Source organism: Gambusia affinis, linkage group LG15 (genome assembly GCF_019740435.1).
Source record: "Gambusia affinis linkage group LG15, SWU_Gaff_1.0, whole genome shotgun sequence".
NCBI lineage: Eukaryota > Metazoa > Chordata > Actinopteri > Cyprinodontiformes > Poeciliidae > Gambusia > Gambusia affinis.
This window is the reverse complement of record NC_057882.1, coordinates 15673779-15743232: the sequence shown is the minus strand read 5'-3', so window position 1 is coordinate 15743232 and position 69454 is coordinate 15673779. Positions and strand designations below refer to the sequence as shown.

Below are 69454 nucleotides of genomic sequence, written 5' to 3'. Positions count from 1 at the left end.
TAACAATCCAATATTGTAAAATAAGTTATAATTAAATTACCCGTTCCACAATTAGAGAGTACCCTGCTGCTGTTAATATTATGCACAACTCCCTTTTGCAAAAGATAACATTTTCTAATCTTAAAAGTCCCCTCACTCATAAAAATCTTCTAAGGGAGAAATTTTTGTTTTGATCTAAAAGGAAAACATAAAGTTTGGTTTTGCTCTTCAAATAAAATTCATAGATGTGTGTATGTTTTTTTTTGTTTTGTTTTTTTTGTTAAAATCTCAAAATAATTTTAACGAGCGCAGAAAATATTTTGTGTGTGTGTGATAAAAAGAAGTGGTTTCCTAATGCAGTTTACACACTCAGCAAAAATAGTATAATATGTGCAGCTTTAATTTAGTTAATTTAGAAGTAGTATTTCATGGAAGAATAACATTTTGCAGGTTTAGACAGACAAAAAAACAATGGTTTCTGTAATCAGAAAGATTCCAGATTAGACTTTGATGAGCTAAAATTAAATGATATTTTGAAATATATTACCAATACAGGCATTGCTGTATAATTTAGAAACACTGTTTTGTTCTATTTTACCCATAAACCATCTCAATTTAACAGTCAAACTTTGCGAATACAAGTCCAACAATGGAAAGTGATGATTCTTGTAAGCAGAGGGATTTTCCTAGCAGAAGCTAACAGGCTCTGGAGATAAATGCACAATTTTAACTTTTCAAAAAATGGTTTTCAACATCAACTTCTGTCTGTAAAAAAAACACATTTTAGTCAGCAAAATCCAACAATATATGATGTATATGGACAAAAGGGGCATTTATTAAAAATCTGATTAGCCTTGAAGGAGGTAATACCCCTTTGTCAATTACCTGGAGTTCACTCATGTTTGCTTCAGAAGTACTATTTTACATTCTAGAAACAACTAAAATACTTAATTGACTTGGGAAATTCTACATGTTTGTAGCTCCATAAAGTAAGTCATAATGCCACATCATCACTAATGGTTCATCTCCCTCTGCTCATACATTATTTAATTTATTTTTGCGTTGACCTTTCCTTCGTTGACTTCCTGTCAACAGACTGGATCTTCTGAGTTGTGTTAGATTGGGTCTAAAACTCATTTGCATTCTGAACCTTGTATTACACTAAAGTGAGCAAGCACTCTTTCCTGCCTCCAAAAATGCTCATAGTGGCTGAAACAGTTAATTCAACCAGCAGTAAAACCGTGGATGTTATCAGGTTGTCAGAAAATGACTCAGTATCAAGACAGCAACAGCATGAAACATCTCTGACTAAGTCTGTGGCAGTAAAGGCAGACAGGCGAACTTTACGTCTGCCTTTATGGACACACAAAGAAAAGAAGAGAAACAAGTGTTAGCATGTTCGCGATGAGCATGTTAGCATGCTAGTTTTAGGTTTAGCTAATTTAGCTTCACAAAACGGTAGCATAGCTGAACTCTTGTAATCGCATTTGGCCACCGGTGAAAATGCTCTGACTGGCTGTTAGCTTTTCGTTGTTGCAAGGATTTGTTTACTTTTCCTCAAACCCACAGCAATATCACATTCCATATACAGGTATGGAAATTATTGTTAATTAAAATCAACTTTTATAATCTTTAACATCTCTTTTGTTCGAGTTTGGAAGCAAACGTTTGTGTACAAGTTTGCTTGTTTTGTTGCAATTCCTTTTACAGTATTGAGAACATATAGCCATACGATGTTTTATTTTTAATTAACTGGTTTTATGTTTGGTTTTGTTATCGTTTGTTTCCTAATCAAGACATACGTTATAAAAAGCTGTTTTTGAACAAACGAATATGAGTTTTATTTCCCCACCAGCCACAGAGATTAATTTCATAATCTCTATGACACAATGATAGTCAGAGATTCCCCAAAGATAACCTGCACTGCAACAAAGTGTCTCTTATCATCTTCTATTTATGCTCTTATCTATTAGCACCTGGAGGGGAACCTCCCCCCCCAGCCTGTGACACACCACTCAAGGTCTCCACAGTTTCTTTATCCATCACAAGGGCGTCCATATCTATTGCAAACGCGCCCGGATCTCATACTGTGCAGTGTCAACGTAATTTACTGTCTCATAAAGCAGAACCCTTTGAGACTTTAATGGTGATTACGGACTATCCTGAGAACCAATAACAGCCGAGAGCTGGGATGGGGAGGGTCTGCACACCTACACTCCCTGTCATCCAGGGCACTTAGTCTTTGAGTGCTTGGCTGTTGTCCTTTCAGGTGACCCTTCACAAAACAAATCCTGGCTGCTGTTTCAGTACCTGGTTTCACAGGGCAGATGTTTTTTTGCTGTGTTGGGATTTACTGCAAGACAAGGAATGTTTGCATATTCTAAAAGTCTGTGTGACCTTTGGTACAGTTTCTGTTATGTGTGGAGAACCTTAAAACCTCTTTTTACCAGATCACACAGATAAATTTGTAAAAATTTACCAGAGGCACTGTTGCAAATTAGATACAGTTTATTGAATTCATGTATGCCTATGGGCAAAAATAGTCAGTTAATTTTATTGTACAAAAATGACCACACTAAAAGTAGGAGTCTATGCCGGCCCTGGAAACCTTATAGCTGAAAAGCATAGTTAAGACTCAATAAAATAAAGTTAGACTGCTTGGGGGATGAATAATAATAATAATAATAAGGAAAACACAAATATAATAATGCACCCAAGTGTTCCCCAACAAAAACACACTCACACAAAAATCCCTGGTGAAAACAGCAAAGAAAAGAAAAATGTCCCTTTCACTAGACTCCTCAATCTAAATAAAGCAGCATAAGTCCTTTAAAAAAAAAACAAGCCAGAGGTCTAAACATTAAAAACTTCCCTTCCTTAAACAAAACCAAAGAAAAAAGAAAATACTTTTGATCAATTATAACTATCCAAAAAAAGAAATTCTAAACTAAAACTAAAACTAAAAAACTTTGTAATGATGCTAATTTGGCAAGACACGAAAAAGTCAGGGGCTATTTCAGCTTGTTTTATTTGTTTTTAAAACGATAAGCCAAAGTCATGTTAGATGCAGAAAGACAAACTGTTGGGGATGGGCTGCAGCTGCTATGCAGAAGCCATAGTCCTCAGTTTAGCCTCCGCTATAGAAAGAACCCATAAACAAGTCATTCTTTTTCTCAATCAAGAAGAAGAGCCACTGCAGCCAGCGGTAGTCCCACATTTCCACTCTTGAGTGGTCTTAGAGGGTCTTGGGAATACCCTCTATGACCACAAGGTCAATACTCACCCCCACAGAGCTGCGTTTTTCAGTCTAGATCCAGTATTTGGGGTTGGAGAGAATGGAAGGGATTCCCTGGATTGTTGACCTCAATCCCACTGAACACTTGATGGATGTGCCAGAATGACCAATACAACCAGACTTACCAGCTTCCAAAATGCTGGTTGAGGAATGAGATGCCATCCTACGGCAGCTGGTGATGATGACCATAGGCAGGTTCCAACTTGTTGTGGTTGTGAGTAGTTCTTCCACAGACTACCTTGTCTGTTAAGTTAGTCATCATTATATGTTGTCTTTTTTTTTTTCACACTTAAGAGTTAATTGCAACATAACTTGTTTGACAAAAGGAGAATTGCTGCCGAACCCACAAATGAATTTTCCTTATAAAAGTGCAATGAAGGGAATAAATAAGCTGTCCAGTGGTGCAAAATTTATTGTCAACAGTAAAGGAATGATCAACACAAATTTCCTCATTTTTATGCTTATATTTGTTTTTGATTAACCCTAACTCTAACCCTTACACTTCTTGTAGAAAATTGCAGCCATCTAGTCCAACTGGTCTCCTTTCAAACGTGCTAGGTTAACATAAGAAAGAAAATCATCTCCTTGTTTCCAATGTGTGTCTATTTTGGATAGTAATCTGCTTCATTTCACTGTTACAGTTAGAAACAAAGGGAATTTATTTGTGCAACCACATGTACTGCTTCTCTGACTGTCAGTCTGCAGTGTAATCGTGATTCTTTCCCCCAGAAAACTCTGTGGTGAGGATAATCCAGGATCTCCAGACCTCTCAGTCGTTGATAAGATTACAAGGTCTCAGATGAAATAGAGACATGAGCAAAGGTTTGAAGGCCAGGGAGGAGCCAGTCAGGACTGAGGTAATGTCACTGCCGTTTCAATGTTTATTGGGAGCGGCACACACAGATCCCCTTCAAGCATCACACACACACACACACGAGCATTTCCCTGTATTGATCTGTCCAGAAAAAGAGTTGAGGTCAGCAGGCATATGTCTAAATTTCTTTCTCTCTGTCGCTCACACTCCATTTGTCTCTGTCTGATTCAATACTCTCCTTCCCCCCATCAGGGGGCCGTGTCTCAGCCGTACATCTGCGACTCCCTCTCCCTGACCCTCTCTCACAGTCCGGAGTTTCTTTGTCTCTGTCTCTTTGCCCTTCACTTGACATCCATAAATCAATCAGACCAATTTCATCCAGAACAAAGCCTGATGGATTTGCTTCGGAGCCACCGTCCTGATAAAGTAACGGCATCCAGAGTGTAATTACCCTTTGAATTAGATGATATGGCTATGTGACCATGGATTTGATTGAGCTTAATTTTCGGCTATCTCTCTCATACACACAACCACACACACACAAACACAAATAATATGCAATCCTGCAATAAGGGTGTTAAAAAAACCTAAGACTTGGAGCTTTTTTTTTTCTTTTTTTTTTTAGCTTTTTCCACTAGTTAAGTATTTATTTATTGACTGGAAAGAGTTGTCACCCTTTGGTTTGAGGATAGCTGTTAGAAGTTGACAAAGTTGAAGACCTGATTGCATCTTTTGGTGCATTTACACCAGCCCTGTTTAGTCCACTTTGGTCGAATTCTAGTTTGTTTAGCAAGAAACTCCAGTTTGTTTGGAGATATGACTCTGATGTAGACCAAAAAAAAAAAAAAAACTCTGGTCTGCCTAAAAACCTGGGTGTCTGTTCGGTTGAAATTAATCCTGGTGCGGGTTTGAATACATGTGTGAATGAAAGCAAGACCAACCCCAAAAGGAGGAGGCAGACGATATCACGGGCCATTCTGGGTAAATACAACCAAAACAATTGCGCAAGTCTAGCGTTAGAAATGGCTCATGGTCTTTTACCAAAGATAAATGCTAAAGTTTTGTTTTCATAGAGTGAGGAGGGAAGTTGCGTTCATGTCTTCTTTAGAGGTTTTCATGCCATTCTCTTCAGTAGTTCTCGATGCAGCGCCACCACAGGCGAGGAGGTGAACAGGTTTTTCAAAGGGTTTGTTTCACTTGACGCAGTGCAGCGTGAAAGCGAACAGCACCAACTGAAAACGTAACAAATATTGCAAATTTGGTACCCGTTTGAACCAAATCCACCAGACTATCAGATGTGACAATATTCATCAAAAAAGAATCCAGAAACCTCATACTGACTATTTATTTATGTATTTATATTTTTTTTATCACACTTGGAGTGATAGGAACACTTGAATTCATTAATTTGGGTGAGTAGTTCTTGGTACTTTTATGTATATTTAATTGTTTCTGGGTTTTATTTTCTGTTGGATGGCAACTAATTATTTTGGAGTGAATGCAAGAGTACTTGAGGGCCTTTCTGATGAGAACAAGAGCCACATCCAATCTTTGTTAAAAGGCCGTGGATCGCTGAAAGGATTTGTTTTATGCTGGTATTGATTGTTTGTCTCATATAACAAATTGCAATGCAGGAAATGTGTTTCTATAACTCAAAATGAAAATACTTATTTTCTCAGGGCACATTTTTATTCTGTTCTGATGAGTTCAGCAATAAAATTGCTCTGCTTGTTTGTTTTTGGATGACCTGCTAGTAGCTTTACTGATACATCGCAGCTCATTTTACCATAAAATCACTCCTTTTTTCCTCTTAATGTACAGTAATCCAAGCGTGACACGTCAATGTAACACATCTGAACACGTAGAGGCTGTGCTCCGACTGCAGCATCAGGGAGGACAATAATTAAACGAGCCATGCCTGAATCTTAACACTCTCCCTCACAGATAGAGCTGATAGGTGATCAATACCTGCCAGACTCAATCAGTCAATAACGTCCTGCAGCCTAACCCGGCTCGGCTCTCCGTCACCGTGTTCAGACCGAGCTGCAGCACCCGGGGGGCTGATACGTCCTCCAGCGTCTCTGTCATTTGTCTTTAGATTTGCCTTCATCTGAAAGCCACGTTCCACCTTCGTTCCCCCCACTGTCAGTGATTTATGCTCGTCCCCGCTTGTCACTGCGGGACACTACAGGTCCATGCTCCTTGGCACAAACTCATTTAGTCTGGCTCTCTGTTTTTCTCACAGAGGGCTGAGAGGGTTGACACAGGTATCCGTGTTGCTGAAATATGTTCAACCTAATGAGCAGGTGGAGGTTGTTTCCATTTGTGAGGGAAACAAATAACTCCCCCGTTCAGCCGTCTTTTGTGAAACAGTGAAATTGTTTTTCTTTGACTTTTTGCTGTGTCACGTTTTAAGCCAAATTTGACATAACACTGAATGATAAATATGCAGCACTGCTCCCTGCTTTGCTCTTGGTTTGTTCCTTTAATTTTTCATTTTCTCATTTTGCCCTCAATGTCTCCCTCTACAGGCAATTTAGGGGGGCAGTGAAGTGTGAAGGAAACAATTTGTTCTCATATTCAGCCGCGGTCATTGACACGCGCAAGCTTGCATGCAGGCTTTTTGAAATTTCAGCTTTTTAAAGGAGCCGGATGTAAGCTGTTCACCTGCAGAGCGGATGAAGTGATGAACCACAGGTTTTAGATGATCCTGTCTCTGATTCTGGTCGTACAGTGGATCCTCTGTGAAAATCCTTCATGTAATTACTGATAGTTTTTATTAATTTAGTGGATTAATTGATTCAGTTTTCAAAACAAACTTGTTTCATTATTTATTCTATCAAAATTAAACTGTCTTTGCTTCCTAAAGATTATTTCATACCTTCATCACGACATGTCTGTGCATATTTTATGACCGATAACATGTACTGGTATCTATTGTGCTACGTTTTGTAAAAAGTGTGCGTGCACGTCTTAATTTTTTCACAGTTTGTCGCGTTATGGTCACAAACCACCAAGTATTTTTCTTTTTTTTTGACGTGACAGACGAGCACAGAGTCGTTCTTAATTAAAGAAAAACAATACACTGTGTTAAAACTATCTTTCAACAAAACAATGTAAGAAAATGTACATTTGTATTCAAACATTCTGCTTTGACTTGCGACCTTTTTTGTGTTGAGCATGACTCGGTTGTCATGTCAAGAGATTAGATGAAGAATTGAACAGTACTCCATTGTAATGTGTGGATATTGATTGAACAAGTGGACTGTTTACTAGTTAGGTGAATGAAAGGCAATGCATTTCACTGGAATTTATTTAGAGTTATTAGACTGAAAGAGGCCAAATACATTTAGATGGAGCTTTGCTATAGATTTTTTTAAGGTATGTTTCATTTTCTTTCCCTCTCACTGCATTTATTTGTGTGTTTCTAGCTTGTCTTCCCAAACAACTCTGTGTTTTGCAACTTTTCAGACACCTTTTGATTCAGGTGCTTGATTGTCATGTTTTTATATTGGTTATTTTAAATCTATATTTTCTTGTTTTTACAGTATGTTGTGTTTTTATCGACTAGTAACACTGCTCCTCTTTGTTTCTGTTGACTTCTAACTTTATTGTTTATTATTGTTTAAAAGAGTGTTATTTCATTTCTGTGTTGTGTTCAATTTAAAGCAATGCTTTTATTTGTTTAAGGTACAATGAATGCCATTTTTCCAGCTCATATTCCTGAAATTTGAAACTTGAAATGTTGTTAAAACGTTCATCAGATAAAATAGTTATATGGATTAGACTCCAGTAATTTTTTTTTTGCTGTAAACCATTAATAAATAAAGGCACATTTTTAGAATTAATTTTTAGACTTTTGAGAAAAACTCTGCAACATTTTGCAAGCTTATGCACACAGACCCATAGCAAAAGATTGTTGGTTATCTGTTTAAAAGATCAATAAGATAGCATTTTAATGAGTGGCTAAGAGATGAAAGGTTAACATTTTTATCTTCAGTGTAACAGCTGACATGTCATTGTCTTAAGTCAACTTTAAAAAAAAAACTACTTTCAAAACAAAGAAAAAAAAGTTGAAAAGATTTAAGATCAAAAACTAAACTACTTTTTGATATCTCAGTTATTTACTTCGACATATAAATCTGGGACTAAATATCGTCTTTCTTTCTAACCAGCAAAATCCCATGGTTTCCATTATTTTACCTGTCAACCTCAAGTATTAAATACCAATCAATAGAAGTAGCTAGGCAACAAGAAAATGTAATTGGTTGGATTTATATTGCTGTGCAGGTAAAACATCTAAATCACCACAAAAATAAATATAAACTTGAGAAATTGTTACATATTGGAGTGTGACTTTAATCACGAACTCTCTTCGCCGGCTCGGTAGGTGGCAGCGTGTGTTGGTGAGGCCACCAATGAAAACCCCCGAGCAGGAAGTAGAAGTCCGGAAGAGACGTGGCACATAAACACATAGAGGAAGCAGACAGCTCAGGTTTATGATGACATCCTCTGTAGCAACTTTCATTGGGAATTTGGGGAGACACCTTAAATGACAGCATTGTAGCAGTACTTGAAACAAACGACTCTTCTTTAATGTCAGCGTGACAGCTAACAAGGTGAGTTTTTACTTTGTTACTTCCTTAGCTCCTGCAGCTAGCTGGATTAGCTCGCTGAGCTAGCAGCTAACCAATGTGAGAGTCGTAAATGTGGGAGGGAAGCTGTCAGAAGATGTTTTTGTTTTTGCTGAAAAGATGTGGTACTAATATGTAAATATGCTTTTTAAGTGGTTAGTTTATTAAAAAGTCTTAAAGAGTTTGTTATAGCGGGTGGTGAGGTTGCACTTTGGTCAACATGTAGCATTACTGCGTGGTGTTTGTAACTATTGGTAACATGGCCTGGAAGTAAGATCTGTTTTGGGTGCTCTTATCAATATTCTTCCTTTTAACATCCTCCATCTTCAGCTTGTCACGTTTAAAGCATGATTACGGCATATATAAAAACGACACATTAGGGATTACAATCAGCTGCAAAAATACTAAATTACAGTTTATTAAATGTTTGTTTCTCTTCACCTGAGAAACCTTTGAACTTTGGGTAATACACGTTAAAACTGTCCCATTTTCTAAATGTTACATCCATCCTTCCACTTTCTTCCAGCTTGTGGTTTTGCAGGCTCTGTTTTAAAAGGCTTTCCACTGACTTGTCTTAATTAAATAGATACGAATTTTCATTAGAACTTTAATGTTACTTTAAATATGATTGAGAACTCTAGAAATTTGATTCTGTTATTGACAAAAATCCTTTTTTTTTTCTTTTCGGTTGTCCAGCAACAAAGCAGTAGCGGATTCTCATTGTTTGTTTTTCCCCAACACAGCGCATGCGACTATGGGTCTGTGCAAGTGTCCGAAGAGGAAGGTGACCAACCTGTTCTGCTTCGAGCATCGTGTGAACGTGTGTGAACATTGCCTCGTTTCCAACCACAACAAGGTAAATGTTGGGGGTTGGAGAGCGTCTCCTCTGTGTCTTGTTGTGTTTGTTTACTTAACGTTTGTATTGACATCCTGTGCTTCTGTCTGCTGCTCCTCAGTGCATCGTCCAGTCTTATCTGCAGTGGCTTCAGGACAGCGATTACAACTCAAACTGTGCTCTGTGCAATAATCCGCTGACCACACACGACACAGTCAGACTGATCTGCTATGGTGAGATGAGCTCTTTTTGTGCCGTTGGATCTTTATAAACCCAAAGCAGCAGAAGCGGGTGAGTTTAGCGAGAGGGAAATATCAACCCCGCTTGTCTTTTTGTCGACCCGTAGATGTTTTCCACTGGGCGTGTCTGAATAACTTGGCGTCTCGGCTGCCGCTCCACACGGCCCCAGCGGGGTACCAGTGCCCCTCCTGTCAGGGCCCAGTGTTCCCACCCTCTAATCTGGCCAGCCCAGTGGCTGATGTGCTGAGAGAGCAGCTCTCGTCTGTGAACTGGGCTCGAGCTGGTTTAGGGTTGCCATTGGTAACAACCTGCTGATGTTTCTTTCCGCCTTGTTTTCTGTGTTTTCTCTTTCTTTCTTGTTTTATTTTTCTTCTTCTTTCTAGTGTTCTTGGTTTCTTCCTTGTGCTGTTTTCTTGTTTTTTCATTCTTCTTTGTTGTTTTCTTTTGTTTTCAGATGTTCTTATTTTTTTTGCTTTTTTTCTGTCTTGTTTTCTTTCCTTCTCTTTTTTCTTTGTCTCATTTTTTGTTTTCTTTCTCTCTCTCTCTTTCTCTCTCCATATATCTATACATTTTTTTCCTCTCTGTGTGTGTCTCCCTATCTCCCTCTCTCTTTATTCATCTCTCTCTCTCTCTCTCTCTCTCTCTCTCTCTCTCTGTGTGCATTATGTGTGATAATAAAATCCTGTCCCCTTACAGATTGAAGAGCCCGTCGGGGTTCTTGAAGAAATAACAGCCGATGTTTCTGACTATACAGACTGGTCAACATTTGATGGTGAGTTAATTCTTTGGACACACAGAGCCTCAGATAACCATTCCTTCCCCTTGACCTTCATCACATAGTTGTCACAATGATGCTTTAAAGAATCTTTAGAATGAGTTGGCCTCCCATCATTCAAAAAAAGAGGATTGACTTAGAGATGGCCCAGTTAAAGGCCAGACCTAACTCTGTTTAAGAATCTTCAGGAGTTGGAAATTTATGTTCACAGATGTTCTCTATCCTAATGTAGTGTCCAGATGTTCAAAACTGGCAGATAAATAACCCAAAAGACTTTATAGCGTTATAATCACAGGTCGAGGTGCTATAGATTCAGGGGAGCTCAATGGAAATTCACTTTATTCTCCAGTTTAAGATTTGTTTTTATTGTGCATCACACCTTACTTTGTGTTGGTTTATTACATAAAATGAAATACAAACAAACATTTCAGTTTGTAGTTGTAATCTGACAAAAATTTGAATACTTTTACAAAGTTCTGCATTTGTGATTTATGAGTCAAATTGTATTTTTTTATTTTTCTCACAGGACAAGAACAAAGTGGCGTTTATTCCAGTCACTCCTATAACTCTAGCCTCAGCCCGCCTGCTGCCTCGCCTCCGACACAAGAAAATGTTGGCGGACCTCATAAAAACGGGGATCCAAATATGCCAGAGCATTCTGTGGTCAACTTTCCTGCTGCTTCCACCAGTGACACCATCACATTACACACAGGTAGATCCCCAGAAAGCCTTTTGGTTCCAGCTTCTGTGACTGGCCAACACATGCATGTTGTCGTTCTTCAGCGTCCTCGCCGAGAAAGGTCTACGACACACGGGACGTTCACGGCTCTGTCACGCAGATCGACTTTGACGACGACAAGTACCGGCGGCGACCGGCGCTCAGCTGGTTCGCACGAATTTTAAAGTCAGTCCTTCGAAACTCCGTTGTGGCGCTGCGAGACTAGAGAATACAGCAAATGAGGATTATGTTTGCTCCAGCTGTGTCTCACTTCATGCATTCTTTCCAGAAATCGTACCGGAGGAAAGAAGGCAGCTCTGTCCTGGAAGCAGCGTGTCTTCATGCTCCTTTTGGTGGGAGTTCTGGGATTCTTCACGCTGATCATCATCATGGCGAAACTCGGGCGCGCCTCGGCCGGCTCAGACCCAAACCTAGATCCTCTTCTTAACCCCAACATCCGTGTGGGGAAAAACTGAGGAACAGCAGCGATTTGTTGTTTGGTCTGAAAAGAAACTGACGCACAGACTGCCCACCAGAGGGAGCTCTTCACCCAACTCCTAAGGGGACGTTCCTCAGACTGTAAAGAAGCAGTTCTCCCACGGTTCAGCCGGTTCTGTTGATCCAGGTGAGACACAGAACCTATAAAGGCGACCCCGGGGCTCCACGCAGTTACACAATTTATCCAAATGTTGTTGTTTTTGGTGACGAGGGGCAATACTTTATATTCAGCTAACATTTCCCTGTGATCTTTGTAAGTTAATTTCTGTTTAGATTTTATGTGGAAGCATTGCTAATGTTTGAATAAACTTCAACTGTCTGCATTACAAACTGATTGACTCTGTCGCCACGAGACCTGGAGTCAAACTTACCCGACACATCCTACGTTCCTACGTTCCTACGACTAGAACGATCTGCCTTTCCTCTGCAAATTGAGTGCTTTGCTTTCAGATTTGGCATTCATACTGTACGTATATTTTCCTGGTTGTTGTTTTTTTTTTTCTTTGAGTGTCCATTAAATTGGAATCCCCTTAAAATGACACGTTTCACTGCTGAATCTTTCGATTTTCTTCTGGCTCCGCTTTTAGAAGTCCGTTACTGCATCTACCACCTTTGTTATGCGCCGGTGTGGAAATATGTCCGGCACGTTGTCGTGCCATTGTGACTACAGATTATGCAAAGTTCCTGCCTGTAAGCAGCATATTGATGCTGACACAGGAGGGGAAGCGATGAAGTCGATAAGATTCCACATAATGGTCGTTCTGTTCTGCTCTCATCTATTAATGCTGCTGCCGAAATTACATTTAGAGATGCTGTTTGTTTTTTTTCATTGAAGCTGCGGGGATTGTAGCATGACGGAACACGTTTAAAGATTGTTTTAACCATTTATTTATTTTGCTGCTTTCTGTGGAAACAAGGATTTATTACTAAATATTCTGCCTTCCAAAAGCTTTAATGTGTTCTTACAGACCCACACTGTAACATATGATAGAGTATCACAAACATCAGTCAGTAGCTTAGAGAACCACTTTCCTGCTTCTTCACAGCTTTAAGTCTTCTGCTGTATTTCTTAATTTCTGTTGGCTTCTCTCGTATTTTCAAGACACGCTGAAGTTGGTGGTTTCGACACGTCTAAATGTGATTTTAAAAAGTTAAATGGGTGTGAAAACATTTGGCAGCTGCATTAAATCTGTATAATTTTGGTGTTTATACCACTCGATTGCTCTTGATTTCCCTTGATTAAGTAAAAAAAATAATAAATAAAAGTGGACAAATGCTAAAAGTTTAGGTTTTTGTCAACAAAAAAAAAACCGAGACTATAAAAAACTTTTACAGAAATGACGTGCCATTTATTCCGTATAATTTACCTGGAAAACAAAAAGCATAACTTAATTGCGCAACGTAAAACAAACAAACAAACAAACAAAAAAAAATAGTTTTAATTGCATTAAGTGCCTCTTTTTGGCTTTTAACTGAGAAATATTCCCATTTCTTTCTAAATTCTGTACAAAATTCTTAAAACGCTCAGAACTGCCCTTTCAGATACTGAAACCAAAAATATCATTTAGAGAAATTTAGGTTGACTGTAGACTGCATTTTACATTTAAAAGTAATACATGAAAATTTAGACATAGTTACAAATCACAGGAAATTTAGCAGTGCCGAGTTTTCATTTATTTGATGTGGTAATTCCCTTTTTTAACCATTAATAAGGTGTATTATTTGGGGCGTGCTGCGGTGGCGTAGTGGATAGCGTGACCCACGTCTGGAGGCCCTGAGTCTTCAATGGGGCCGTCGCGGGTTCGACTCCCGGACCCGACCGACATTTGCCGCATGTCTTCCCCTCTCCTTCCCCCTCTCCTGTCAGCCTACTGTCATATAAGGGGCACTAGAGCCCACAAAAAGACCCCCTATAAAAAAATAAGGTGTATTATTTAAGTGTCTTAAACAAACCCAATTCCCACATTTATATGTGCAACTTCCTGCATCTCACCTCAGCCACCAAAATTATTGATGTGCAAATGTTGTGTGTCCCACACACATTGCGTTTGCACATGACTGTTATCTGACTCCCAACTTTTCATCGTGTTGGTGACGCATCGCAGGTTCGCTGGATTGATTGTTGGAGGATTTGAGTCACAGCTGAATTGATGCAGAAAAAGCTACTGGCTATTTCATACATACAGCGCCTTGAAAAAGTATCCACACCCCTAGAATTTGTTTTACGCATTTTGTCCGTTTCACTGCCTTCTCAAGTTAAAGCAGCATATATCATCACAGGAAAATATTCATGGTTTTATATGTTAACATCGCCCTGAACGTACCAACCTCACCACGAGGCATGGTGGTGGCAGCAACATGCTGTGGGGATGCTTGTCTTCAGCAGAACAGCGACTGTAAACAAACACTGAGCATCAATAAAATGTTTAGACATTAGATAAAATCTAAAGGACACTGACGTCCAGGTGTAACTTCACAAAATATGCAAAGGTCTAAGCAGAATGAATAGTTTTGTAAAACATTGTATATAAATTGGATTAAAACAAAGGTCTTGACTCGGACTTTGGGCTGTTCATTAAAGTAGTTCAAATGCCCTCTTTTTCTATTCTATTTATTTATATCTATTTGTATGTATAGATAGACATAAGCAGCAAACTGGATTTATGAAAACGTGTGAAGTGCAGTGCCCTGTGTCACATTATTGGAGTTCAATGCGGCTCTCGGTAACTGAGTTATTAGCTTGTCCATTGCATTGACATAATAGGGACATACTTATCAATAATTTGACTTTGTTGTCAACATGCCATTGTTATTTGGACGTCTGTTACAGAGTGTATTTATTTATATGATGGCTTCAACACAAATTAATACAAGGATGAGCTTAGACTTATCCTTGAGCATTAAAGCAAAGGAGAAATATATTTTAATGTATAATAAGTATAGAAAATAGAAACTTCAAGAGTGACAGTGTAAAAACAGCATATTGAATTATGTTTTGTAAAAAGAAATCTGACTTTACGTCAGTTATAAATTCAAAGCTCTTTAAAAGGTACTACATTTAAATTGTATTTCTTTCTGCTTTCTTTCTTACCATCTCTTCATGTTTGCTGTAATAAACAGTATTTGATATATGCAGACAACGGAGGGAACATTTTGTGTTTTAAAATTAGGGCAGACTCAGGAACGAAACAGTTTAACGCTGTTTGTTTCTTCTGTTGCTATACGGCGTGAACAAAGGTACACACAAGAGGACATAGATGGAGAATTAGGGTAATATGCAACACTTTCAAGAATTTATTCGAAAATTGTCTATAAAACACACTTTGCGGGGCGTGCTGCGGTGGCGTAGGGGATGGCACGACCCACGTTTGGAGGCTTTCAGTCCTCGACGCGGCGGTCGCGGGTTCGATTCCCGGACCTGGCCGACGTTTGCCGCATGTCTTCCCCCCTCTCTCTCCTTTTCCTGTCAGGTTACTGACACTAGAGCCCACAAAAGACCCCCTGGTGGGGAAAAAAAACAAACAAAAAAAAACACTTTGCTTCCCCAAAGAATTTCTTTTTAATATTTCCCAGCAGAACTGTTTTAATTCAGTCACACTGGAAGATTTAGTAGAAGGAAGCACTGTTTAAGGTCCACACTCAGCATCTTAAATTGATTTAAGTTTAGACTTTGAATAGACCAATCTAAAACCTTCATTGTTTTTTTTTTTTTTTAATCACTGAAAGGTGATCGTTATGGCATGCTTCAATTTATTGTTCTGCGGTACTGAAGCCTCTTCTTCAGGATTTTACCCTTTACAACTCCTGGTTCCATCAATACGTCTCAATGTTCACGTCAGGAAATGACAAAGCAGACCCAGATCATCACACTACCCCCACCATGTTTGACTATCAGAATGTTTGTTTTGCTTTATTTTTTTTATTCTGTGTAACAAGAGCTACATCTTCCCAAAAGTTCTGTCATGCAAGTTGACAGAATATTTGGGGATCATCACAATGGTTTTTTGGTAATGTGAGACAGATTTTTTTGATCACGGCCTTAAAACCTGATCATCGATTCCACTGCTCGCCTAAAGCTTTCCTTTTGTTGAATCATGAATGTTGACCGCAAACGAGGAAAATGAGACCTGCGGAGGTTTAGATGTTGTTCCAGGGTCTTGTGTGACCTCCAGGGTGAACCGTCGATCCACTCTTGAAGTAATTTTAACAGGTTGGAGACAACTGTGAAGGTGGGTCACTGTTCCACACTTTGTCCATTTGTGGAGACTTTATTGAAGTGTAAAAATTACATACATTGCTAACCCTTAACATAATAATAGATGTCAACAGCATTTCTAATCTGTTCTTTATATTCTTCTTAGATTGGTGCATCTAAGAAGAAATTATTTTTTTTTTTTTTTGCCTACTTTATGTTGGCAGGCTTTATGTAAAAAATTTCTTGATTCTACAAGTGTGGCTGGTGAAATTAAGCCCATATTTCCAACAACAATATTGCTTGCAGAGATTTCCTCATTTAGTTGAAATATGTAATAACTGAACTGCAAACCAGCTGGTGGAAATGGCTTTTCCCTCTGGACCTGGTTCATTTGTGCTGTTTCTTCCTTGTGAACTAAAACAGCTTTTCGTATTTATCATATCACCATTGCCTCATCTTGAAATTTGATTGGTGACGTGTCAATAAACCCAAACACATCTGTACGAATAGCTTATGGTCATAATTTATATTGCTGTTTATATGTTGTACTCATCCATACTGTCTTTTATTGATTCCTGCAAAAGCAGTCACACTCTGTACTGTTTATAGTGGAGTCCAGCTCAGATCAAAGCCCTTCTGTCATTGGTTGGCACAGAGATATATATTGATATATCAGGACGGGTTCTGCTTGTGCATCCCTGCTCAGTTAAGAGTGAGCATCACAGAGGGAACCTCAGTGTGAACGTAAGTACAGATACTGACTGTACAGTCACTTAGTTTAGCAACAAATGGCTGAAATATCTTTATCTTTTAGACTGTTTATCAATTTAAACATTTATTGCTGTGTTCTGTTGTATTTTAAAATATATATGACATTTCATCATTGGTTTCCTACAAAGCAAGCATCGGTTATGCTTCCCGTCATGGTGTTTCATTGTATATCAAACTTACGTTAATTATTACATTCATACAAAATATTAAATGTACAATTTTATTATAATTTTTTGAATAATAAAAAAAAAAGACAAATGAAAACAGTGTGATTTAAACTGATTGAATGTTTTATTTCAGCTGCTGCCTCACTGGTTGAGGAAATATTTTAGACCAATGCAAGAGGTCTGAAATGTCTGACCATCAAGACAAAGAACTGAAGCACAGAAAGGCTAAACAAGTGATGCAGCATCGCCACCACCAAGTCCATCACCGCCATCACTACCATCACCGGTCCGATGACAACACCAGTCAAGAGTAAGCCTGACTGCTCCCTGCTTAAGACTGGTCTTGCAAAAATCTTCCTATCACTTGAACTTTTTGGTAAAACTTTATTCGAAGGGTTGCTCATAGGACTGATATAACACTGTCATAAATGTGACATATCACCTTTTATGAACATGAATGAGTCCCTATGGATGTTTATGACTGTTGTCATTCAATAAATGATGTCACTTTTAATGCAAAGTTGCTTTGATAGTAGAACTAAAAATCTATTTAACGTACAAACTTAACATTATTTGGTAAATAAAGACACTTTAGTACAAGGTTTTCATTGATTTTTAATGCTACTTTTAAAAAAGCAACATTGCATTAAAAGTGACCTTATAAGTGACCTTACAGTCACTAATTTTCATAGGGACTTAAACATGTTCATAAAAATGTCACATTTATGATAATAGACAGTCAGTCTTATGAACACCCCGTCAAATAAAGTGTTACCAACTTGTTTGTCACATTACAACTATAAACTTTATTGCATTTTATGGCACATTTAGACACATAGTAGCAGTGCATAGTGAAAGAAAAGCAGAAACTAAAGTAGATATATATTCAAAAAAATTGTGGCATTCATCTGGATTGAGACCCTTTTAAACTGACATCCATCAAGACAATCCAAGAAAAATAAAATTTCCTTCAGAAGTTACCTGATTTGCAAAAATAGTCCATTTGTGTGTAGTTCAACCTCATTAAATGCAGCTGTTCTCTGACAAAGAATACAGCAAAGTGGTCAGGGATAACATTGTGTCAATTTTAAAACAAGTTAGGTCCAAAAACAGTATGTCCAAAATGAAACAGAGATGGGAGCTTCTCATGCTGCAAGGACTCTTCTTTTGAAGAACAGGAAACCAGTCAGAGCTGATGGTGGTAAGATGAATTTAACTGAGAACTGGTCAAAAACCAGTGGTGGGAGAATGCTTTTCTTCATTAGGCACAGGGAAACTGGTCAGAATAGACAGTGGATAGAGCTAATTACACAAAATTTGTTAGAGACTGCAAACGAAATTAGACTGGCACAGATTCTAGTAGGTCAAGAATCCGTACAGGCAGATCTACATTAGAGAGGTTTAGATTAAATTATTTAAATTAGAATCAAAGGTTGTGATGTAAATTAAATTGAGACTTAAAAAGACTTAAAAACTGCTATTAAGAGATACTTCTCATCGAATCTAACTGAGTTTGTGGGATTTTGCAAAGAGGAATTGACAAAATTCGCAGACTCCAACTGTGTAACGGTGGTATAGAAATACCACGAAAGATTTTCTACTGCAGCTCCAGTGAAAGGTGGTTCTACAAAGTATTGACTTATAAGTAAATTTTTTTCTGATTACCAGGAGTAAAAACTTTCAAAAACCATGTTTTTCTTCCACTTTGCAATTATCTGCTATTACATGAAATATGCCAAAAAACACATTCATGAGATATGAATGCTTAAGTGTATTTTAGTCTTTTTTAAATTTTTAAAAAATCATTTTAGAAATTCAGAGGCAAAGTTAATCTCTTATTAATGTGATTCAAATATTCTCACTATAAATGTTTTTTTTCAACAGCACTCTGTCAACAGTGGACAGCGGCGATCATCCTCCACACAACCAAAATCACGAGGAACATGAGAAGAGTCATTCTTCACACCCTCACCATGGTCATCATAGGCAAAAGCATCGTAATTTTTCTGTTTCAGAAACCTCCTTTGACTCCTCATCTTCAACGTCTTCCTCATCAACATCCTCTTCCTTTTCATCCTCTTCCTCATCATCACCTTCCTCCTTCTCCTCTTCTTCGTTTTCCTCCTCTTCCACAACATCTTCTTCCACCTCTAGCCTCTCTACTGGAAACACCAGTGACTCTTCAGATACATACACTCACAGGAAGCCCCAGCATTCCCAGTCTTTTACTGACATTTCTACAAAACATCGGTACTTTGAAGAAGAAGAAGACGACACTGCCCCTTTAATAATTAAAAGAGGAAGTCAGCACAGGACATCTGCCAAGCAGAAAAAAGGCATTGAGAAGTCTTCCCGCAGCTGTCCTACTAGAGCCGGATTCAAAAATCAGCAAACGAGTACAAGAGGTTTCGGAAATGATGGAAGCTTCCGCAAGGCAAAATCAATGGAGGATCTCAAAGCACCCAAAGATAAAAGAGGAAATGGAAGCAATGAAGGAGATGAGCTGGAGAGGAGCAAAGGTGAAGCTAAGAAGAATTTAACGAAAGAAAAAATGAAGTTTTCTGCCTTCCTTAATGAGATTACACGGCAAGTGCTCAGCCCAATGAGACTTACCTCTCTTGGGGTCACAGATGCTCAAAGACCCTGGAGCCCAGGACAGGTCTCCACCAAATCCAGGGAGACAGACAGTAGCACTGACAAACCCAGACAGCAGAGAAGTCGTGCTGCAAGTGCTGACTCAGTTAGCTCAAGCAGACATTCCCATATTAGCAAGCATTCTAAGTCTTCTCGTCTGTCTCACTCTAAAGCTTCCCATCATCCCGGTGTCCACTCTGACAGTCTATCTGATCATCCAAAGCACAGACGTAGAAGCTGTCGCTCAAGATCTCCAGCTGGTGAGCATCAATCTCGATTGCCTTCTCGAAAGCACTACCACAGCCATCGTTCCAATCACCATAACAATGAAGATTGCAACAGTCCAGGTCATCACCAACAAGAAAGATATGGCCATACTACTAGTCATCACCATCACCATAGACACCACAATGCACCACATTGCCATCAGTCTGGAGGCAAGAATCATGAAGATAATTGTAGCCCAACTCATCATCATGAAGACCATCATAGTTCAAGTCATCACTATCACAGCCATTCAAGCTCACGGCCTACCACTCCTCATCTGCATAGACGTCACAGTTCAACCAGTGACATTGGAGATCCTCACGGTCCAACACGTCCACATCACCATAGTGAGCACAAGGATAGGCCTCATACCTATGAAACCCACCAGCACTACCATGTAGACTCCCATAAAGAGGCTAATCAGCATCATCATGGAGACCACCACAATCCAGGCCATCATCACCATGGAAGGCACAGAAGTCCTGGTCATCGTCATCATCATCATCATGGAAATCACCACAGTCCTGGCCATCATCATCATCATCATCATCATCATGGAGATCACAACAGTCCTGGCCATCATCATCATGGGAACCACCATGGTACAAGTCACCATCACCATGACGACCACCTCAGTCCAGGTCACCATCACCATGGCGACCATCATCATGGCGACCATCATCATGACGACCATCATCATGACGACCATCATCATGACGACCATCATCATGACGACCACCACACTCCAGGTCACCATCACCATGATGACCTCCACAGTCCAGGTCACCATCACCATGATGACCTCCACAGTCCAGGTCACCATCACCATGGTGACCTCCACAGTGCAGGTCACCATCACCATGATGACCACCACAGTGCAGGTCACCATCACCATGGTGACCACCACAGTGCAGGTCACCATCACCATGGTGACCACCACAGTGCAGGTCACCATCACCATGGTGACCACCACAGTGCAGGTCACCATCACCATGGTGACCACCACAGTGCAGGTCACCATCACCATGGTGACCTCCACAGTCCAGGCCACCATCATGACACAGAGCACCACAGTCCAGCCCATCGTGACCATGATGTTGACCACCACAATCTGGATCAACATCATCATGGTAACCACAACAGTCCAGACCATCATCACCATGGTGACCACCACAGTCCAGGCCATCATCACCATGGTGACCATCACAGTCCAGGCCATCATCACCATGGTGACCACCACAGTCCAGGCCACCAACATGACACAGAGCACCACAGTCCAGCCCGCCGTAACCATGACTTTGACCACCACAGTACAAGCCACCATCATCAAGGCGACCACCACAGTCCAGGTCATCATCATGATGCTGACCACCAAAATCTGGGTCACCATCATCATGGTGGCCATGACAGTCCAAGCCATCATCATCAACACCATCAGGACCACGACAGTCCAGGCCATCGTCATGACACAGGCCTCCACAATTCAGACCACCATCATGGAGCTCACCATAGTCCAGACCATCATCACCACCCTAAACACCCTCACAGTCCTGACCACAGCCACACTCCAGGTCATCATTCTCATCATAAAATCCACCACAGTCCAGACCACCATCATAGAGACTACCCAAGTTCAGGCCAGCATCATGCAGACCATCATGGTCCAGTCCACCATGAACATAGAAACCATCACAGTCCAAGCCATCATCACAGGGTTCATCACAGTGAAGGCCAGAATCACGGGGACCAGGATAATCTAGACCATCGTAAATATGGAGACCAGAACACTCCAGGTCATAATCATGGACATGACCACACTCCAGGCCGTCATCATAAAGAACACCACAATCCAGACCATCCAGATTTTGGGGATCAGGACACTCCATGCTATCTTCAGGGAGATGACCACCACAATCATCATGGAGACCACCACAGCCCAAACCATAATCATGAAGTGCAACACAGTGTAGGTGACCATCATGAAGATCCCCACCATTCTCACCATAATTATGAAAGTCACAGGAGTCCAGGCCATGAACAGACAGTCCACCATAGTCCAGGCAGTGTTCATGAAGCTCATAGTCCAGCTAGCCATCATGAAGATGACTCTCACAGTCCAAGTCCTCACCATGAAAGCTACCATTCCCCAGGTCATCAGCATAGAGACCATCACAATCCAGATGTTCAACATCATCATGTTGAATATCACCAAACAAATCTTCATCATGACCATCACCTTGAATCTCCGGCAGATCTGAGCCTTAACAGTGATCTTGAACACAACACTCTTGATGATCGCCATCCTAATTTAAAGGAGTATTCTGCTATTAGTTCACCTTCACACAGAAAGCCAGAATGTCTCGTCTGCACTGATCCCCCCAGCAACACAAATAATCCCTCTGGTTTGGATGAAGAAAGGACAAGTTTCTCCAGGCCATTCCATGTTAAAGTATGGCCTTACTTTTCAAGTTTAAGCTTCTGCATGCAATCTATCTTTAGAGTTTGTTCACTTTTAGGGAAGAGTCACAAAAAATAATCATAAGTTATGTAACATATTTGTCTCATTTGTTTTCCTATCGATTCTGGCAAGTGCATGCACGTCATGGTGGAAAATAGATTATTTGCGGCAGAACAATAGATTAGACACTAAGCACAAAAGTAATGGAAATCAATTCAGCATCCAAACTAATGGTTTTTATTCTTATGTCCTTTTAAAACCTCTTTAGTGTTTAGACTTTAGCAGTACAGCAGTGCTTCTATTTGAATGTTTTTGTATCTCCCCAACATATTTCTTTCTTTTCCCATACAGGAAAAAAAATACGACTTTGGCAGGATCGTGTAAGTTCATTGTTTTCCTTTAGGGCAATGGTCTCAACCTGCATTCCTCAAGGGACAGAGTCCAGCAACTTTTAGACCTGTTTCTTGTCTTGCAGACTTGAATTAATTGGCGAAACTTCCTCACTAGCATGCAGTCAAGCTACGCGGAGCTATGCTAATTAGCTAATATAGGAGCCAGGTGTGATAAAGCAGAGAGACCTCTGTAAGTTTCAGGACGAAACAAAATTGATAGAAAAGATATAAGGTTTTTTTTGTTTGTTTTGAGGGGGGTGTATAGGCTATAGTTAGCGTCCCGATCCACACTCCATTCCAGTAGATGGCGGTAATGCACATCTAAATGTTGCTTGCCAACCGCCATAAAAAAGAAGAAGAAGAAGAAGTAGTAGTAGTAGTAGTAGTAGTAGTAGTAGTAGTAGTAGTAGTAGTAGTAGTAGTAGTAGTAGTAGTAGTAGTAGTAGTAGTAGTAGTAGTAGTAGTTTCAGGACAGTGGCCGTTGAGGACTGGAGTTTGAGATTGCTGCTTCAGGGTTTTGCTAACTGAAAAAGTTATAGATAAAGTGATGGTAGTAACTTATTTAAATTTATTTATTTATTTATTTACTTACTTACTTACTTACTTACTTACTTACTTACTTACTTTTTGTTTGTCTAGGATACTGCAAAACCAAAATGAAGGTCTGCAACAAAGTTTACTGAAGACAGCAGTGAGGATGGAGTGTTTGGGAGAAGAGTTCATCAGTAGCCAGAAGATCCTGGAAACTGAACTTCACAGGACTCGCATGGAGCTCAGCAACCTCATGGGCAGGTTTAGCAGGTGCCTCCAGAATAAAAACATGTTCGTCAGAGGAGAATGGTTTGAGATGACAGTAATAACCTGTAATCCCTCCCAAGCTATGCAGAATACTGTGAAGCAGATGGGCTATACTGCAATGTTTCTCAATTCCGGTCCTCAGGCCCCCCTGCCCTGCATGTTTTAGGTGTTTCCCTTCTGCCACACACCTGGATTGAATATGTGGGTGATTAACAGGCTTCTGCAGCACTTGATGGTCATGCAATCATTTTAATCAGCTGCTCTGGAGTAGAGGTACATCTAAAACATGCAGAGCAGGGGGGCCTGAGGACTGGAATTGAGAAACACTGGGCTATAGCAATGGAAAACCATGCTATAGCGTGCTTCCTGTTGTTTCCTGTTCTGTTTCCCACAAAACAAGAAACAAGGTTGCAATTTACAAAAGCACATTGTAAATTGTACAATAGAATAGAGTCATGGACTGACAGCAAGTCCATATCGATATAATGTTATTTTCCCAAAATGCACTCAAATCGCCAAGAAATGTTTTAGACACATTTTTTGAATGACTGATCCAAATAATTACCACAATTGTAAAACACATTACTGACTGGAAAGGTGTAGCTGATAAAGTGATGCCTGTACTTGCCTGGTAACATATCGCACATATATGTTCTTTACTCTGCTTCTGTCTCTTTTCTTAAGGCTCCGTGATGATTGTTCCTCCACACAACAGACCAATAGTTTTCTAGAATTAAAGCTTCACTCAATGGTGAGGCAGCAACTCTCCCTCAGTTAACATATTCCTAAATGTTTTGGGGCGTTATACTGTGAGCTAGTTATCTTCCTTACTGAAGATCTGTGTTTCCCCACCAGCTTCAGAATATGGAAGGAGAGCGAGAAAGGCTGAATCTGCGCATCTCAGAATTGACTGAGCAACTGAGTGACGCTCAGTATGCCAGCACCATGGAAGAAATAAACGTGAGGGGCTTACCTTTATCGTTACTTTCAAGGCAGACATACATTTACTAAAGTTGGGCACATTACAATAAAATATTAATGTATTGTTTTAACTTTAGCATTTCTTAACAAGGCATAACAGTACATTGCGAAGTATCCAAAACAATACAAAGTAATGCATATTTGTGGAGTGGAAGGAAACAGTACCTTACTTATAGACACTTGTAATTACCAATCAACAGATGAATGTTAGCCATGGCCTTATCCTCACCTCTAGACTTTGATGTGCAATTTTGACAGATTAGATTATTTCAGGGTGAAGCTGCAGGAACAGGAACCGTGGAATAAATACATGGGCATTTTATGTATATAAGAAAATGCATAGCTTTGCATTTTAATGATACTTTTTTAACAATATATAAGTAATCCCTCAAATTAATGAATACAATCAAACCTTTATTTATTTCATTATATAGAGTGGTATGGTATTTAGGAACTTATTTAACAATGTATATATTTGTTTAATTTTGTCTTTTTTAACCCTCAATACATGAACACCATGTAATATTCTCTATCACAGCAAAACACTGGAGATTGTGATTATGAAGTAACAAAATGTGAGAAGGTCAAAGTGACGTAATTAATTTAGCAAGGCCCTATAACTGATTAAGTTTCAACTTTTGTTCACTTTAGGCAACAGAAGTCAACCCACACTCTCATTCTGGTGATGCACTCCCACAGATGATGCCTCCAATCGCTCCCCCACCGGCTCAGTTCATGGACAGCCATAACTATGGGAAAGAAGCAACCTCTGCACCGGAGCAGGCTTTGGGGTCGGTTCCAGAGGAGGAGGAATCTGACTGGTCCGAGGTGGGAGAGGAGACCCCACGCCTCTTACTGACGGGATCAAACAGAGGCCAGGCATGGAGGCCAGAAGAAGCAGACATGGACAAAGACAGCGAGTCGGGAAGTGAGGACCTAGTGAGAAGACACTCTCCGCGCCCTCTGCAGATACCCCATCTTCAGGTCACCGTTCACGAGTTTGTCCCATCGTCCCACTCCAACACTTTACCTTCCGGCTTCAAGAATCTGTCTGAGGGCATGCATAAGGAGGAGAGTTACAGGATCACCACAAGTCCAAATGTTAAGTCTACCATCCTCATCCGGTCTGCGAGCCTAGAAGAAATACCTCTGATACGCCACGACGAAGAGCTCAGAGGAACAGAGGCCGGGCGGAGCCTTCACCATTCAGCCGACGAAGCCGTCGAGGATCTCGACGATCAGATCATTCATCACTGGCGAATGAGCAGTGATAGGGACACGGTCATCAGGAGGCTGATAAAGAGCAGAGCGCCCGAGGAAGAGGGCATCCTAGCCGGCCTGCAGTCAGCGGAACAGCTGCTCAATCACTTCATTTGCGACCCGACGTCGGGTGAAGGAAGAGAGCCGGCCAGGTTTGAGATGTACGGTTGGACCGGGGGGATTCCAGAGGAGGTCCTGAAAGGGGAGCGAACTCAGCTCTGACTGTACACTGTAAAAAGAAAAAAACAAAACAAAAAAGCTGCTGAAGATTGAGTTTTCGAATGCTTGCTAATGTGTTTATGTTTTATAATAAACTGTAAATTAGTAGGTACTTTGCTGGTTAACTTCTAATTGTATCTAATTTTCTTTTCATTGTGTTTCATGACAAGCAGTCCACTCCCTTCATCAATAACACGTTGCTGAACTGATCGCAATCCCAGCTATACAGCAGATTCTTTTTCCTCTTCTTTCATTAATATACCTATGATATTTATTACGGTGTAGCGTCAAAGATTTTTACCCGCATCTAGAGTTGTCTTTTAAATAATGTATGATTAATGGATCTGAAACGGCTAACAGTTACTGGAGTGAGATAAAACGGTGTAAACGTTGAACCACCGCGGTGCAGCTTGGATTCAGCCACCGGCTAATTGGTTGCAGAATATTTTGTCGGAAAATGAAAATGTTTGGGGATGGCTTTCAAACTTCTTGTGTTCTCTATGCTGTATGAAACTGTAGACACCATCTTGTGTGCATGTACATATATGTATGCTTGTATGTATTCCTAGTATTTTGTCTTTAAGTGACCTCATTATATCTTCTTGAACTGTAAACTGTGACAATACTACATTAGCTTGTCAAAACACCTGATCACACATGTAAGTATGTCTATATTCCATTTAATAAAGCAAAGAAGTTAGACTCAGTATGTAATTTATGCATTTGTTTTATTCCTTTATGGTTTGGTTAACAACAAAGAAGTTGTTTCTGTTTCCAAAACGTTTTAATTTTCTATATTTACATTTAACATCAGAGCAATAGGGAATGTTAGGAGCCTCTTTATGCTATATTTGTCTCTCTTAACTCCTCATTAGCATCAGAAGATAATCATTACTAATACTCTGCTACTTCACATTCCCCTGGTTATGGCAGCAGAAATATTTCATCTTTGCAAAAGTTGTCAAGTACTATACAAGTCATTTCTTGCCCCTCAAACTTTCAATGCTCCATAATAGTTGAAAATACCGAAAGGAAAAGAAAAGTTATATGAATTGGTCAGTGCAAAATTCTAAGTTAATCTATGTATTTGACATTTCTGATTTATTTCTAGTAGCCTCATATTTATTTAGATTTGTAGAATAAAGATATTTAAAATTCTGTCCCTAAGCACGAGTGTTTTCACAGAGAATGACTTCAGTGCCAATATCTTCCTGTCAGATTCAATAATTCTCGTCCCACTGTGTGAGTAACGTGTGCTGAGCAGACATTGGCCTGGATCCACAGACCAGTTTAATAGGATAGGTAGGCATTAGCAGTAAGACGCTCCCACCATCCAGGTTTGCCAAATCCAGTGTGCCAAATCCACTGCGTGGCACACAGGAAGGGTCAGCGGAGAACTGGACTTTTTCACAACGTTTTGTGGAGACCAATAAGGTGAACTTTGGGGCATTCACATTTGTTTATTTGAGGTGACACCACTGGAGATGTCAAAAATAATTTTAAAAAAGTTTTTAATCTCCCAGGATCTGGAGCGAGGTTTTCTAAAATTTTCAGCCTTTTCTGTGCAGCTCAGTTGTCATCTTTCAGTTTTATTGAAATTCAGCAGTCGTCTTCACCCTGAGACTTTTGGGGTCTCTTAACTCTAAACTCTTCTCTTGCCTTGCAGACAAAGCACAGCATCGTCTCTCGTTGGCTCATCGCTTTCCTTCCCCTTCTCCCCCGGTGAGACTCGGGTCCCCCCGATCCCCGCGCTGCAACCATGGTGGTCATGAAGATGAAGTTCCCCTTTCAAAAACGGGTGAAGCTGGCACAGGGACTGTGGCTCCTGTCCTGGTGTGCCACGGTTGCCGGGGCCACGACCTTTACCCTGGGGTGCCTCCTGAAAACGGAGCTACGCAGGAGAGCGGAGGTATTTGTCTGTGAAATCCTGGGTATCTTTTTATTATATAATGTTTAGCATTATTACTAGCTGAAATCTTAACATATAATTTAGAGCTTTATTGAAAGAGTTATTGATATGAAATACAGAACTATTATGCAGCTTATGTTTGTCCATATTAGAAATTTAATCTATGAAATCAAAGCTGTAACTTCTGGTATGATGCAAAAATAACAAGTGTTTTGGACATTTTACTTTTTTTATGCAAGTTTTAGGATGCTATTGCTGATGCAAAGTAAAACATTTGTCAAACATCATCAACATCATGGACTTTGGGAATATATTTGTAATTGGAAAAATTGGTCAATGTAACACAAAACATCATTAACTCTGAATAAGCAAAGGTTTACAGACCTTTGACCCACTTTGGATCCTGACTAATCATTTCTTAAATCAGCCTCTCGGTCAAACTAATCCCTTATTCTGAAGGCTGTCACATTTTCCTTGAATAAATCAGTGTGCTTTTATTTGATCTTATTTAAACATTTTTTTCTTGAATCAACCGGAACATGTACTTTTACATAGTACTTTGCACTGAATTGCAAAGTAAAGAAAGAAAATGTTGACTATGTTACAAGAACTATTGGTCACTTGTATGTTCTGGTAAGTTTTATGGCCTGATGGGACAAAGATTGAGCTGTTTGGCCATGAAACATAAGAAGACTACACAATGCAGTCGAATTTGGTAGTGGCAGTATCATGCTGTTGATAGTGGATCAAAATCTTGTGTCTTAATCAGAGGAAATAAAGTATCTTATCACCTTTAATAGAAAACAGATAGATGCAGCTTACAATTTTTATTTCACATCTTTGAAAATTTTCTAGAAAACTCAAAAGAAGGCTTTTGTAAGCTTTAGGAGTCTAAATATTCTTCACTCATTTAAGAGCAAAAATCCCTATTGCTTTGCATAGCACCACCTAGTGGTAAACTGATGTTTCTCTAGGAAAGCCCTTCCAGCACTGCACAATACAATAGGTATGATCTCACTTCAATGTTTTGAAAAAGCTTAAAAAAAGAGAGAAAAATTATGTGTACAGATAATTTTTAAAAGAGAACAGTGGAAATAGTTTGCATTGCTTCAATTGAGTATGTCTTCAGTAAATCAGAAATGCACTGCCTCAGTCGAACAGCTCAGTGTTTGAAATTTCCTCAAATGGATCTGAGTAATTTTGGCATGAAAAGTTTGGCCATTTGTGATTTGTGAATGCTTCGATCATTGATGCCACTGGAAAGAAAAACAAACTCTTATCTTTTTCTTGTCAATATTATACCAGGGCAAAGCAAGGCAAGGCAACTTTACAGCATCTTTCGACGAGAGATAACTCCAAGTACTTGTATAAAAAGGTTAAAAACAACACTTATTAACAAAAAAACCACATCAAACAGATTAAGACTAAACTGGTGCAAAAATAAAATAAAGTTAAAAAATGAAACAATAAAGTTGTAGGCATTGGGTACATATTGTAATGCATCATCTCTTTGTGGATACATGGAACCGGTAGCATATTTTCACATAGTTTTTTTTTAATTAATAAGTGCTCATAAATTTATGATGTAGAGTTCACAAACAAAGAAACCTAACTTATTGAATTCACATTTTCAGCATTTTGCATGTCCGACTTTCAGGTAATGGCTAACACAGACATACATATCGTGCCCAACACCCTCATGATTGTTGGTCTGGCGTCTTTGGGCATCAACTACTTTGCCTCAAAGATCTGTCAGGACGCCTTGGACGCCGGTCGATTCCCTCGCTGGAAGAACTTCCTGAAGCCCTATTTCGCTGTCTCGTGCTTCTTCACCGTCCTCATGCTGCTGGCCATCATCATGAGCTATGCCATGAAGGGCAGCTTGGAGTCTTCGCTGAAAGCCGGCCTGAGGAACGGCATCCGCTTTTACAAGGACACGGACACCCCGGGCCGTTGCTTCCAGAAGCAAAACATCGACCGCTTGCAGATGGAGTTCCAGTGCTGCGGAAACAATGACTTCAGGGACTGGTTTGAGATCCAGTGGATCAGCAACCGCTACCTTGACTTCAGCTCCAAGGAAGTGAAAAAGTAAGTAGATGCGGCCAAAAGAGCTCCCCTATGAAGACGTATCCATGGCGAACTCTTTCTGAGGCAGTAGTGTCTTACGTCTTTCCGTAGCCGCATCAAGAGCAACGTAGACGGACGCTACCTGGTGGATGGAGTCCCGTTCAGCTGCTGCAACCCCAGCTCTCCGCGACCATGCATCCAGGATCGCCTGACCAACAACTCAGCTCACTACAACTATGACTACCAAACCGAGGAGCTCAACATCTACCTTAGAGGCTGCAGAGAGGCCCTGGTCAACTACTACATGGGTTTGATGAACACCATTGGAGCTGGAGTGTTGTCCATCTTCCTCCTACAGGTAAACTTGGAAAAAATTTAAGTTGACTCCTGCTAATTTCCAACTGGTGTCTGGTGTTTCCATTAGTTGTTTTTTTTATTATTATTTGCCATTGACCATTGGCTTTCTGTTCATTGGTAAATAAGAAACAAAGTCCCTTATTTACATTGCCAGCCTCTCATTCCTTCCTCCGTTTCTTTCCCTAAGGGCTCCGTACTGGTGAGCTTGCGCTTCCTGCAGACCGCCATGGAAGCAGTGGCAGGGAAGGAGAACACGGAGATCGAGACCGAAGGGTACTTACTGGAGAAGGGAGTGAAGGAAACCGTCATGGAGTACCTCGATCCTGTGCTCACGTTTCTGCTGCTCAAAAACAAGGTGGAAGAAGGGACAGCCGGAGAGACGACCACTGCGCCCGCCTAAACCGCACACCCTGTGTAGACATGTAAATAATTTTTACAGAGATCATTATTTATTTCAACATAAAAAAGGGGCAATTCAAACAAATTTCTATGAATCTCACAAAATTAGAAAGTGTTTTTTGTTGGTTTTTTTATTGTCAGTTGGACAATGCCAGATATGGTTATTCTGAATGGTCTTCAAATTAAAATTCCACCCAGGGACCTTCAGTACAAATACAGCACAAAAGTTACAGTAAAAATATAAAACCTCAAAGGATTTTCTAGGTATATACATTGTCAAAATAAAGTACCACTTTTTTAAAAAATTCCTTTCTATTTTTTCCTGTTGCAAGCTGTACATGACTGGTAGCCCGACATTGTTGTACTGTATTTGTTTGTTGCTTTTGAAAGTGATCTACCATTTGCGTTCTTACGACCAAAAGCAATAAAGCAGTATTTAATGAGGCAGTGTACACAGATGATTTTTGTGGACTTATGAAAACAGAGATGTAAAGCTGACCGTAGAGAGACATGAGGTGCAATGCTCCGCTGCGTAACAGGACTATGACATAATTTAACAGATGACTAATTAAAATTTGAAGTTACTAAATGCCTTATGGCGTGGCGTCCCTTTTCCTTTTTTTCTAACGTGAATAAAGCACATGCGAGTATTGTAATACATTTCTCTTCATGGCGAGTCCTCCAGCCTGAGTCTCTGCCCTTGCTTCTCCTCTCTCATGAAGGAATAGGATTAAGGAGATTGATTAAGCGGTGTCAGTAATTCAGTTAAAGCCATCAAGTGTGTCCCCTGTCCTGACACCTTTGTCAAAGCTGCTAAACCCATTTACAGCTGTAATCCTCATCCTGCTGAACTCTGCATTTACTCACCTGTGTCAGGTGGATGGAACAAGCAAAGGGAACCGTGCATGTATTTAAATGCTAAAAATGTAAACAAGTCCGTGGCATACAGTTTGACAAACATTCTGAGTCTGGATGTTCTGTTCTTTGAACGTGGATCTTATTTTCTGAAGTTTGTTTTTCAATCTGTGGAAATGTTTTTAAGTTCTACAATTACCACTAAAACAACTGTGGCTGCACACCTACTACTATTAGTAATAAAATACAAATAATATTCCATCCATCCATTTTCTAACACCCTTGCCCCTAGTGGAGTCAGGAGGGGTGCTGGTGCCTATCCCCAGCTAACGTTTCAGGCGAGAGGCGGGGTATACAAATAGTATTAATTAGTATTATTATTGACTGCATAGTGGTGGGGTTGTCAGCACCTTTGTCAAGCTTAAAGAAGGTCCTGGTTTTGAATCCAGCATGCTCTCCCTGACATATGTGGGTTTGCTCAGAATATGACACGTACCGGGTCACTGTTTTCTCAGAATATAACAAACTACATCCATGTTAGGTTATTTAGATGGTGCATGCATAATTGTTTGTCCTCTGTGCTTTGTCCTGTGATGGACGAAGCAGGACAAAATAGCTGTCCCGGATGCCTCTTAGTCATTATTCTCTGCAAGTTATAATAATAATAATGATGATAATAATAATAATAATAATAATAATAATAATAATAATAATAATAATAATAATAATAATAATAATAATAATAATAATAATAATAATAATAATAATAATAATAATAAATTTTATTTATTTATTTTGTCTCTATTGTGCTTGCATGGTTTTATTTTGCTTGTAATCTCTCATTTGTGGACGGATCAACAAAGACTTGCGTGGATAAAAAAGCAACAACAAAAAAAATCTCCTTGATGGATTACAGTGACGATGACGTACCCATTACGTAAGGTAACGACTGCGCGCCCGTTAACTTTCAACTTGTTTTCAGGATTAAATCTTTTTGGTCTCGCTGTAAACATATCGCTCATTTAGACAAAAGGGAAAGTATAAACCACAATAGAGGTGGATATTTGCTATCAGTCACTTCAAGAAAGTATTTTTATTTAAAAGTTTCTCCGTCCTGCGGAGGTTAAGAGCGTTTGGCATAAGGAACAACGCGCTATGATGAGGAACCGGTCAAAACGATCGAATCGTTCAGCTACCACACACTCCCTGCCCGGAAAGCTAATTTCGGACGCTTGGCTAACCCTTCCTCGCTAGAGAAACATTGCAGGAACGAACTGTTTGTTGACTCATGTATTTAGCAGTTTTTGTTACAATATCAGAATTCTGTCCCAGGAAAACACAGCGAGTGAAGGCGAATTTACCATAATACAGGTAGGTGAGCGGAACATCTATTTATTTCTACAGACTGCAGGAAATAACATTGAAAGTTAGCTGATGGGCCAGAGATAAGTGTTCAAATTGGCAACGTAGCTCCTGAATAACATAACATAACATACTAAAGTAAAAGCAGGACCCGTCACTCCGGGGTGGTGGTGTTTAAATCGTTAACGTAGCCACTTGTTTCGTCTCTGAGCTAGCATTAGCTAACTGAAATTTGATTTGGTGATGATGGATTTTTCCCTCGAGACCTTTATCGGTTTTTGCTGTCATTCCTGTTAGACATGGGTTGGGAATCAACTAATTTTCCGAGGCTTTCAGACGGCTTCCCTTTTCTGCCTGTAAAGGCTTTAGACGTCTAAGAAACTTGCCAAACACAAATTTGCTTGAGGTAAAAAAAAAAAAAAAGCAAAACAAAATCAAATCAAACAGAAAGAAAAACAGAAGAAGAATGGAAAGTTTGGGCCAACAGTCGCCCAGGACGAAGAATTATGCTTCTCTTATTAATTCTCTTTTTCTTTCTGCAGTTTAAGTTTAGGTTGCCAGCAATGTTTTGGTAGGTTTGCAGTTTTGTTGTATTCTTTATGATTATATCATACCATTATTTTCCTTCCACCTCACACACACACACACACACACACACATATATATATATATATATATATATATATATATATATATATATATATATATATATATATATATATATATATATATATATTTATGTATATCTTTTTGTTAATAAATCACAGGAGTCTTCAAATTGTGGCTCTTAAAAACCAATTAAGACATATTTTTGATCATAATCCCAATAAGAAAAAGTGTTTTAGCAATTCTGTCATATGTTTTATGAAATATCTGCACAGATTATTTACAACAGAAAGTCACCAATGGTACAAAACCTTTAGAGATAATTTCAAGTTCTGTCTTTTTTTTTTCATTTCTATTTCTTTCTTTTTACGTGTTCACTCAATTAGTTTTATTCATGTTTTTTTTATTTGTAGATCAGGTAACCTCTTTTATTCTAAATACTAAAATAGACATTTTTATTTAACTTTCTTGGTTTTCAAATGAACAATTCCTTTTTTTCCCCTTTGCAGCTGTAGGCAAATATCATTCTGTAGCGGCAATGGCAAAAGTGGCTCTTTGAATTGAAAAGGTTGCTGACCCCTGGCCTATCACAAAAATAAAGCAACCATGAAAATTGTGGTTGGACACACTCTGGGCCGATAGCAGTGCATTCACAAGTAAAATAAGATGGTTTAGAAATGCACAAGGAAAGTCACAATTTATGTTAAGGACATGTGGAACAACGGAGCGGTTTGTTCTTTGTTTCCATGGACTCTTCCAGTTCATTGCACATGCTGCAGTGTAAATGTTCTGACTGCCCTAAGTTTTGCCGTTTGTGTTTCAGATAAAAGATGGAGGGTGACAACTGCAGTTTTCCTCCGGATTTGTCTGATGATCATTCGCAAAGAGGAAGTGTGGCTTCTTCCGCAACGCTTTCCCGTGGTATGGCGCAATCGATTCAAAAAGGGAGGAATGAGTGAACTCCCTCCTCGTTTTTGTTTTGCCTCAAAGTCTATTTAGATTACTACAAATAGAAAAGCCCGTATTGTGCTGTTGTAAACAACTTTTTGCGTGCGTGTCCCACAGCTCAGGATGTGCTCGTGTATTTGTGTGGTGAGAGTGCGGTCCACTTATCCGTGGAAGGGCTCGGCAGCGTCTCCGTGCAGGAGTTGGGCCGTAGTGTTCGTGAAGCTCTGCAGATCCCAGAGTCGGCACCGGATGCTTTCGCCTTTTGGCTCTGCTCTCCGTTGCTTGGTAAGAACCCCTTTTTTTAATTATTATTATTGATTTGGGCATCCTTTCATCTTTTAATAAGTTCAAAATACAGCTAACTGGATTGCCTTTTCTTTTATGCCTCATTCTGCAGAGCTGCAGCTGAAGGTGAGGCATCAGCCGTACAAGCTGTGCAGGCAGTGGCAGGATCTGCTGTATCGATTCACTGACGCGTCAGAAGACGACATTTCACAAGGTGGGAACTTGAACGGGTTTAGCACGAAGGGTCTTATTTGGAATATACTAATGGCCTGGAGCTGTTTAACACTGAGATTGCCTGGCTTTTTTTTCCACACGTACTCCAGCTTCGCAGGTAAAACGTGCTAATTAGGTTAATGTGTAAGGAGGAAATAGCTGAGCATCAGCTTTCATGACTCTTTGACTGCATGAGAGGATGGACTGTACGCTGTGGACTAGAGCTGAAACAATTATTTGTGAAGAATCAATTATTGAAACAGTCGTGATTTGATTTTGTAATGGATTAATTGTTAACTGGAGTATGCAGCCAAAAACAAAAAAAGCCATTTGCTAAAAGAAGAACACGCTCAGAGCAGAAAGTGAGTAAGTGTTCAAAAAATATATATCAATTTTGCATTTAAGATTAAAATAATAAAAAAAAAACTTTATCTGTACACATGTTCTACCCAGAACTCCTCAAGTATCTTCTTTTGCTATCCATTTATTAATAATTTAATCCAAAACATAGTCAGCATATCAGCTCTCAATTATATTGATGGGAAGTCGAGCCGAAAGGGCCGAGCTTTTCAGATGTTGTTAGGAATATTTGTTTCGCTGCAGATTGCTACAAATCATCAAGCGTAGAATAAAGGAATGTTTTGTTATTGAATTTCAGGCAATTAAATTTTAATTTGTCTATTTGCATTTTTTAATGTATTTCTAGTATTTTGTAAAAAAGGCTTTAGTGGTTCAATAAATCATTCTGTAGACTGCCAATTTTTTCTCCGATTAATCATCAGAATAATGAATTACTAAAATAATTATTAGTTCCAAGCCTTCTGTGGACAAAGTAAAACATGGCTGTAGTGGCTACAAATTAGTGTAATAAAGAAAACATAAAGTTGTTCCTCAAAGTTTAGCTTAACAAGAGTCTATATGCAGTATTTCTGCAGCTGAGGGCCAGTTTATGTAAAAACCTTCTGATCAAGATTAAAACAAAAACTATGAGAACAGATCAAATGTTTGTGAAGAGCTCAAACCTGTTTCCTGAAGTCGTGTGCATCACTGTGTGCCAGTTTTGCTCTGCAGCTGTTTCCCTTTTCCTCACAATTTGTACTCATGAAATGAAATGAAATGAAATTTATTCGAACATGATACAAATATAAAAATAAAATAGTGCACAGTAACAAGAAGTGCATAAGAAAGAAGAGAAAATACAGAGTTTTAGTTTCAGTTAACATATCATGCTCAAAATGGGGTAGGAAGAAGTGAGAACTTATAAACTCCTACCCCTAAACACTTGAGACTTTAGAGTCCTACTGTCTTTAAAAAAAATCAAAATCAAAGTGGCAGTCAGAAGTAACAGTTACTAATATTTACCTATACATTTTCCCATTTTATGCTGGTTTATCTTTCTAAACCCTTACACCAAGTTGTTATCTTCAATACACACCTTATTGCTTTCTGTCCCCATGTGTGTATCTATTGAAAATTACCTCTTTGTACTTTCTTTTGAATTGAGTTAAACTATTGCTTTGTTTTAAATCTTCATGTAACTTATTCCATAACTTTACACCTTTAATTGAAATACAGAAGCTTTTTCTTGTTGTTCTAAATTTGCGGATCTTGAAGTTTGAGTGACCCCTTAAGTTATACCCCCCTTCTCTTTCAGAAAACGTGCTCTGTATGTGCTCAGGTAACAACTTTTTAGATACCTTGAACATAAATTGAGCCATTTTAAATTCTACAAGCTCGTCAAATTTGAGAATTCTGGATATTATGAAGAGCGGGTTTGTATGCTCATAATAACCGACATTATGGATGATTCTAATGGCTCGTTTCTGTAGGACGGTTATCGGATGTAAAGAGCTCTTGTAATTAACTCCCCACACTTCACAGCAATATGATAGATATGGTAAAATCAGAGAGTTATATAGAATATAAAGTGATTTAGCATTCAATACATGCTAGCTCTAGCCAATATGGATATACTTCTACTGAGTTTACTCTGTAAATGTTGATTTTTTTCATTTTTAATTGCTTTGAAAGCTTTTTTTTTTTTTTTTCATTTTTGTGTAGGAACATTTACATTTTTAGAGTTTTATGCTCATAAATTGTTGTTTAGTTGTATTTACAGAGGGTGAGTGGGACGTCCTTTTTGATTGTACAAAATTCCAGAAAATGAGGCAGTGACACAATGAGTGTAAAAAAAAAATATATATATATATATATAAAGTTGGATTTTGTGCAGTCTTCAAAACCAGTTTTAACCTTCTTTTAATATATGTTGGTTTATATTGTGCTTCTTCACATTAAAGTTGAACTGTAATAGAATTTAGCGACTTGTTTTGTCTTGCAAACCTGTGCTAATAATTATACTAATAATTATTTTCCCACTGTAGCAGTCCTTTGGAATTAAAGTAGTTCTTACAAAGGTGCATAATGGACACATTTTTAGAGTTTTATGCTCAAAGTTTTACACCAGATAACTGTTACCTCTCACAAACAGACCACACATCACAGCAGACTTTTGTTGAAGTGCTACTCGTCTCTAAACGGCTGTGAGGTGTGAGCCGGTGACTCGGTTTGCTGTTTGCTTTTTTTTCTTTTTCGTGGTTATTATCAATCAAAGTGGAAAAGCTCACTTGTTAACTCCCAAGTCACAGAAAAAGGGAACGGCTAAAAACACCACCAAGGGGAGTATTTAATTGCTTTGAAAGCTTTTTTTTTTTTTTTTTTTTTTCATTTTTGTGTAGGAAGTTCTGCCCACATTCAAGTGTTGTCAGCCTGGACTGAGTGGGTTGAGTTGTCTGTAGCCTCAGTGCTCCACTCCGAATTGAGAGACTCTTGTTAAGTGTCAAATGAAATGACCTAAAAACCAGTAAACTGACGCATCCTTTTTTCCTGCTTTTCTTTTCTTTTTCTTTTTTTTCTCCTCAGATGAACCATATCTACAGTACAGGCGCAACGTGTTTTATCCAAAATCTAAAGAGCTGCAGGTAGCGTCCGAACTGCGAAGCACTCATTGTGATTCTTTATGACCGGTTCATGGAAACTGTTATTCATTGCACGAATCTCTTTAGCTCGCCGTTGCATTAGAAAACACTAATTGTGTCTCCACTCCTCCGCAGATTAAAGATGAGGCGATGTTGAGACTTCTCTACGAGGAGGCCAGGGGCAACATCCTCTCTGGCCGATACCCCTGTGACCCGGAGCACTGGGCGGGGCTTGGCGCCTTGTCCCTCGCTCTTGAAGAGGGGCCTGGTCTCGACAGCCAGCAGATCACGACTAAAATCAGGTAAGTGAGCGAGTTGATCGGTTGGTTTATGTTTAAGGACCGATGTTCAGAAGCTGCTGCTGTATGGAATCTGATCAGATTAATGTGATCAGAATCATTTCCAAAAGGGGGAATCTGTCAAACGTGCAGTTTGTCTCTTATTCTGGTCGTCATGTCAAGGGACGCCTTTCCAACTTTACCACAGTTTAAGTGGGGATGCACCGGTCAGGGTTTTACCGGCCAATGTTGGTTTTCTTTCAGGTCTGATTCCAATTTTTCTTTCCAAACGTCACCAAAAACCTACGTATGTTTGTATAAGTTACTGCTCAGACATTGTTTTGTTATTTTATTTACCATCAAGAGCTGAAATGTATCATGACAGCGATGAATCAAAAAAACCATTTTGTGATAAATGATAAATGTCACGGCATTAATTCAAACATCCGTAAGAGGGGAGATCTTGCAACACCTTTTTCAAGCACTTTATGTTATTTGTTGCGCTTCAGTTTTATACTTTTCATCCATGATGGAGCTGTCACCTATTAAGACAACCAAGAGTATTTGCTGTAAAATAATTTTAATATATCTTTGACACCGCGAGAGCAAATAATCACTTTTTTCACAGTAAAACAAAACATTAAAAAAAATGAGACCCAGGAATGTGTTTGTTCTCGTTGGATTCAACAGTGAATTGTCACACGGGGATAGAATTTAATTTCACCTTTGCGCTCTGCTGCGCGCAGGGAAAAGAAGCTGCCTTCCTTCGTCCCGGCTCACGTTGCCATGGGCAGCGGAGGGTTTTTCTCCACTCTGCGGGGGAAATCGAGCCGCCAGGCAGAGCTGGAGCAGAAGCTCTCCGAGGAGTACGGAAAGATCAGCAAATCCACTGGAAGCTCTCCGGAGCCTCAGCAGCTCCTGCACCAGTACCTCAGCATGTGTCACACTCTGCCTTATTACGGGTAGGAACTGTTGTTTTAGCCACTTTTTGTTTTGTTGTTTGTTTTCATGCTTTGGCACCAAATCTACCGCCAGGTGCGCCTTTTTCTGCGGGGAGATTGACAAACCAGTTCAAGGCATCCTCCAACGGGGAAAACGTAAAGCTGTCAGTGTTGGGATCTGCCTGGACGGAGTTTATGTGATGGATGTGAAGGAGAAGGTGAGTTTCTTTGCCTTTTTCTTTTTTTTGCGGGGAATATTTCTAACTTTGCACACAGTTGGACAGTTATTAGCTGTTTACGTCTTCTCTTGCCGGTCACGTCTCGTTGCAGCATGTGCTGCTCGGGCTGCGTTTCAGCGAGCTTTCGTGGGACCACAGTCGCCCCGAAGAGGAGGGGGACTCGCACATCTTGTGGCTGGAGTTTGACGGGGAGGAAGACGGCACTCCCGTCAACAAACTGCTGAAGATTTACTCAAAACAAGTACGAAAACTGGGATATATGGCAAAATAATCAAATGATCTTTCCTGGGCATGCTGCGGTGGCGTAGGGGGTAACGCGACCCACATTTGGATGGCTTGAGTCCTCGACGCGGCCGTCGCGGGTTCGATTCCTGGACCCGACCGACATTGCCGCATGTCTTCCCCCCTCTCTGTCAGACTACTATCATATAAGGGACACTAGAGCCCACAAAAGACTCCCTGGTGGGGAGAAAAAATAAATAAATTTGCTTGAATTTCTCTAGATTTTGTCCCTTTACAAACACAAACGTCAATGTTTGATTTTATGTGGTGATCATCAAAGAAGTTGACTTAGTTAACTTGATTTTAAAAGCAACTATGTTAGATTACAAGTTACTTTATTAGTTGACAACAGCCCCTCAGCGCCTCATCATAAAAATACCAATCGGAGCGAATCAACTGTATTTAAAAGCAACATTTCCTCTACTACTTTCTGTTCAACCAATTTCTTCTCTCCACCACTTAACTGGTTTAGCACCAAATTCTAGCTTTGGAAAATAAAAATAAATGTTTTTTTCTGAATAAAATGACAAAAAATAGTAGCTAATCTGATTACTGGACTGGAAATAGTAACCCGTTAGATTACTCGTAACTGAAAAAAAGAGGTAAGTAACCTGACACCGCTGGTGATGATCAGAAAATAATGCAATAAATAGAAGCCTACATGGTCTCAAGTGTAGTATGCATTTCTATTGATACCCCTTTACTACGATGCCCTAAGTAAACATTTTAATTGTTATGAATACTTTTGAAAGGGTGCGTCTTCAGTTTTTCCTGCAGAGGGTGATGAGTGCAGTGGTTTTACATCATCAAAAGCTGTGGTGGAAAAAAAACCTGTTTGAGCACCAGATGGCGAAGGGGCATTACGTAACACCAGAGGCAGCGAATCATAATCACACTTGTGTCCAATCCGTCGATGCCAGTATGCCCGCTATGCGCCTCTGCTTCCCCGTTTCAGATAAAATGGAGATTAAAGGGGGTGTTTATTGAGCAGAGAAGAAAAGGTGACAAAATAATCGTTTTTGTTTTTTTTCGTTTCTAGGCCGAGTTAATGAGCGGCTTTATCGAGTTCTGTGTGGAGCTGATGTCTACGTCAGAGGGGGGAGCCGCCAACGAGCCGGGCGTTCCTCAGGAGCCCGCCGGACAGGAAGCCGGCACCAGGAACGGCCGCGGAGGGCGCCGGGGGGTGCTGCAAAGGCAAGGCAGCGTCGTGTGCAGCAGGGTCCACTCCCTCAACACCATCAGCTACGTGGATAACGGTGAGTCCTCGAAATGAACATGAAATAAAAGCAAGAGGAGCATTTCTAGCTTCCATTGTTTTGTGTTTCAGGCAAAGAAATCAAACGCTTAAAGCCAAAAAGAGCCGCGTCCTTCTTCGCTCGACAAGCCACGGCGCCCACCTACTCCGCGGTGAACACCGAGAGCCTGGAGCAGGGTTAAACCTCTCTGCCTCCGTCTCCTCGACGACCAAACCTGAACGTTTTTACACTGAGATGTAAAAGTGAAAAATAAGACTTCTTTTTTTATTCAGCTAGTCTCTGAGCAAACTAAGGACCAAGTAAGAGGTGTCTATGTGTGGGTGTATTTATCGTTTTAAAGTGGTCTACAGTATGAGAGTACATTAATGTGAAAACTAAGATCTTTCTAAAATCCGAACCTTCAGAGATTGAAGTGAACTTGTCGGGCGGCAGACGGCCTTACTCTCCCATCAAAACGCTCTTCGGCGGAGATGAACCTCAGAGAAATCCGCTCAGCGTAAACTTATTTCTGAGCTCTTCTGCAGAGTGCTGTTCTTCAAACATGCCACACCTCAAAGGCGCATAAACCACCACAGTACCTCTTTTCTTTTAGTTTTAGCTTCCTATTACGATTAGTGCAGCTTCCCCTCAGTCAGCATGACCAACACTTTTAGAGGGGAGTAGCTTAACAGTGCGAAGGCATTATTCTGCTGGTTTTTGTTGTTGTTTTTTTTAAAACTACCGGTGCCTTGTTGTCATGATCGACGCTGAAGCCAAGCAGGAGAAGCGCTGGTAGAAACATAAAGGGTTCACTGTTATGGCAGCACATTTTCTGTGCTGTGGAAGTTTCTTGTGAGTACATTTTCTGTTTCATGTCATTTGAGGATTTTTATATTCATCCCTTTTTTGTGAAAGCAACACATAAAAAACTGAGAGTTAAGGATTAAAGTTAGGATCAGAGAATTGAATTATAAATTAATAATAAACCTAAAGATACCAGTGTTATTCTATTATGGTGCCTTACAAAAGCATTTATACCAAATTGAGAATTTTTGCATCAAAATGCAAACACAAACTTCATTGTATTTTTAACATGTTGTGAACAGACCAGCTCAAAGTAGCGCGTGATTGTCAAAACCACCCTTTGGTTCAATCGCGAGTCTTTTTCTGTGTTTTTGTGCCAGATTTGCATATCTACTGTAGAAGAAGAAATTTTTGCTGAGACTTCCTTGCAAAATGTCTTAAGCTCAGCCAGCCTGGACAAAAACTACAGGTTCCTCATTCAGCATGATGCCGCAACACCTAAGGAACATTGTGTGCAGTATTAGATTCACTTCACAATTCTGCACTACTTTTCTGTCACATAAAATCTCATTAAAATGCCCTGCTGTTTGTAAAATGTAAAAAAAAAAAAAAAGGGTCAATGCTTTTGCAAGGAACTTTCCAGTTGGAGGTAAGATTTGAAGTTAATCTTTGAAATTTCCACACTAGGTTAGGTTCATTAGTCCATGTTATTTTTTTCCATCAGTCCTTACAAGCAAAAAAAAAAAGAAAGGACTACATTATCACTGTGCCTCTCCTGAAGTGCAAACTATTTCTAAATTTACCCTGTTTAAACTCAATAATGGTAAAGTTTGGTCATTGTTGAAGAAGAGAGAAAGCAATATCAGTGAGTCGTAGAACATTTTCAGCTTTGACAAAAGATGGATTTCCACTTGCCTTCTCAGGGTGTCATGTACCATCGTGGTGCTGGTGAAATGAGGTGGTAAAATTCAAAAACAGGATCTGATGGAAAATCTGATTGGATTGTATGAATTTTATTCTCCACGTCAAACCAAGCCTTCCTGACTTACCTCCTCCCAGTAGATGACAGATTTCTCTCCTCGATGAATCTTTGAATTTCAGACCGACTCAGCCGCCTCGAGTCTGTACTGCGTTTCAGATTTTACTCTGAAAGAAGCCTAATATATTTAACACTGCCTTCCTTCCACCTGAGCGTATGCTTTCGTTTGATAAGTGACGGCCTCACGTGTTCTTCCTCCTCTCATCATGCAAACTCTAGAAAGCTCTTTCTGGGGGTTTTTTATGCTTTTTTTTTGAGCTTCGGATTGTATCTCAGCGTCCGTCTGTAACCCCTAGCAGACGGGGTTCCCGTCACATCGTTGCTAGCACACACTATGCATGACTCATTGTAGAATTGTCATTCCGACAGCCTCCGTCTAATGTGATGTTGCACTAATACTAACATGATCTTTATACAAATGTTTCCATCAACTGACTTTTGAACTTTTATGATTGAATATATTTACTTCCATCTTCATATATGTTTGTGTTTGTATACAGTAATGAAGAATTAGGTCTAATCAAATGCTGTCTCTTTAAGCAGTCGCTCTGAAGAAGCAGAAGTGCCTTTTTTTTTTTTACCGTGTTGATATCGGAACCCCCGTTTTCATGCTTTGAAATCGGGAATTAAAATGGTTTGTACGTATTTTACCTTTCCTACTGATGTGTTGTAGGCAGTCAGTTCTGTCTTTTTAAAAAAATATAAAATAAAGCAAGATGTATTTAAAAAACAAAACTTTGCTTACTACACACCTAAAAACTGTACTGTATACTGAAGCCATATTCATTTTAACCAGCATGATGCACTGTTACAACTTTATTCTTAAAACCATCTGTAGTTTTTTTTTTTTTTTTTTACAGCTGAACTAAAACAGGCTCATCATTTCTATCATTACTCATTTGCTGATTGTTGAAATAAAATGTTCAGTTGTAAAATACTTGTTTAGTATGTATGAAGTAATATAAAATATTGTGGTTCCTTTTCACGTACTCTTGAAGATTTTCTGTGAAATGCACCTTTGTTTATTATGATTCCGAAACCTACTAACTATAAAGACATAAAATGATACAACAGGAAAGAAGCTTTTCTTCTGTTTGTTGTGTGTGGCAAAGAAGAAATTATCCATCCATACTCTTAGTTGAAAATGTTTCTAGTTGGAAAAATAAATATGTCAGACTTCCAAGTGAGAAAGTTTCAGATTTTTCACCAGCTCCAGTGTCAAAACCCAACATGGCTCCTATCCAATGATAGGACAGTAATAAACAGCGCATTCACACTTTTTTGTATGTGTGTTTATCTGACTAAATCATTTATACTCCTAGAAAAGAGAGGTTTAATCTTAGAATTCTGAAATAAAGATTATTTTACCACACCGATAACATTGTCAAGCACAAGGGCAGAGTCTGTTTTTACACAATCAGTAGACTTAAAAGGAAGGTCAGAGGAGAAATATCAGAACAAAGGGAATTGAGGGAACAATTAGGACTAAATAAATTTAGTTCATTCAAATTCGAAATAGTGTATATCACTCATTGACATAAATGGAATAGAATCCTATTTATGCAAGACAGATAACAGTGGTAAAAAGTACAGAGAAAAAGAAGAGGTCCACAAATAGAACCTGGTGGCACTCCTCACAGCATGGGAAATCCCGGGGAGTCGGAGGGGGAGGAGGTTCGGAACCCCCAATCTTGGAAAAGTCTAAAATTGTCCCCCCAAAGAAATCATAAAAGAAACATTTGTATTTAAACAATACCAATATGAAAAGACAATAACAACAAAGAACGAAATAAATCTGCCATACATCTAAGAAAAAAATAAGAATGAATTTTTAGGTCCACCCCTACCATTGTTAGAACAATGATTCAATACAAAAAAGAAAAAAAAAAGAATCGAAAAAAGAGAAGGAAAATGGCCCTTTAAATCGTTGTGGCGCAGGCATGCGCAGTAGTATATCCGAGTCAGGCTTGATTACGTACACTTTGTGAGAGCGTAAGTTTGGATTGGCTACAAATGCGGAAACAACGACTCCATACAGCTGCGTTTTCTCTCAAAGAAAATGACAGATTTTGAATATTTTGAATAACAAGTTTTTGTTACTCAGGACATTCTGCAAAGCTGAAAAATATTTAATCGTTTTAAACGGGGAGATAGAGTTTTCAGTCCGTGTTTCAGAGCTGTCAGGTGTTTGTTTCGCTTCGTCCGTTGTGGCAGCTGGTCGGAGTTCAGTATGGACGCCGAGGGTTCGGTGTCGGACGAGTCCGGGAAGAGGCGGAGGGTGCACGGCATGCTGAAGCTTTACTACGGGCTAAACGAGGAGGGCAAGGCCCGGGAGCAGCCGCAGTCCCTGGATCCCTGCGACATCAACGGGCCGCATTTTGACCCGGAGCTGTACCTCAACAAGGTGCTGTCTTTTTAGCTTCTACTATCACGCCGTAGTCGTATAAACACAAGTCGCTAAAGCCACTGATTTATTTTCCAGCACTATATATTTACATGTAAAAACGTAGGATGACTTTGAGGTCTTGCTCTGGAAACACAAGACACTTGGTGGATTTTAATTTGTTTTAGTTACTAAATTTACATAAATCGTGGTTCTTCCTCTCCACTAAATACAAATGAATTATTTTATGTGCTATATTAAAGAATGTTTATGACCATTATGTTTCTTAAACTACAGCTGAGAAGAGAGTGCTCCCTTTCTGAGCTGATGGACCATGAGACCTGCATGGTGAAGCAGATCCGCTCTCTGGACAGTGATATGCAGACCCTGGTCTATGAAAACTATAACAAGTTCATATCTGCTACAGGTAAAGTAGATGATACAAATGTATCTGTAGCCCCTGAACTACTTCATGTTTTGTCACGTTACATCCACAAACGTCCATGTGTGCACTAGACCAACATAAAGCAGCGTAGCATTGTAAAGCGGAAGGATAATAATACAAGATTTCATTTCATTTCATAGATTAAATTTCAAGCCATTTTCTCAGTTTGCTTTAGGTCTGTACTTTGACTGGGCCATTATAACAGACACATCTAAACTAGGAGCCTGCAACATGCAGCTCCGCAACTGCAAGTGGCTCTTTGAAATTCCACAATCCCTCTTAATAATTAGATTATTAAGAGCAAAACCAACAATTAACAAAAAAAAAGAAATATAGCTATAGCAACAGTGGATTTTAGCAGTTTTGCAGTTATTTGCATGGAATAAATTCAGTATTAAATTTTCACAAGTATTAGTAAAACAAAAAAAAAAAATCTCATTATGTTGGAGACTCTTTTTGTTTACATTTTCCACAAATATCAAAAGCTCTTGGGGGAAAGGGGGAATGTATCTGTCAATCTTGTTTTTGTAAATGTTTTATGTTTTTCTTTGTTTTTAAACCTAAAGACAGAATTAACATTGTTCTTTAAAAATAATCATGAATTTACTATTGTAGATATTTATTAAACATTTTTAAGTTTTCTTTTCACAAAAGACTAACTTTTACAGCTCTAAAGTTTAATGTAGCTGCACTGAGGGTCAGCGTTAATTGCATTTTGTCACTTGTTCAGAAAGTAACTCATATTCATTACACATACACTGAAATATTTCATTCATTTATTTCTTGGAATTTGATTATTGCGCACATATAATGGAAATATTTAATTGTATATATATTGAATCTATTTGAGTTTTTCTTTCTGATATGAGTGACAAAAAAATGTGAACACTTTCTACAATGTTCACATTTTTTGAGATGTATTTGTAGCACACTTTAATACTTTAAAACTACTTTGTCTTAATCTAGTACATACATTTCAACAGATCACATTGATGTTTTCAGTTGTAATATGATATCATTTGTAAAGATTTAAGGAGACTGAAGCATGTACATGAGGTATTTCCTCTTTTTGTTAGATACCATCAGAAAAATGAAGAACGATTTCAAAAAGATGGAGGACGAAATGGATTGCCTGTCTGCAAACATGGCCGCTATCACTGACTTCAGCGCTTCTATCAGCGGCACGCTTCAGGACCAGCACGCACAGATAACCAAACTATCTGGTATGATCCACATTTCAAAAAAATTTTTTTAAACTTTTGTTTACCTTTAGGATGATTTTGTTAGTTATTTGTCCAGTTTTCTTTCCTTCCAGGGGTTCACACGCTATTGAGGAAACTTCAGTTTCTGTTTGAGTTGCCTGCTAGACTGAATAAGTGTCTGGAGCTGCAGGCCTATGCTCAGGCAGTGAGCTCCCACCGGCGTGCGCGCTGCGTGCTGCAGCAGTACAGCCACCTGCCCTCCTTCAAGGGGATTCAGGACGACTGCAACGCCATCATGGAGAAGCTGGCTCTGGAGCTTCGGCAGAAGTTCAGGTGGAAATCTGTTAAGATCATGGATGCCCGATGAAGGAAAGATGACACAATCATTAATTACAGGGTCCTTAAAAAGTCTTAAATTCTTGTGTCTCAAATTAAAGCTTTAAAACATGTTAAGTTGATAAAATAAGATATACGTTGGCCTTAAATGCGTTTATCACAGGTCTCATTTTTTGTTGTGCCAGGACTATTTAATATAGTTTGTTGCATTGTGGTGCTTTTCATTCAGGAAAAAGTCTGAGTTGCACACAAACATCTTCATTGGTCGAGGCTACCGCTAACTGGCTGCTAATATACCCTTGCTAGCTAGCTTTTTTGAGGCTATCATGAGTACTTACAAATTTAAAGGCAGTTAGCTTGCCACTGGCTGACTTCTGCTGCCAAGTGCCAACCCATACGAGGATAGGTGCCAAAAAACTTAAGCTTAGGACTATGGGGGTTAAGACTGTAGAGAGCCATATGCAATGAGAGAAGCACAAAGTTCACAATTCTTGTTATGCTTGTTTGTAATGCAGCAAGTTCCTCCAACCATCCCCTATATTTGCATTTGTGTTCTGTATTAAATTTTATTCTAGTTTCCAATAAATAAAATTTGACTTCCTGAAACCTGTAGGTACCATGAATTAGTAAATATGTCCACAGACATGTTTCTTTCATTCTTACTAAGCTTGAGTTGTTTTCTAAAGAGGAAAAGATTCAGTAAATTGACGTGGTAAGCCAGTTGAATAACTGGGACTGAGAACAAAAGCTTTTTTTTTTTCTTAAGGTTAAAAAAACGATGCACTTTCTTTGACTATACAATTATGTCACATGACATCCATCCCTTTAAGATGCATTGACATTATGGCAAAACTTGGAAAAGTAGGCATGTGAATATGTTTGCAAGGCAACATGTATTGACTGTTTAACAGTATTTTGTGTGTGTGTTTATAGAGATGGTGGGACGAGCGCTAGAGACCTGTCGGAGTGTGTGGAGCTCCTGCTGCAGCTGGATGAGCCGGCAGAGGAGCTCTGTGATAAATTCCTGAGCCATGCACGCTCTCGACTGGAGCTGGATCTTCAGGGGTTGGAAGCAGAGATCAAACCGTACCCGCCGACTCCAGCTCCGAAAGAGGCTGCAACACGCAAGTCATCGTCTTCTACAGCCGCGGGATCTCCGAGCGATAATTCCCCTAAGACGCTCTCTCTACCTTCTCCCACCCCAAACACAGACATTCTCGAATTCATAGACAGAGGCTGCAATGAATTTATCAGCAGCTTATGTCTGGTTATTACTTCCTATCAAGAATTGTTCATCAAGCATGCTCAGACAGGCGAGCTGGCTTCGAAGAATATTCCTCAGATGGCAAGCGGCAAGCTGCAGGCCTTCGTGGATGACCTGGTGGCTCGGTATTTCTCGCTTGTCGAGAGGAGGATACAAGAAGAGAAAGGCGTCGGCGATAATTCCCTCCTGGTCCGCGCTCTGGACCGCTTCCACCGCAGGCTGCAGGCCGTGGCCAAACTGCTGCCTGGCTCCGCCGTTCCAAACCGGGGGACGGAAATCGTGATAAGAGCGGCAACGGAGAGAGTGAAGCAGTATCTCTCTGCTCTGCAGAGCTTCTACATGGACAGCCTGACAGATGTGAGACAGGCCCTAGCAATGCCTCGACTCTCCGTGGCTGGAACCGGAGCGCATCTAGGAGGGCCTGCAGCTGGCCGGGATGCTCCCAACAGTCTTCCAGAGCTTCTCTCATCTCTGTCAGCTTCTATTCTCAACCAGCTCAAGTCGGTGTTGGCGTCAGTCCACCTCTTCACCGCCAAGGATATTACTTTCTCCAACAAGCCTTACTTCAAGGTAAATCTCCTTTGTTAAAAACATTTTTTATGAACTTTATTGATTTTCCATCATTCGGTTCCTTCCTCAGAAAGTCATGCAAAATCATTAGATTCATGTTACTGTATAATTGAGAGTTTTTATTTGCTAATTTTCCACAAAATTGGTCAAAAAACACTGGGTTTAAGTGATGTTAACTCTCATCACTTTAACCCAACCGATGGGTCTATTCCAGTCCAGTCTCACTCCGAGGCCATGATGAATCTGAGATTTTGTTTATTTTTATGAATGGAACAGATTTGTTGAAGAGGTGGTAAGACTGGTGGGTCCTGGTTTACTGTAAGTCTGTCTTTAACCATTCTGATGTTACAGAGTCTAGATCTGAAACTAGACTCTGGTTACAATCTGTAATCAATGTGGCGGGTAACAAAAAGTCACATTTACCGACACAAGTATCACAAACTTTCTTACTGATATTTGTAAATGAGCTTTACAAAATCATTTTGATAACAACAAAAAAATCAAAAACAAAGGCAAAATCTAGGAGGGACAGATCAGTTTGAAAAGATGTTTGATATTATTTAATTTTAAGAGTTTAGAACAGACACTCCTGTTCTAAACAAATTTAAAAAGTGAGTTTTTAATGAAAGCTTTTCTCTGTATCGTCGCCTTAGGGGGAGTTCTGTAGCCAGGGAGTCCGTGAGAACCTGGTGGTGAACTTCATCAGGTTTGTGTGCCAGTCTTCTCGACAGTTTTGTGAAAGCGCCGGAGACAAAGGAGGCTCCACGCCCCCGGCTCTCCTGCTGCTGCTGTCTCGCCTCTGCTTGGACTTTGAGACGTCCACCATCTCCTACATACTCACGCTCACAGACGAACAGTTTCTCGTCCAGGTATTGGAGAAACGTAAAATATTTTTGGGAAAGACCACACAGATGTGTGACAAACTGTAAACTAGTTTTTAAAATGACTTTGTTAAAAGACTGGCCATCTTTTCAGCACCAAAATCCCATAACACCAGTCACAACATTATGTGGAGAAGCAAGAGAAGCGGCACAAAAACTCCTCAACCATTATGTCAAGGTATTTCACCATTTGAAACAAAAATACAGAGTCAAGAGTAAAAATACACACCGTACCCAAGACTACACCTTGTTTTCTTTCTCTGTCCAGGTTCAGGGGCTGATCATCTCGCAGATGTTAAGAAAGAGTGTTGAAACTCGAGACTGGGTCAACACCATCGAGCCTAGAAACGTCCGAGCTGTGATGAAGAGAGTAGTGGAGGACACCACCTCCATCGACGTGCAGGTATCGCTTCGAACGGCAGACTGAGTCAAAGTGCCACTGTTCCTACCGGAACATCATCCATGAATGTCCTGCACCGCAGGTGGGTCTGTTGTATGAAGAAGGTGTGAGGAAGGCCCACAGCAGTGACTCGAGCAAAAGGACCTTCTCCGTCTACAGCAGCTCCAGGCAGCAACCCCGTTATGCAGCCAGCTACACACCGAGGTGAAGCAGCTTTGTTTATACAACGCTGTTGCGTTGGTTAGCAGTTTGTGTTTGTAACTCCTGATGTACAGATCAGAGGTGAGCTGTATTTCCATTACAAACATGCACAAAAATTTGTCGATATTCTGCTGATGTAAAGAAAACAACAACAAAAGAACACTTTCCCAACCACTGCGTTTCCATTAAATAATGAGCTGGTTAATGTGATAAGTCATTAAAAATCATGGCAGTGACAGATATAGACACTTTACATGAGACTTCAGTGTCTTATTCTGGCGTTGGAGCGACAAGCCCCTTATATCTCAGAGCGTCTGAGAATGTATTTGGTGTTTTGGAGAAATTGTATTCAGCGATTTTACAGAAGAGCTATGAATTAAATACTTCCGAATGACAAACTCAAGTCTTGATGAACTTCATTCTTTGCCAGTGTTGGTTGTTTCAGCACTGACTCTCTGTGGCACCAAATGAGGCCATCTGCCTTGTGGCAGTTTGTACTGACAATGTGTCAATTCGTACATGTTTTGAAATGCTTTGTAACTTACTCATCTTCTACGGTAAAGAGGTGGCTGTTTTACTGAAACATTACTTTTGTCTGATCAGGGACCATATTTCATGAGTCAACCAGTCCCTTTGAGAATCAGACCAAAATAAATAGAAACATACAAACATTATACAATTTTTTTTGATGGTTTTATCCAATTTAAATAAATTATGCAAGATTTTGGCATTTATATGATCATTTATCTCCTTGATTCGTAAAAATGCTGTGAACAAATTTGTTTAGATGGGGGGGAATGAAAGTGGGAATGGACTAAATGGCAATAAGTCGGTACAAAACTGGTGAAGAGGCTACTTAAACCAATCCCATTCAGAAACAGACCGTCATTTAAAACTGCATTTAAATTGGTTTTGTCATAATAATATATTTGTTGGCAGCGATTATGAGGTATTCAGGGTTGTCGTCTAGGAGATGAAGAAAAAGCAGCTGAAATATGATCACTGTTTATGTCTACAGAGTTAATGTTATCATAGTTTAAGTGTTCCTAAAAATTTGAATTTGCTTTTCCCTAAATAAGTGGATCGCTATTGTTTAGTGATGATGTCTAGAATAGGACCAATAATTGACTGGTTACCTGTTGTTTACCTGCAGCGCTCCCATGGATACCAATCTGCTGAGCAACATCCACAAGCTGTTTTCTGAAAGGATCGACATCTTTAGCTCGGTGGAGTTCAACAAGGTCAGTGCTGCTCTTCATTTAGTTAAATAAATATTGTTTAACGGCCTTCCAAGCGGCACATGAGAATGTCCGCCACACTGAAGGAGCAGGACGTGATCCGGGCCCGGCGGGCTGTCTGCCTTCGGGAACGTGTGAGTCGGAGCGTGCTCAATGATGCTGCTGGTTGCGTTTTCAAGTAGACTTCTTCGACTCTGGAGGCGCGGACGTGGGCTCACTTTAACATGCTAATGATACCCTTCGATTTTCTCCTTCACATCATTTTCTTGCCACTCGGGGAAAGAAAACAACAGAATGTTTGAGGCTGTTCTGCCACCCTAGATTCTTGTTGCATTTATCTAAAGCAACACTAAAAACTTTATTCAGATTTATTTGCTGTTTTCTCTCTTAGTCTGTGTGGAAGTCTCCTTTCTTTGTGTTTCTCGTTTCCGAGCTCTTGATTTAATGAAATGGGCTTCCAACCGCTGGCTGATGTCTTCAGTTTCCTCATAAGCACGTAGGAATTGTCCAGTGTGTGGAGATCTGGTTCTTACTGCGCGTGACTTTGCATTCACAGATGCTGTTCTTTGCTCTTGGGAAGTTTGAATATTCCTTCATGTTGATTTGTTAACTCGCTGTGACGGTTTCTGTCAGAAGTTTACAGCCACTCAACATTGGCGTGTCATTTATGTTAATTTTGATCTTTAATTGGTTTCATTTGAGGGGGTATTGATTATTAAAGCTTCAATGCATTTTTACAAACGAGTGTCAGGCAAATTTACATTTATTGTGGATTTTCTCTGATTTCCATAGTGACAAAATTATACAAACTGGATCAAATTAACATAAACACCCCCACCAATATTTGAATAAATGGCTTTTAGGAAGTTACAGGAACAAAAACACATTCTTCTTGTAGCCATCAAGTAATGGCAGAGTTTGATTAAAATGGATGGCTGCCTAGAACAAATAATTCATGAATTTCAACAAGGCCGACTTTGGAGCCATTCCAGAAGCTTGACATTAGTCCGCTTTGTCTATTCCAAAACCAACTTTGAGATGTATTTGAGGGTTCATTTACACCAGCCCTGTTCAGTTTGCTTTCATCCAACTCTAGTTTGTTTGCCTAGAAAGTCTGGTTCATTGAGGAAGTGTGAATGCGTAATTGAACCCTGATGTGGACCAAAAAGTGATCTTTGGTCCTCCTAAAAACCCAGGTGAAGATTAGTTGAAGTGAACTCTGGTGCGGTTTGAATGCATACGTGAATGCCAAGCGGACCAGAGACCTCTTCCAAAGCAGGAAGCGAACTAAAGTGCAGGGCATTGTGGGTAAATGCAACCAAAACAAACACATGAGTCTAGCGCTAGCTGGAAAAATGGTTTGTTTTTTTTAACAACCTACAAAAGAAAAATTCTTCAACTGACGTCACTTTATTTTTGGTTACACTTTGTGAAGAAGGTTCAGAGGTTTTCATGTTTCCTTCAGTAGTTCTCGGTGCGGCGCCACCACAATGGAGTGTGAGAGAGAACCACAGCAGCTGAAAATGTAACAAATGTTGCAACTTTGGTCCCCAATCCATCAAGCATAAAACATGCAGGACAGTGGCTTTAGCAAGCTTCAAACATTGTGGTGGCTGTGAGTTTGTTTTGACCAACGCTCTACTGTTCTTCATTCCTTTAGCCTTATCCCGTCACCCGTCTGCTGGTCTGCTGGCCAAATTAACGTGTCCTCTCTCCCAGGTCTCTGTGATGACGGGAATCATCAAAATCAGCCTGAAGACGTTCCTGGAGTGTGTCCGCCTGCGCACTTTTGGGCGCTACGGCCTGCAGCAGATCCAAGTCGACTGCCACTACCTGCAGATGTACCTGTGGCGCTTCGTATCAGACGAGAACCTCGTTCACTTCCTGTTGGATGAGATAGTGGGAAGCTCCGCCCACCGCTGCCTGGACCCCTCACCGATGGAGCAGAGTGTTATTGAAGTGATCTGTGAGAGAGGTTGAGTGGTACCTGTGTTTCGTTGTTCGGGAATTGTTTAGCCATTATTGGCATTAGTTCGGTGAATACTGTAAACATATTGTAGGAAAATAATCATCCTGATCTCTTATTTATTACTACTCCCACGGTTCTTGGTTGGTATATTTCCAAGATTTACCAATCATGATGTTGTCTGTTGAGTTTACTTACAGTTTCTAGTATTAATCATTTGCTATGAAATAATAATTAAACAAAAAACTTGGATTCAGTCTGAAAACGGGGGATCTCTAGCACTCCGACCTTGAAGATAATATGACTAATTAAAAAACACTGACGACTAAAGAGCAAAGCTGTGTCCAGTGAAAGCTGCTCCATTAATAAATCTCCTCAGGCTATTTGCGGACGTTTTTGTTTTCATTCATTAACTGTAAACTGCAGTACATCTGTTTCCTGTCTGTTTCCTGTACATGTCTGAATAGTGAATACACTAAATTGAATGTATGTCCAGAATAAACATGTATGGGTTTAAAAGAACATGTTCTTATTAATTCTTAAAATATGAAACTTTAGGTATTGCTTTCCTAAAGCATCGATGCGATTCAGGTTATTTCGCAACAGACTACTAGCCTCTGAGGCGTTTTCCAGCTTCAGCTGTCGCCATCCGGTTAGCTGGCTCTGATTGGTTGAGGCATCTTGTCTCCACCCTCTTCTGATGACAACGAACAAATCTGATTGGCTGAGAGGGGGCTCCATGCCGACAGGTCGTACTTTGGGCGGATCCACGTGCAGGTTGCAGTATGGACGGACAGGAAAGCCTCTGACGCTCCGCAAGCTCCCTCCTCTATCCAACAGTGGTAAGAGCTTTTATTTACTGTGTTAAATAACAGAGTCTCACTTTGACGTTCAGATTCTCACTTTGACGTTCAGATAATGGTAATTGCGGCGTTTCTAGATGGTGTTTACCTCCCATTTCTGCGTAGAAAGGTTAGTCTGTGTGTCACTGATTGCACTTTGACCCAAGTTTGGTCCCCGTAATTTTTGACAGATATTACCCTAACAACCCGCTTATTAAACATACCCTGGAGCAAATAATTTCAGGATTATAACTGTATAATACTTTTTCATTTATCCTTGAAGATTTTATTTTCAGCTTTTCGCAGTTCTATTATTTTCTACATTTATTGAGTTGGCTTCATCTTTTAATGTAAATATTTAATTTAATTCCAGGGAACTAGTCTGAAATGCAAGACTTCACAATATTTTAGAAAGTTAAATTTTTTTATTTTATTTTTTTTTTTAGCATGTATGGTGTATTATATCAGAACAACTGTCCAGTTAGAAGTTTACCAAGGATCATTGTCCTTAATGTTGAACCATTTTCCTGTTGATTTTAAAGGGAAGTTGAAGAATTTTGAGTCTGTCTTTCTTTTTTTTATTTAAATTATGTCATCCATTAATGCTGCACCACTTGGAGCAAACCACACCAGCATCATGATGCTGCCACCGCCATAAAAGTTTGGATAACGTCCATTATCTGTGTCAATATTCTAAACAGGAGGAGAAAAATGGGACCCAAGAAAGCCCTGAAACACAGACTGTCACACGACACAGAAAGAGAGTTTGGAGGAACTCTGGGTAAGCTTGAGCCGTTCCGCGAAGTTTGATACATTTGAGTCATGTAAAAAAAAATAAAAATAAAGACACTTTAGGACTGACTGTGTTTTCCTAACATATTTTAACATATGGAGGAGTAGCAGAAACTTTTCTCAGACTGATGTCAGAGACTGATCGATTGTTACAAGAAGCGTCTTGCTAACGTTATTTCAGCCCAACCGTAACACAATCTATCGCAGGATACTTTAGGTGTCCTAACACTTTTCTCAGTTTTTTTGTTGTTGTTGTTGATGTGTTGCATTTAATAAGTAAAATAAAATTAATTTTTGGTTTTAATGTTATATAAAATCTTTTTTTTTTCCCAGCCAAAGTGGATAGGAGTAACTATTAGAGGACAAGATGTCCTAACGTTTGCCTCCGCTAGGAAACAGTTTATTGTTGATATGTGTAAAATAAAGTTAACTTCTGAAGTCTTAGTCCAGTTAATCCATTTTCTTTTTTTAGAGATAAGCAAAATTAGACATTATTATTAATAAGCAAACACATATTATATATAAAAGGAAGTCACAAATCGTGCACTTCAAAATAAATGCAACATAAGCAGTATTATTTATTAATGTATAATAACATGATTTGCGAAATATGACTTTTCGAGACATTGTTAAACTATTTGTTACAGAAATGTATTTCTTTTTAGTTTCTAGCGCAAATATCTTAGTACACTTGAAATAAGACAAAACTAACTTACAAATAACTGTTCAGCAAGGCATAGGAGCTTATTTTATATATTTTAAAAAAATCCATAATATTAATTTTAAAAAGTACTGGCTTCACTGGAAGAATTATTTTTTTTTGTCTCAAGACCTTTTTCCCTAAATGACAAAAACTGCCAGATTTCTTTTTTAAATAGCAATATTAAGGAATTATTGGCATAAAATAAGCTCGTAAGTATCACACTGAAAAGTTATTTCGAAGTTAGTTTTGTCTTATTTTAAGACAAAACTTAAAATAAGTTTTAAGTTAAGTTGCCGCTTTTCTAGAGACATTTGCTCTAGAAACGCGGCAAAAATACTGGGTAGGATTTTGTGTTTTTTGCAGTTCAATAAAATGTTTATAGAACGGAGCTCATCTGACGCTGAACGGTTTTGATTTGATAATGCTGACATTATTTCAAACGTCTTTATTGTCTGGCATTATTTGTCCCATTCATTTCATGCAGGAACCTTCGATATCTTCGGTCTTTTTTGCTGTTATCAGTCAAAGTTCTTGAACTATCTTACCATCCCATCGTCTCATTTCCTCCTCTGTTCCTTCAGGTGCCGTGTGCATTCCCGTTTTCCTCCCACTGACCGTTCTCTTCCTGATCTGTGTGAGCCAGTCACCGGAGGCCAGCGTCCTCCAGTGGCCCCCCTGCCTCCCCCCCGCCGACCAGCTGTGGGACCCGCTGGCTCCCACGCTGCTGCTGGGATGGATCGGACTGCACGCCCTCCTCTACTTGCTGCCGTTAGGAAAGGTGGGAAATGTCTACAAAATGTCCACTTGGTTTTGGTCTGTCACGTAAAATCTCAGTTAAATCCAAGGGAATCTGTGGTTTTAATATGATAAAACGCAAGAAGGTTCAAGTGTTATGAATACAAATATAGTACATGAATATTCAATGACAAACCATTAAACTGTTTATTATTTAGCTCTGTGAGGTGGCCGTGTTGAATATCCTTGTCGTCATTTGTTTCTTTTAGTTTTGTCTCTTTTGTTTTGGCCATTAATAGCACTCTACAGAATGCAAGATCTTGTCTAAACTTACAATGTAAAATACACAATTAATTAGTCTGTAAGTGTAGAATAGCAGAAACACATAAACAGTAGAGATGGTATTATCTTTGGCCACTGCTTTAAATAAATATAAAATGTAAAACAGAGAAAGAGTTCATTGGGTTTCTCGTTATGTTATTTGTTTTGATTGAGACGATCACCTTTCTTCAAACTGTATGTTGTGATTATTGTTTTTTGACACATCCATCAGGTCTTTGAAACATTGTTATATTGTTCTCAACTATAATATTGATAACCGTTTGGTCAGGTTGACCTCATGGTGCTGCAGCTCATCTACTGTTGGGTGTTTTTATCAAGTGTTTCTGCTTGATTTGCTGACATTTCTCACCGCTGCTCTTTTTGCATGCAGGTTTCAGACGGATTAGCGCTGAGGGACGGGAGCCGCCTCAAGTATCCCATAAATGGTATTAACCAGCTCCATTGTTGATCGACGCTTTTTTAAAAATAAATCTCTTTGTCCAAATAAATAAATAAAGTGTGATGTTTTATTGTTCTCCAGCTGCTACATTTCATATCTCCTAGTGCGACACTTTACTCATGTTTGCCTGTTTGAGCTGAAGTTTGCTTTAGATAAACATTTCCTCTATCTGCCAACTTTTAGCTGCTTTTTTAAAATGCAGTCCTCCATCTGTTTGCTCTCCCTGGGGCTATAACATTTAGCTTTGTTTGTTTTCCTCCCTGAGGTTTCCACGGCCTGTGCATCAGCGCCGCGTTGCTGTCGGTGCTGCTGGGGCTCGGCGCTCCTCTTGGATATCTGTTTGAGCTGCTGGTGCCGCTGGCGGTCTCTGCCATCGCCGTGTCGTTCCTGTCCTCCGTCTACCTCTACGTCCGCTCTTTCTGGGCTCCCTCCCATGCTCTGGCCCCGGGGGGAGACACAGGTGAGAAAGCGAGCTTCACCGGCGGAAAGTGAAGCGGGGAAATAAACACGATAGCGCTGTGTAAACACGGCCGGTGGCTACGCACTGCGCATTCGAATGCCCCCGTTTGTTGGATTGCGGGAGGTTTTTTGGTTTTTTTGGTTTTCCTGTGGGTAAATATCTAAGAGCCCTGCTGCTCGGCAGGAGTTTGCAGGCATCAGCATCAACTGCATTCTGCCTTTTTAAGCCGGGTGACCCTGCTGTGCCAGCTACACGCTGTTCTTATGTCTCCTCGGGCAATAAGCATCCACAAAGGCAGAAAACAGCAGAAATGTTATTCAGTATCTGAGAGGATAAATTCTGCTAACAAACAGAAAAACACAAACGACTGTATCAGCTCTGTTTCTGCAGTTGGAGTTGAATGTGGGGCCGAAATGATTCTTGACTAATTTTGTGAACAATTGATCGTTGATCCAAGTATACGGACTCAAGCGAGGTCAATTGCTGAAAGAACAACAAACTCACAGCAGCAATTAAGCCAAAAAATTAATTTGAGAAAAACCTACTTTGTCTGTAAATACGTTTTTATCCAACTCACGGCCTAGTTTCTTTAAGTATTAAAGAAAAATTCCTTTTCCTATTTGCTGCCCGTTTATGAATTGGTTTATCCAAAAGGGAATCAACAGATCAGCCCTACACTGTACTGACGTCAAGTTGAAAGGCTGAGCTTTCACACTTTCACACGCTAAATGAATGCTATGTTGTTCAATTTTAGGCAAGAAAATGTTTGTTTTCTTATTTGCTTATTGGTAATCAGTGTTTAAAGTTATCAAATATATATAAATGATGCATTAAATTCTTAAAGAGAACATGTAGGTAAATAGTTATATTGGTACACAATATGAAATATTATTTCATATTTCATTTGTTCTATTTATTTATACAGGAATACGGTAACTTGAACAGTATCTTAACACTTGTGCTGAAGACATCAAAGCATCTTCAAAGAGTCGTTGTTAGTACTTGTTGTCTATCTTGTTGCAGGGAATCCCCTTTATGACTTCTTCATTGGGCGGGAGCTGAACCCTCGGATCGGAAACTTTGACCTCAAGTATTTCTGTGAACTCAGACCAGGTCTGATTGGTTGGGTAAGTTCAATATTCAGTGTGACAAATCATGTTCTGGTTTACTTTTAAATTTTTGATCACGTTTTCCAAAAGTTAGGAGAAAGCGCAACATAAAATGTCACTTTTTTTTGTTGTTGTTGTTTTCCTGATGGTGTTATATCTAAATGTGATGCAAAAATGTGTCATAAGAACTAAACTCCCTTTTTTTAAAAACAAAAAACAAACTGACCACCGGGTGGCATTGTTGCTCTCCTCTGATCGATTTGCAGCCTCAGTTTGTCGCAACCCAGATCAAAGTTCTGTTGCTTCCCTGATGACCCAGCACAGCACCAGATTTATTGGACACTTTTATCTCTCATCTGCGTCACCAGAGAGAATAATAAGAATAATAAAAAACATAGAGACAGATTTATTAGTTTGAAATGAAACGTTTTTATTACTCCACCAGATCCTTTCAGAATAGAAATAACAAATTAATAAGATTTAAGTACGAAAGGAAAGTGGTGTCCCTCTTTAGTCGCGGTGTAAACAGTTAAACTTCTGTACATGTGAATGTTTTAAAGCAGTGTGCGTAGGAGAGCAGAAGAAAAACCTTCCACCAACTGGCTCCAGACAATGTGTGGGATTTTTTTATTTTTATTTTTTTTGTCTTTTATACATCTTTGGAAATGTCAAAACTATTTACTTTTTAGTGTTCAGAATTTTTACAATTGATGATAATGTCCCAAATTAAAACAACTGAGCGAACTCACATGAGGGTGTGCTGACAAATGATAATAATTTCTTTACAGCTTGAAGCTACAAAAGATTCATAAGGTTCAGAGTAACAAACGATAAGATGCAGCAGTACAACAAAGTCACGGTTCACTTACATTTATCATTTGGTTCCCAATGTATCAGGGTGAGACTGGAACATTGTGATCATGGATTTAGCTCCGTATCAGGAGGAGAAGCTAAACGATTAGCTTTGATTTCTAATGCTTTGCAATACAAATCAACCCCCTTGAGCTTTTTGCTTTTTTTCGGTTTTTTTTAAACGTTACCACCCACTTTACAAACTCTACCTGATGCGGTGTTCTTAAAATAAACTCTACTTCAAAAAACAAGTCATCTCTGACTGAGTGAGTGACCACAACAATTTTCTAAGTGTAAGTTATTTCAACTTATTCCTGTTATCGCAGATTGCAGATATGATCTCTGTCCCTTCAGGTGGTCATCAACCTCGGGATGCTGATGAAGGAGGCGGAGCTTCGCGGTTCTCCTTCCCTCGCCATGATCCTGGTCAACTGCTTCCAGCTGCTTTATGTGGCAGATGCTTTATGGAACGAAGTGAGCTTTGTTACTTTTATTGTGCAAAGATATTCGATATGTCACATGTGTCAAACTCAAGGGCCAAACGTGGTAATTTGGAGCCCTCTAGATTCCAAGTTACATGAAAAAAAAGTCCTTCCAGTTTTTCAACAAATCTGACAAATCTACAGAAAATTCACACAAAATCTTCAAATTCCCAAATTTTTTTCCTCAAATTTGGCCAAAAACATTGAGTTTAAGTGACTGCAGCCTCAGCCTTCTTTGATGTCAAATCACAGTCAGTGAACGATACAGCGATGAATAAGAAGTCACATTTAATATCATACATTAGCACAAACGTCATAAAAATTTCTTACAAATATTTCTAAATTAGCAAAAAAAAAAAAAAAAATCGGTGATTTTGGTTGTTAAAAAATCTCAAAATCCTGGATGGACTGATCAGTGTGAAGAGACATTTAATTTAATTTTATTTTAAGAAACACTTACTGAAAGCTGAAACAAGCAGCTGTTAATTCGTATTTTCACAGTTGAATCGGTTTCATCAATACATTCTGGCACAACTGGCCTTTTAAGAACAGTCAGATTTTTGATGTGGCCCAAGATGAAAACGCCTGTGTGGGGACAGATTCAACATTTTATTTTGCATTGTTAATATGTGTTTTATTTTTTTTTTTCTATTTTTGCTGTTTATTCATTCTCACCAGGAGGCCGTTCTGACAACAATGGACATTGTGCATGATGGCTTCGGGTTCATGCTGGTGTTCGGCGACCTGGCCTGGGTTCCCTTCACCTACAGCCTGCAGGCTTCCTTCCTGGTTGTTCACCCACAGAGTCTGTCTTTGCTCGCGGCGGCGGTCATAGTTGCCCTGAACGGTGAACATTGTTTTCATTAGGTTGTGTTTCATGGCACACTCCATGATTTTTAAACGCGTGTTTCCGTTTGTCGTCAGGTGCTGGGTATTACGTTTTCAGAAAATCCAACTCGCAGAAGAACCAGTTCAGGCGAGACCCGACTCACCCCAGCGTTTCAGGTCGTCCGTCATTTCCATTCTTTTTTTCTTTTTTTTTATTGTTCGGCAAAAGCTGTGGAAATTTATGGAGGGAATCCATTTTGTCACGTCATTTGATTTCATTTGTAATAAAGTAACTTTGCTCCTGCATGTCCTCCTGGTGTCAGGACAGGAGAGGAAGAAGCTGAGGTGTGAATTTTTGTATTTTTTTTCTTTTTTGCCTAATCTGCATTCTGCACAACTCCTTACAGCACTGGAGACCATCGCCACAGCAACAGGGAAACGGCTGCTGGTGTCAGGCTGGTGGGGTCTCGTTCGTCATCCCAATTACCTCGGCGACCTCCTTATGGCGCTGGCGTGGTCCCTGCCATGTGGTAAGACCGCTTCAGACTCCCCGCTGCCTTGTTGACCAACCTCACACGGCCTCACAGGCTCTTTTGTGTGACTTCAATTGTCAAATTGAATCCAAAATAGAAAATGTATACAAAATCGACCAATAATTCTTTAGTTTCTTCATGTGTATTTGTTAAAAAAGATCAACGTAAGTGTGAAATATGTAATAATAATAATAGGTGAAACAGGCTCAAGATTCTCTGTCACTTGTCTGAGTAGTTATTTCAGAGGTCTAAATCTCACATAGCAAATGAGATTCTATGAATCAGGACTTCTAGAGGTGTGATAATTTATTTCCCCCTTACAGATTTCTTCTGATTCTTTTCTTCTTAATGGAACACACTTTAATTGACTCACTTACAACTGTCTGATAACATGAAATAGGCTAAAGGAGCCAAAAACCTACATATTCTGTCGCCATCTACAGAAATTCAAGGGCAGATGAGAAAAAAAGTCATTGACCGTTTTTGGTCCTTCTCTTCTCATTACGAGACATTTTAATGAGAACTAAATTAGTAATAGTTTTTTTTTATTATTATTATTGTTTAAATCCCAGTTCATAGTGTGTGTTAATGACCAGCTGGGTGGAGTTTTAGACCAAAAAAAGTTTTTTTGTGATGGCCGAATGAGGCCAGTAAAAATTTTAGGGGGTCACAGCTATGGAAAAAATATTCCACAATGTAATATAACATAAAATAACATAACATGACTCTGAATTTCAATGTCTTTTACATAAAAATTATCCTCTGGAGGCGCAAAGAGGTGGCGAACATTTTTCAAGCGGGGGGCCATGGTCCTCCTTTGCCCCCCATTCAAGGACGCCACTGTTTAAGTTGTTAATTATATCCAGCAAATCAGGTTGTGTGAATCTCTGATATGTGATGAAGTGAATTGAGCAAAGAAGCAGCCCTTCCTGCTTGCACATTTACTATTTAGTTCCAATTATCTACTTATATTTAACAATTTGACTTGTTTTTATACAAACTTCATCAACCACATAACAGATATCCTGCATGAACAGAAGATGGTGCGTTTGTGGGCTTTCTGTTTTTCTTAGCTCGTTAGATCTGTGCCACTTGGCAGGGATGTTGTTCCACTTTTTCCAATCAAAGTCTCCCTGTCACCAGTGGCTTCAGAGAGAGGTTTCCTGCTGACAGCCATGTGAAAGCATCCTGACTCGTGTCAAGACCCGCTTCAGATACTTTAGTTTCTTTCCGTCATTGTGGTTGATTATTATTATTATTATTATTATTATTATTATTATTATTATTTTCTTCAGTAAAGAAAGAAAATAGGGCAAATAGAATTATGGATTGTTCAATAAATCCCTATAATCTGCGATGTAAATATCTACAATTTTTTTCCATGAGCCGCCACTTCACCAGGTAAACTGCATTAATTATTCTGACAGGGTGACTCTTTGGTTTCAGCTCTTTAATGAATCACAACCTGCTGCTGACGAAACATTTTACAGCGAGATTTTGGCATGAGTCCTCTGACACACAATGACTAACAATCAGCCTTACAGTGATTTTATTTTATTTTATTGTATTTTATTTGAAAGTAGTTCCATATGGTACTCACCCTGCATAGTAAACCACAGCAGCACAGATTTCTATCTGAAAGCCTGATGGTTGCTACAGATATCTTTACTGATAATATTGAGCAGAGAGGATTGGGCTTTTTCTCACACGAGCCCTTTTGTGTTTTTGACTTTTTTTCCTCCTGTAGGTCGTCGTGATCCCTATTGTAGGACAGCAGTGCATATCTAAAACTTGTTTTAATCTCTTTTGATGTTGAATGGCATGACTTTAAAGTACCGATTGCCCATGCGCCCCGCGTAGCTGGACATCAAAGCTTCCCAACACCTTCTTTACTGCTTTGAGGTCATCTTTAATGTTCTTACATCTGACGTTTTGTATTCAATCCCTTTCTTATCTTCACAACCATGTGAAGACCCTACAAAACACAACCTGGGTGAAAGAGGCCATAGCTGTTTCTGGTACTATTTACAGTATAGTCTGCAAGATAGTTAACACATTGATTAGCAGTTGTTATTTTTTTTGTTTGTTTGTTTTTTTTTTGTTTTGTTTTTTTATCATAATAGCATAATCTCACATAGAAAAGTAAAATATATATCATATAAATTCCACCCTTCACAATCCTGATTAATCTAACTGAAGTATTTTTGCATAGAAATGTCTAATTAGTGGTAGAGCTGTTGCCTTGCAGCAAGAAGGTCCTGGGTTCGATTCCCGGCCGGGGATCTTTCTGCATGGAGTTTGCATGTTCTCCCTGTGCATGGTGGGTTCTCTCTGGGTTCTCCGGCTTCCTCCCACAGTCCAAAAACATGACTGTCAGGTTAATTGGTTTCTCTAAATTCTCCCTAGGTGTGAGTGTGTTGTTTGTCTTGTATGTCTTTGTGTTGCCCTGCGACAGACTGGCGACCTGTCCAGGGTGAACCCCGCCTCTCGCCCGGAACGTAGCTGGAGATTAACACCAGCAACCCTCCTGACTACATTAGGGACAAAGGGTGATTTGAAAATGGATGGATGAATGTCTAATTAGAAATCCAGAACTTCCTTATTGTGGAGATAAACCTGTTGGATGACACAGAAGCTTTTTCCTCTTTGCCACTCCACAAAACAGGAAAGACAAGAGAACGGTCAAGTAACGCAGATGTGTGCGGACCTTTTGACCACAACATAACTGCTTGCTTAATCTTTCCCGTAGCTGCAGTGAGTGGAATGAGTTTTAAACAATCATTTAAAACTCAGCCGATGTATTTAACGACTGTGAAGCAAGTTGAATATATTTCTAAAGCTTATTGCTGAAAAACTGCAGCTAAGGGTCACACCTCAGGTCAGCAAGCCTCGTCACTCCACAATCTGTCCGAAAACCCGATCCGCATTTATGGCTCATTTGAAGAAATACTTCCAGATCACTCTTAATATGTACATCAACAAATTAGGTTAATTAAAATGCTAAGTTTTACGCGAGACAATGTTGTAAGTCTCTTAATGAATAATAATTGTCATAATTTAGTTCAAATATAATTCAGTAGAAAATTGTGTGTTGGACATGTGGGACTGTAAGATATTCATGCCGTCAATGCGCCCTCTGGTGGAAATAAAAATAGTAAATAAAAAAAATTTATGAGATGAACTAAAAGTGTATCGAACTTTTAGTTTGATAAAAGCTTGATAAACTTAACATATGAGATGTTAATGTTTCTCATTAACATCTCTCATGTTAATGAGAAACACTGGTTTCGGTTTCTTATGAAGGCCATCAGAGCCGTGGGCTTCAAAAGAACATCTGGAGATTATTGTGCTAAGAATTATTTATAAAAATCAAGAAAATTGCAGAAAATCTTCTCTATTGGACTTCAGTCAGAGGCCTTTTCAGATTAGCTGTAACCGACTGCTACAGGAGATTCTTCCTTCCTACAGCTCTTAGCATCTAAGGCAACTCCTTGAAGAAAACTGTATTGGTTGCTGTATGGATTAATTTCCCTCTGGGATTAATGAAGTACTTGTGATTTGAATCAACTTGAATTAAATTATATTGAACTTATATGTAACATGCTGGGTCCCAAATCAAAATGTCTGTCCTACTATTTCAAACATAGAGACGTGGAGTTTGTTAACCTATACCAACTTTACCAACTTTTGAGGTATTATGCAACTAACACTACATGTAGTTCTGGAAGAGAAAAGGCCCGGAAACCCACAGTTAAGTACGATAGAAAACTTATTATGCTGTGGGCCTGTTTCCCTTCCAAACTCTCTCAAAATCAGGTTACAGTTCATGGCAACATGGAGAGATTTCAAACACACATCTCTCTCCCTCGGATGTTTTAAGGCCTTTTTCTGCCCTTATTAACCACTTACGATATTTTCTGTATTTTGGGCCAAACAGTGAGATTTTGACACAATGACACGGCAGACTGCATCACTTTTCCTTGAACTATCCCCGAACAGCAGCTGTCAGACTTTTGTCGCGGTTGATGTTTCTTTCCACCTCTCATTGAAATTCAGCTTAAAGTGACTCACTGCTGTCGCAGCCTTTGTAACCGAGACGTATTATGCAGTTTCTGTCTTAATTGCTGGTGCAAAATCCCAAACTGAGAAATTTTTCACTTCTAGAAAAAAAAAAAAACCATGGCAGCATGTTCCAGACAAAAACTGAGGAAACGATGACAGACAGACAAAGACTCTAAGTACAGGCTTACAAAGTGACCGTCAAGATGAATCAACACTGAACTGTATGGGCACAATCAAACAGCTATTGAGCGCCAGGCTTTTATGTAACACAGACGGAAAAGAAAGTGCGCTGCTATTTGCGGAGGGGGGCTGAACTCTTGATTACAGCTTGTTAAATTTGCTTCATGTCACAAACGCTGGTAAGCGAAGGTGTTTCTCCAATCCAACACTGATTAATCCCTCGGGTGACATTTTTAGGCTGCTTTTTAGGTCATTTATCCTTGTTGCTCTTCTGTTTCCCCCCTTCAGGCTTCTCTCATCTCTTGCCATATTTCTATGTGGTTTACTTCACCGTCCTGCTGGTTCACCGGGAGGCCCGGGACGAGAGGCAGTGCAGGGCCAAGTACGGACCCGCGTGGGACGCCTACTGTCGCCGAGTTCCCTACAGGATCTTCCCGTGCATTTACTGAAAAAGGACAACATGCTGGATTTTTTTAAGTACTGGTGCACAACCTCAGTTTACAAAGAACCAGAATGTCAAATTTAATTCACGCAGAATGGAGCCTGCTGGTTGAGATCATTGTTTACATGAGAACTTGGTTTAGATGGTAGAGAACTGTATCAAATTGTTTTTGTTCTGATTTTTAAAACCCAAGACCGTAAACCTTTCCTTTCTTTTAACATATGTGAAAATAATTTCTGCCGAGATGAGACAAAAAACAAACTCTAAAGTGTCTTTTTTATTAAAAATCACAACCTTTACATTACAGTGTCCATTTGGTGAAGCTAAATATAAATACATTCAACAAATTAGGTTTCTTATTTGTTGCACCTTTTAAAATTGAGTTAGCATTTAACACTTGTTTTCTAAAAACATTTTAAAAGGAATTTAACCATAGAAAGCTTTCTATGTTATGTTATTTTACAAGTATTTTATTAGGGTTTTAGGTAAAAGGGCAACAAAAAGTAATGTTATTGTGAGGTGGATGACTTCTAAATCTTTTTAAAAGTTAAAAACCTGAAAAGTGTGCATTTAACATTCCAATACCGCCAAATAACAATTAGTGCCTTTAAAGTTACCTATGATTAGCAAACAAACTCTACCTGAATGCAAGTCTGTTGAGAAACCAAAACCTGGCGTCTCTCGAAAATCTTTTCCATTTGCAGTTCATCTAAAGGCGTTTCTTTAGATGACATGTGTCAGGAAGACATGTTGAAGAAGGTGCTACTTCACATCGAGAAACATGGCGGCACCATCGTGCATCTTGAGGCTGATGTTGCCACCATGTTCGATATCCAATTCAGATCAAATCCTATTTGTGTTAGGAAGGTCCAGATTGAATCCAACTGAGAATCCGTGGTGAAACTTAAAACTGATGTTCACAAAAACCTTCTGTCCAATCTGATAACTGGAGTTATTTTTGCACAGCATGGGCGCCAAATTCAGTTTCTGGAAACTGACAACCACAGGACTGGCGGCTGCAGCCTGCGGCAAAAGATGATTCTACAAAATATCGACTCAGGTGTGCCGGATACAAAAGCTGGCATCACTTTTCTTTCTCTTACGACAATTATAGTGCGAGTCATAAGCGTAGGAACCGGGGGGGACGTGTACCCACCAATATTGGAGGCAGGTGCATTTGTCCCCTATAATAATTTCACTGCAGCTGCGAAAAAATATTAGATTTTGAAATCTCCCGCTCTCGTGCTTTTATTTTGAAGGCGCACCACAGCGCCTTCAGCACAGCGCTTCCTCTCTCCTCCTTCCTCCCCCCTCTGAACGGAGAATTGCAGCGCTAGAATAGTGATGCTGTTGAAATTTTAAGAGACTGAGGAAGCTCTGGTGAAGTCTTCAATTAGTTTATTGAGTATTAACCGGTTTAAATTTTTTTAATTGACCAATAAAATATATCAGAATCTGGTGGCTAGCTTGTGTGTGCTGCCAGAGTATTTATCTTGCTAATTGTGAGGCAAATGATAAAGTGAGTGTTCATCGTGGAAGTCATTTTGCTTGATGAAGGACTGAAGCCATTTTGTTCAAAAGGAAATGGAAGAAGATGTTTCTGGGGCAGTTTGTCACCTTGAGATGATAAACGCACATACAAGCCTGTCACAGTAATCAATAAATCAATTAATCCATGATGCTGATCTTTCAGATTGTGTTCTTGCATTATTTTTTGCCATTACCATTATATTACTTAAAAATGGTCTCAAAATAGCAATGTTATTGTTCATCGCAATAACTTCTGCAACAATTTATCGTGCATCAAAATTTGCAGTTTGTGTGACAGGTCTACAGAGATGGATGAAAAATTCATCCATCAGCTAGAAAATGTGCATCTCTCTTTTCCCTCCATTGTTTACGTTTGTGTCGCTGGTGTTACACATGAAACGTAACTCCCCAATGAAAAAGAAGAAAGCAACAATATGGGTTTACTAAAAAAAAAAAATTACAAATATAGTAACACGCAGTAACTTGGATAGTAACTTTAATCTGATTATTGGATTGTAAGAAGTGACGTGTTAGTTTACACATTACAAGGGGTCAGATTAGAGTAACTCTTTGATAACACTGTTTGACATTTCTGCTGAAGCTATTTACGGACCTGTCAGGTTTCCGTTGAACTGCAGCGGGTAGCCGTCACAGTGTCTTCATTTAAACTGTTCCAGGCAACCTGCTGCAGTTAAAACGCTGCTCGTTTTCAAGCAGCTGCCTTCTTTAAAGGAAAGAAAATCCACGATTTGTTGCCATGATTTCTAGTCTGACTCGTGCCGCACGTTGTCTGCTATCGTTGATTGTGACTTTTTTTTTTTTTTGTCTCCAAACAAATTAAATACCCGTTTCTGACAACAGAGTTAGATAGAAATATGTGCCTCTTTTCCATTATGATTCACCTCGCATTTATTCTGCAGATGTTGTCTCTCCCACATGCAGTCAGAGGTCTGCACTCAGACGACGGAGCGCTCTTCATTTGTCACCTTTTCTGCCCTTTTGCGGCGCCGCTGGCCTCTGGCCTCACCCACACGCTGTTTTCTGTTGTTTTTCATATGCAACGTGCTAATTAGGCGCTTGTGCAATGATAGGATTGTGTGCAGGATTTGTTCATGCTTGTACTTGGACGCATTTGTACACTTCTCCCTTCTTCTTTTATTGCTTGTATTTCAGGAAAAACTATAACTGTACTGCAGAGATTTATATTAATGCTTTTTGTTGAACGTCAGACTGAAAGCAGAAATTAAATAAGCAGGAGGAAAAAACCTTTATACCTAAAAGCGTCATTTGTAAAATACGTGATGTGATAAAATTTTGGGGAAGCAGGCCCTGTCTGACTGAAACATCGCAAGCAGTTGGAGAGAATTTTTCACGTTTCGAATTAAACCATTAGCTGAAAGTGAAATCTGCGGTTAGTTGAGATGAATGTGATGGATATTAATATAAATGAGGCGAGAGCTGACAGAGTGAGTCACAGTCGCGTCTCCGTCTGGACAGACGATCCACGGTC

At 39.5% G+C, this 69454-nt stretch overlaps 6 protein-coding genes across 14 annotated transcripts in view; all 6 read left to right on the top strand.

Moving 5' to 3' along the window:
* zfpl1 (zinc finger protein-like 1) overlaps nt 1–12329 on the top strand; it is a 13357-nt gene extending 1028 nt beyond the window's left edge. Inside the window, exons 2-11 of one of the 6 annotated variants that reach the window (XM_044139698.1) lie at nt 3286–3488; nt 4004–4131; nt 8479–8583; nt 9466–9578; nt 9679–9790; nt 9904–10097; nt 10494–10569; nt 11099–11284; nt 11356–11476; nt 11580–12329. In XM_044139698.1, the coding sequence (XP_043995633.1) occupies nt 9477–9578; nt 9679–9790; nt 9904–10097; nt 10494–10569; nt 11099–11284; nt 11356–11476; nt 11580–11766 (978 nt within the window). In that variant the 5' untranslated portion in view covers nt 3286–3488; nt 4004–4131; nt 8479–8583; nt 9466–9476 and the 3' untranslated portion in view covers nt 11767–12329. Of the gene's footprint in view, nt 1–1554; nt 1571–3272; nt 3489–4003; nt 4132–4836; nt 5070–8478; nt 8708–9465; nt 9579–9678; nt 9791–9903; nt 10098–10493; nt 10570–11098; nt 11285–11355; nt 11477–11579 lie in introns of those variants that run through there. The other 5 variants (XM_044139691.1, XM_044139697.1, XM_044139693.1 and 2 more) reach the window with 5 other exon arrangements.
* Nucleotides 12330–22304: 9975 nt separating this feature from the next.
* Nucleotides 22305–26630, top strand: si:dkey-273o13.3. Of its 3 annotated transcripts, none has more exons than XM_044139684.1 (5): nt 22305–22660; nt 23312–23473; nt 24155–24221; nt 24326–24430; nt 25103–26630. In XM_044139684.1, the coding sequence occupies exons 1-5, from the start codon at nt 22587–22589 to the stop codon at nt 25931–25933; spliced, it is 1239 nt and encodes a 412-aa protein (XP_043995619.1). In that variant the 5' UTR covers nt 22305–22586; the 3' UTR covers nt 25934–26630. The 3 variants fall into 3 exon arrangements, with proteins under 3 accessions (XP_043995619.1, XP_043995621.1, XP_043995618.1); XM_044139686.1 differs by having other exon boundaries at nt 22305–22862; XM_044139683.1 differs by lacking the exon at nt 22305–22660 and having other exon boundaries at nt 23163–23473.
* A 659-nt stretch (nt 26631–27289) lies between these two features.
* rom1a (retinal outer segment membrane protein 1a) lies at nt 27290–31105 on the top strand. Its single transcript, XM_044139688.1, has 5 exons — nt 27290–27364; nt 27597–27839; nt 29497–29927; nt 30018–30264; nt 30451–31105. The coding sequence occupies exons 2-5, from the start codon at nt 27690–27692 to the stop codon at nt 30661–30663; spliced, it is 1041 nt and encodes a 346-aa protein (XP_043995623.1). The 5' UTR covers nt 27290–27364; nt 27597–27689; the 3' UTR covers nt 30664–31105.
* Nucleotides 31106–32644: 1539 nt separating this feature from the next.
* On the top strand, nt 32645–43808 carry frmd8 (FERM domain containing 8). Its single transcript, XM_044139676.1, has 11 exons — nt 32645–32888; nt 34309–34406; nt 34551–34718; nt 34831–34932; nt 37854–37912; nt 38045–38211; nt 38934–39149; nt 39223–39346; nt 39459–39608; nt 40689–40905; nt 40977–43808. The coding sequence occupies exons 2-11, from the start codon at nt 34316–34318 to the stop codon at nt 41084–41086; spliced, it is 1404 nt and encodes a 467-aa protein (XP_043995611.1). The 5' UTR covers nt 32645–32888; nt 34309–34315; the 3' UTR covers nt 41087–43808.
* An 814-nt stretch (nt 43809–44622) lies between these two features.
* Nucleotides 44623–54135, top strand: vps51 (VPS51 subunit of GARP complex). The gene is made up of 11 exons (XM_044139653.1): nt 44623–45131; nt 45408–45537; nt 46632–46778; nt 46871–47090; nt 48027–48927; nt 49581–49796; nt 49903–49986; nt 50077–50211; nt 50291–50412; nt 51563–51650; nt 53367–54135. The coding sequence occupies exons 1-11, from the start codon at nt 44958–44960 to the stop codon at nt 53625–53627; spliced, it is 2478 nt and encodes an 825-aa protein (XP_043995588.1). The 5' UTR covers nt 44623–44957; the 3' UTR covers nt 53628–54135.
* A 226-nt stretch (nt 54136–54361) lies between these two features.
* tm7sf2 (transmembrane 7 superfamily member 2) lies at nt 54362–69132 on the top strand. Of its 2 annotated transcripts, none has more exons than XM_044139681.1 (11): nt 54362–54455; nt 55157–55236; nt 56532–56728; nt 57398–57452; nt 57732–57926; nt 58950–59053; nt 60242–60361; nt 61048–61216; nt 61294–61374; nt 61605–61727; nt 66261–69132. In XM_044139681.1, exons 2-11 carry the CDS (start codon nt 55167–55169, stop codon nt 66419–66421), a joined length of 1275 nt encoding a protein of 424 aa, XP_043995616.1. In that variant the 5' UTR covers nt 54362–54455; nt 55157–55166; the 3' UTR covers nt 66422–69132. The 2 variants fall into 2 exon arrangements, with proteins under 2 accessions (XP_043995616.1, XP_043995617.1); XM_044139682.1 differs by having other exon boundaries at nt 54381–54455; nt 55160–55236.
* The last annotated feature ends 322 nt before the right edge of the window (nt 69133–69454 follow it).

Coding starts and splice junctions, on each gene's coding strand:
- si:dkey-273o13.3 (XM_044139683.1), top strand. CDS start 23,220: ATGGTAGTAACTTATTTAAATTTATTTATTTATTTATTTACTTACTTA. Junction 23,474..24,154: donor CTCATGGGCAGGTTTAGCAG/GTGCCTCCAGAA, acceptor TCTTTTCTTAAG/GCTCCGTGATGATTGTTCCT. Junction 24,431..25,102: donor GCACCATGGAAGAAATAAAC/GTGAGGGGCTTA, acceptor TGTTCACTTTAG/GCAACAGAAGTCAACCCACA.
- rom1a (XM_044139688.1), top strand. CDS start 27,690: ATGGTGGTCATGAAGATGAAGTTCCCCTTTCAAAAACGGGTGAAGCTG. Junction 27,840..29,496: donor AGCTACGCAGGAGAGCGGAG/GTATTTGTCTGT, acceptor TCCGACTTTCAG/GTAATGGCTAACACAGACAT. Junction 29,928..30,017: donor AGCTCCAAGGAAGTGAAAAA/GTAAGTAGATGC, acceptor GTCTTTCCGTAG/CCGCATCAAGAGCAACGTAG.
- frmd8 (XM_044139676.1), top strand. CDS start 34,316: ATGGAGGGTGACAACTGCAGTTTTCCTCCGGATTTGTCTGATGATCAT. Junction 34,933..37,853: donor AGAAGACGACATTTCACAAG/GTGGGAACTTGA, acceptor TTTTCTCCTCAG/ATGAACCATATCTACAGTAC. Junction 39,609..40,688: donor TGAAGATTTACTCAAAACAA/GTACGAAAACTG, acceptor TTTCGTTTCTAG/GCCGAGTTAATGAGCGGCTT.
- vps51 (XM_044139653.1), top strand. CDS start 44,958: ATGGACGCCGAGGGTTCGGTGTCGGACGAGTCCGGGAAGAGGCGGAGG. Junction 45,538..46,631: donor CAAGTTCATATCTGCTACAG/GTAAAGTAGATG, acceptor TCTTTTTGTTAG/ATACCATCAGAAAAATGAAG. Junction 49,987..50,076: donor TCCTCAACCATTATGTCAAG/GTATTTCACCAT, acceptor TTCTCTGTCCAG/GTTCAGGGGCTGATCATCTC.
- tm7sf2 (XM_044139681.1), top strand. CDS start 55,167: ATGGGACCCAAGAAAGCCCTGAAACACAGACTGTCACACGACACAGAA. Junction 55,237..56,531: donor AGAGTTTGGAGGAACTCTGG/GTAAGCTTGAGC, acceptor CTGTTCCTTCAG/GTGCCGTGTGCATTCCCGTT. Junction 61,217..61,293: donor GGTCATAGTTGCCCTGAACG/GTGAACATTGTT, acceptor GTTTGTCGTCAG/GTGCTGGGTATTACGTTTTC.